We start from the raw sequence: 72,089 nt of genomic DNA on the forward strand, positions 1-72,089 counted from the left end.
TGAGGAGGAGCGGATCCAGGCGAGGGCGTTTGGGAAAAGGGGCACGGGGGCGGACCCGACGGAGACAACTGGGACGTGGCGGCGCTTGGCGGCGAGCTTGAGGCGTCGGCCACGGGAGCTATGGCGAGTCCCTGAGGAGAAGGAGAGCGGGCGGGGATGCAGGACCCAGGCACGAGCTTGGGTTGTAGCCACCCATGGCGCTGCAACCGGAGGGCTGCGGTTTGGAACGCGGAAGATCAGGCGAGGGGATGTGCCATCTCCGGTGGTGCCGCGAATTCCGGAGAAGAGGCAAGGTCTTGGTAACGCCGCTGGTTGCCTGGTCGAAGACAGTGACGAGGAAGGTCGGGCGAGGCAGCTTGAGCTCGGCGGCTGGACTCATCCTGTAGCCAAACAGAGAGGGAGGGGGTTCGAGTAAGAGAGAGACGAGAGAGCGAGAGGAAGGAGGGGGCGGAGAAGAGGTGCGGCGACCTGCTAATGCTTGATGGCGAAGGGAGCTTCGATGGCGCTGCTGCTTGCGGCGGCGCACGGGAAGCACAATAGTATGCAGGGGGTTCGAGCGAGGAAGCAACAGATGATAGAGGAGGAGGCGATGTGGCGCTGGTCGGTTGGTGGTTTGGATCAGATCTGGGGGGATCCCGAGAGAGTGGCGGCGGCGCTAGGGTAGGATCCCTAAAAATTAGGGTTGTCCAAAATGGACTAGGGATAGACTATATATATATCAAAAGGATTTTTGGGTAGGGGCTAATCCGTCCCTCCAATCGTAATCGAACGGTCAGGAAAAACAGGCTAGGGAGCCCAAATGAGAAAACGGAGACGTTTTGAAGATGTTTGGGGATGATCCGGACACGACGGTAACGACTGCTCGGGTCGGGTCCGGGACAATTTTCGGACGCGCACGCGAGGAGGGCCGCGGGCTAACGAGAGAGGTTAGGTTGGACCTGGCGGTAGGTAGTGGGCTGTGTAGACGGTCTCGAGCTGAGAGAAGAGAAGAGAGGGAGGCTCGGCGACTGTTTCCGGAGACCGAAAACGTCCGACGTTAGACCGACTATACTGCCGCTATAGTTTAACGGTTGGGCTATCAAACGAACTCCGAATGCGATGAAACTTGACAGGCGGTCTACCTACACTATAATAAGACCGCACGCCAACTTTCAACCTATTCCGAAAACATTTTCCGGCCACTTATAAAATACTATTTCGGACATGTCGCGGGCGCGTGCAAGTGTGTCTGGGCTCAGAACGGACAACGAAGAGAACAAGGAGGCCGGGGCGGATGCAAGTTTTGGAAACATGATGATGCAATGCACATGATGACATGATATGATGCAACATGCAAGCAAATGACAAGGCAACAACAGCGAATAACTGACGGACACCTGGCACATCGGTCTCGGGGCGTCACAACACTCCACCACTACAAGAGGATCTCGTCCCGAGATCTAGGATGGCACCGGAGGGAAAAGGAAGAGGAAGAGAAGAGGTAAAACAAATTGCTTCTTTGACAATTGAGTGAAACCAAAGAACCTTGCGAGGTTGAACAAATTCGAGAAAAGAACACAATGAAGGTGAACAAAGTTGAAACGTCCATTAGAGAAGAGGAACAAGGAACCTTACTAGACCCTTGTAGGTTTAAAGACATAAGAAAAGTGTTACAATGGACAATAGGTACATGCAAGCACTCTGATTGAAACGAGATGGAAGACTTGATAAAATGAAAGAGCTTGAGCAAAAGGACACAACACTCCGGTTAAATGGATAGGCAAGAAAAGAACACGATCCTGACAAAACGAAAAGATGGGTTGAAGAGAGCAACATCACAATGCCTCCAGAAGAAAAGAATAGAAGATAGATCATTAAAATAGGAGAATGGAGAAGAAAATGTCAACATCTGCCACAAAAGAGCTCGACAAAGCATCTTCAGAAGAAGGGTCGAACGGAGTTGTTGGAAAAACCAACAAGGAAAAGAATAAGCTTTATATGGTCTTATGGAATACATCTCAAAATTATGAGGTGACAACCCGCCACTCACGGGAAAAAGAATTGGATTGGTATAAACAAGGAGACGAGAAGGCTTATTTCACCGGAAGGATAGAAGAAGCACTAGGATCATATATTATCACCATTAATAGCAACAATCCTTAGGGAAAGCTTTAGGTGAAATATAACCCCAGATGACTCCAATGAAGAGATTGATGGATTTAAGATACCTCATTCTTGACAACATGTGAATCATGAAACATGAACTCAAGTAATGAAGAATGACATAGCACCACCTCAAATGATACGGTAGAAGGAATTGCACTCCGGATTGCAAGAAGAAGAAAGCTTGAACTCCTCTGAAAATAATCTTGATGAACGTTTTGAGAACGGATTAAGTCCTTGATGAACTATCATGTAGAACCTCCATGAAGAATTCCGGTACAAAAGAATAACGAAAAGAAAGAGAAGTTGAAAACACAAGGTGAAACCTTGCAATGATTAGATGGACCTTCGTGACGATATATTTGAGAGAGCTTGGAACGCTGGAAAAGAAAAGATGAAACAATAGAAACCGAGAATTTGGTGAACCTCCGGAATAAGGAATTAAACAGTTGGATGAAGCAAGAAAAAGAATTACGTTATGCGTATCCTTCACCAATTTAAATTGATGACAAGCAATGGATTGCAAACAACTTATTCCCGTTGGAAGGATTAAGAGAGATATAGTGCAAACTTGAGAAGGTAATGAACGAACCACCGGAAGGGTTGAAACAACGAATAAATTGATATGGTGACTAAGGAAAAGAACTCTTGAACGGACCACCGTAAGAATTGAAAATGATCCAAGTAGGGGTGAATCACCAGTAAGAATTAGCAAATGAACGAAGGTGCTTGAGAGAATTTAGATACAATTGAATATAATAGATCATGGACCGATTAGAGATCACTTGAACGATGCACCAGTAAGATCGGAGAATGATAACTGCAAACTGAGAATGAATAAACCTGAATTGATGGACTCCGGATAATCAACCTGAAAAGACTCATGAATTTCTCCGGATGGGTGAAAAGAATTCCCACAATCGAAAATAATTATGAGAGGATGGAACAAGCTAGAATCACGAATCTTGAAGAGAATGGAGAAAGGTTGAAAGAAGAATCTTCTTCGGTCTTCCAAACTGAGAATGACGACGAGAAATACCATCATGACTTATTTAGGCACTCCGGAAGAATCAAAACGAAGAGGTTGAGCCAACGATGAAAAGAATTTGAAAGATCTTAGAGAAACCCTCTGACTGATGAAAATTCATTCTTATGTCACACTTCGAAAAGAAATTTTGATAGCTCTGGGAAAATAAGAAGAGTCAGGTAAGATCCTCGAAAAAGACCTGTGGGTTAGGGCCCACTCAAAAGAAACACCGTAGAATGATTGCTTGGAAGAGAGATTTGTACCAGTTAATTAAAATGACTTGAATGAGATAACAACCTCGAAATAACTTGGATGGATCGAGAATGTAACCGTGAGTCTTCTGAGATATCTTCAGCACTCCGGAACAATTGAATAATGAGAAGTGAATGATAAAGAGGTGCACCGGCATGAGAAGGTATTTGAAACGAGGAAAAAGGGATATGAGATCAACACCGAAAGCTTGATTTGAATCCACCGAAGAAGAAAACGAGTGAAGAGTGACGAACTTGAAGCTCCGTTAGAATCTTCATGAGAATCACCAGATAAGGATATTGACAGAAAAGGAATGGAGAAGCTTCCCATTAATAAAAGGATACTTGAATAAGAAATCCAAGTCCTTGAAGAAAAAGGGTGGGTGGGTGGGAAAAACAAAGGCAACTTGGAGACGGATGAAACAAACACCGTTGCAAAGAACTGATAATTGATCTTATGGATGTTGAAATGATCGGATCCACTTGTAGAGAAACACGCCAGTTGAAAAAGGATTGACATGACAACCTCGATGATCGAGAAGGATTAGAACACACATAGGAATATGAGAACACCACTTAGGAAAAGGTATGGAATCAACATTTGACATTGAAGCGACTCGAATACCCCAACTCAAAACAAAACAAAGGATTGGCTTGCAGAAGAAGCCGGAACAAACATATGATAGAGATTTCGTCCGAAGTTTTCGTGGTGGGGCCTACACGGGCTCGATCGTACAGCACCATCATGTACAAGGCAGTGCACATGACATACGAAGCGTCCCTGAGTCGGCATAGCCAAGGACTCTTTAAGACACAACAAGACCACTGTAAAACCAACCGTGGATAGGCGGACCACTAGACGTCGAACCCCAATTTCATAACATACATTTGTCGGAAAGATATCCTAAGAGCTACTTGAATTCCCACTTATAAACTCCCGAAGCTTTCCGGTTATGCAATCAGGTGTTGGGGATACAGGGGAAGCATAATATCTCACCCAAACTAGCAAATCCTACATCCAGCTGTATCCATCCTTCAACACATAACCAAGAAACCTTCAGAAATCGTTTACCTCAACCTTCGAAAAGCATCTGTTATACGAGTTATGGCAATACTCCCGAACTCTTGCCCCAGTACTGGGTGGCGTCGAGGTTATCTCACCAACAACTGCATAAAAGAGATTTTCGATGTCGGCGAAACTATCTCAGGTATTCCAGAACTGCAATGATAAAATTGTGACGACAACACCTCGGAGCTCAACTCCCCGGGACACTGCCACAACCCCTAAATGACAGGAGGCACCAAGAACAATGTTCTCGTCACAAAACCATCGGAACGATTCCAAGATACCCGCGTGATCCTAAAAAAATTTGTGAAAATTTGAGAAGAGAAGAGTCAAAACTCTACGTCAGGATGCCTCACCAGAGCGACGAAGGGACTGGGGAGTAAAAATAATTCCTAACTCTTCGAAATATATAATTCCTAAATGACTCAAAACATTTTTCTAGACTCAAATACGCCAGCGATTCGATCAAGCAGGGGGCTCCTAAGGTCGGGGAAGGCTCTGATTACCAACTTGTAACGCCCTCGATGCGGCTATATCTCCCACGTGCTGAAGCACGACTTAGAGGCATAACCGCATTGAAAGCAATGTCGCAAGTGAGGTAATCTTCACACAACCCATGTAATACATAAGGGAAAGAGATACATAGATGGCTTACAATCGCCACTTCACACAATTACATGAATAAAGCATTACATCAAACAAATACAATCAAGGCCCGACTACGGAGCCAAAATAAAAGAAGACTACCCCAAATGCTACACAGATCCCCGATCGACCCCAACTGGGCTCCACTACTGATCAACTAGAACGAAACAACATAGAGGACAAGCTCTTCCTCGAGCTCCTCCTGAGCTTGGTTGCGTCACCTGCTCGGTAACATCGGCACCTGCAAACTGGTTTTGGAAGTATCTGTGAGTCACGGGGACTCAGCAATCTCACACCCTCGCGATCAAGACTATTTAAGCTTATAGGTAAGGTAAAGGTACGAGGTGGAGCTGCAGCAAGCGACTAGCATATATGGTGGCTAAGATACGCAAAAGAGAGCAAGAAGAGAAGGCAACGCGCGGTCGAGAAACTATGATAAAGAAGTGATCCTAGAACAACCTACGTCAAGCATAACTCCAACACCGTGTTCACTTCCCGGACTCCGCCGAGAAGAGACCATCACGGTTACACACGCGGTTGATGTATCTTAATTTAAGATAAACTTCAGGTTTTCTACAACCGGACATTAACAAATTCCCATCTGCCCATAACCACGGGCACGGCTTTCGAAAGTTCAAATCCCTGCAGGGGTGTCCCAACTTAGCCCATCACAAGCTCTCACGGTCAACGAAGGATATTCCTTCTCCAAGACAATTCCGATCAGGCTCGGCATCCCAGGTTACAAGACATCCTCGACAAAGTAAAACAAGTCCAGCAACACCGCCCGAATGTGCCGACAAATCCCGATAGGAGCTGCACATATCTCGTTCTCAGGGCACACTCAGATGAGACATGTCTAAACGAGATGGCAACCCTCAAGTTTCCCCGAGTGGCCGCAGTCTACTCGGTCGGACCAACACTCAGAGGAGCACTGGCCCGGGGGGTTAAAATAATGATGACCCTTGAGTCTGCAGAACCCAAGGGAAAGAAAAGACTAGGTGGCAAATGGTAAAACCAAGGTCGGGCATTGCTGGAGGAGTTTTATTCAAGGCGAACTGTCAAGGGGTTCCCATTATAACCCAACCGCGTAAGGAACACAAAATCCGGGAACATAACACCGATATGACGGAAACTAGGGCGGGAAGAGTGGAACAAAACACCAGGCATAAGGCCGAGCCTTCCACCCTTTACCAAGTATATAGATGCATTAATTAAATAAGAGATATTGTGATATCCCAACAAGTTAACATGTTCCAACAAGGAACAACATCTCCATGTTCCAACAAGGAACAAACTTCAATCTTCACTTGCAACTAACAACGCTATAAGAGGGGCTGAGCAAAGCGGTAACATAGCCAAACAACTGTTTGCTAGGACAAGGTGGGTTAGAGGCTTGGTTCAATAATATAGGAGGCATGATAAGCAAGTGGTAGGTATCGCAGCATAGGCATAGCAAAAGAGCGAGCAACTAGCAACCAAAGATAGAAGTGATTTCGAGGGTATGGTCATCTTGCCTGAGATCCTGCAAGGAAGAAGAACGAGTCCATGAAGAAGACAAATGGACATAGGCGAACGGATTCTCACAAACGCGACGTTATCGGAACCAACCCGAAGAAGAAACACCGGAAAGAAGCAAACAGCATAGTAAACAACCACCACATAAGCATGGCATGATGCACAACCAAGTATGATGCATGTCCGGTTTAATGAAGCATGGCATGGCAAAGTGCACAAGCAATTCTACAAATTAAGTGGAGCTCAATATGCAACGAGTTGCATATTGACGGAACACCACATTCGAGTTATTTAGTTCGATCTCATTTATGTACCCAACAAGATTAAATGTTGTTAGCATGGCAAGAGGGTGAAGCAAAGTAAAACTACCTATCTAGTCAAGTTTAAATGAGGCCGGAAGCAACGGACAACAATTCCAGTAAATCCCCATATGCATATATTAGGTTTGGTGCTGTTCTGCCCTAAACCAAATTTTATAGTTGTTAAACAAGCAAAGTGATGCCACCATATTAAACTAGGCAAAATTCTACCCCATTTACATATAAAGTTTGTTAAATTCCGAGTTACGGTTATTTAGTTATGAATTAAATCATTTTAGCATGGCATTTGGGCAAATTTAAACAAACAGCACTTTAAACATTTTAAACATAGATGAAATTTGAAAATTATGAAACTAGATGCAATTCTAAGCATTATTCATATACAAAGTTTTTTACATATGATGCTTAGTTTGTGAGTTAAAATATGCATGAAGTTCAAGGGTGTTTCTGCAAAACTGTTTTACTGGAATAAAAGATAAATTCGCAGAAACTGGGAAAAATGTAGAAGCGGGCCGAATCTGGGACAAGCCCAACAGCAGGAAGGAAAAAAAGGTGGGGTGTTGGGTGGCCTCACCCATGGGCCAGGCCCAGTTTGCTGGGAGGAAGAAGCCAAGGCAGGCCGGGCGCCGCTGGGCTAGCTGGATCGACGAGGAGGTGGAAGGGGGCACAGTCAACGCGAGCGGTGGCTGCGTGCGTTCGCTGTTCGTTCTCTGCTCGACAGAGACAAAGCAGCGGCGACGGCAGGGACTTGACGAACGCAGCGGCAAGGAGAAGACTCCGGCGAGGGACTTGGCGCGATCCCGATGATGCCAACGATATGAGGAGGAGCGGATCCAAGCGGGGGCGTCCGGGAAAAGGGGCACGGGCGCGGACCCGACGGAGACAACTGGGACGTGGTGGGGCTTGGCGGCGAGCTTGAGGCATCGGCCACGGGAGCTATGGCGAGTCCCTGAGGAGAAGGAGAGCGGGCGGGGATGCAGGACCCGGACGCGAGCTTGGGTTGTAGCCACCCATGGCGCTGCAACAGGACGGCTGCAGTTTGGAATGCGGAAGATCAGGCGAGGGGATACGCCATCTCCGGTGGTGGCGCAAATTCCGGAGCGGAGGCAAGGTCTTGGTGACGGTGTTGGTTGCCTAGTCGAAGACGGTGACGAGGAAGGTCGGGCGAGGCAGCTTGAGCTCGGCGGCTGGACTCATCCTGTAGCCAAACAGAGAGGGAGGGGATTCGGGTAAGAGAGAGAGACGAGAGAGCCAGAGGAAGGAGGGGGCGGAGAAGAGGTGCGGTGACCTGCTAATGCTTGATGGCGAACGGAGCTTCGATGGCGCTGCTGCTTGCGGCGACACACGGGAAGCACGAGAGTATGCAGGGGGTTCGAGCGAGGAAGCAACAGAGGATGGAGGAGGAGGTGATGTGGCGCTGGTCGGTTGGTGGTTTGGATCAGATCTGGGGGGCTCCCGAGAGAGTGGCGGCAGCGCTAGGGTAGGATCCCTAAAAATTAGGGTTGTCCAAAATGGACTAGGGATAGACTATATATATATATCAAAAGGATTTTTGGGTAGGGGCTAATCCGTCCCTCCGATCGTAATCGGACGGTCAGGAAAAATAGGCTAGGGAGCCCAAATGAGAAAATGGAGACGTTTTGAAGATGTTTGGGGATGATCCGGACACGACGGTGACGACTGCTCGGGTCGGGTACGGGACAATTTTTGGACGTGCGCGCGAGGAGGGCCGCGGGCTGACGAGAGAGGTTAGGTTGGACCTGGCGGTAGGTAGTGGGATGTGTAGACGGTCTCGAGCTGGGAGAAGAGAAGACAGGGAGGCTCCGCGACTGTTTCCAGAGACCGAAAATGTCCGACGTTAGACCGACTATACTGCCGCTATAGTTTAACGGTTGGGCTATCAAACGAACTCCGAATGCGATGAAACTTGACAGGCGGTCTACCTACACTATAATAAGACCGCACGCGAACTTTCAACCCATTCCGAAAACATTTTCCGGCCACTTATAAAATAATATTTCGGACTTGCCGCGGGCGCGTGCAAGTGTGTCCGGGCTCAGAACGGACAACGGAGAGAACGAGGAGGCCGGGGAGGATGCAAGTTTTGAAAACATGATGATGCAATGCACATGATGACATGATGTGATGCAACATGCAAGCAAATGACAAGGCAACAACAGCGAATAACTGACGGACACCTGGCACATCGGTCTCGGGGCGTCACAAACCTTCTCTTCAGACTCTTTAATCAAATCTGGTCCAAACAACTGTCGGTCTCCAACTTCTTCCCACAACAACGGTGTTCTGCACCTCCTTCCGTAAAATGCTTCGAAAGGGGCCATCTTCAAACTGGCTTGATAGCTGTTGTTGTATGAGAACTCTGTGTAAGGTAAATTTTCGTCCCAACTAGATCCATAATCTAGTGCACAAGCTCTCAACATGTCCTCCAGAATCTGATTGACTCTCTCAGTCTGGCCATCTGTTTGCGGGTGAAAAGTTGTACTGAACTCTAGCCTGGTTCCCAAAGTTTCATGTAACTAATTCCAAAACTTTGAGGTAAACTGGGTTCCTCTATTTGATACAATGGTCCTCGGAACTCCATGTAGACATACGATCCTGGTCATGTATATCTTTGCCAACTTAGCACTGGTGTAAGTGGTCTTCACTGGGATGAAATGAGCTACTTTTGTCAAACGATCGGCTACTACCCATATTGAGTCATAGCCTGAATGAGTCCTGTGTAATCCTGTGATAAAGTCCATGCCTAGTTTATCCCACTTCCATTCGGGTATCGGCAATGGTTGTAGCAATCCTGCTGGCTTCTGATGCTCTGCCTTCACTCTCTGACATACATCACAAACTGCTACATACTCTGCAATATCCTTCTTCATTCCGGTCCACTAGAAACTATCCTTCAAATCCAGATACATCTTGGTATTTCCTGGGTGAATCGAATATGGAGAATCATGGGCCTCTTGCAGAATTAACTTCCTGATCTCTTGATCACTTGGCACATATACGCGGTCCTCAAACCATAAGGTATCATGCTCATCCTCACGAAATCCTTTCGCCTTTCCTTTGCTCATTCTTTCCTTTATTTCGCCAATCTCCTTGTCCGTCTTCTGAGCTTCTCTGATCTTGTCCATCAAGGTAGACTAAATCTCCAAAGTTGCTACATAACCTCTCGGAACTATCTCCAAACATAGCTCGCGAAGGTCATCTGCCAACTCCTTGGGTAATTCTCCGCTCATGATTGTATTGACATGACTTTTGCGGCTCAAAGCATCGGCTACTATGTTAGCCTTTCCGGGATGATATTGCAACCTCATATAATAATCCTTAATGACCTCCAACCATCTCCTCTGCCTGAGATTCAACTCCTTCTGCGTGAAGATATACTTCAAACTCTTGTGATCCGTTTATACTTCACAATGGTTTCCGATGAGAAAATGTCTCCAAGTTTTCAACACATGTACTACGGATGCTAACTCCAAATCATGCGTGGTATAATTTAAGTCATGGGGTTTAAGCTGTCGTGAGGCATATGAAACAATTCTTCCCTCCTGCATTAGTATGGCTCCAAGTCCTCGACAAGAAGCGTCGCAATACACTTCGTAATCCTTGTGTTGATCTGGCAGAATCAACACTGGTGATGTAACCAAGCGTCTTTTCAATTCCTGAAAGCTGGCCTCACATTCCTCGGTCCATTTGAACTTAGTGTCCTTCTTTAACAACTCCGTCATAGGCTTTGCAATCTTTGAGAAATTCTCAATGAACCTCCGGTAGTATCCTGCGAGTCTAAGAAAACTCCGGATCTCTCCAACTGTCGTGGGTGACTCCCAAATTGTCACTATGACAACTTTGGTGGGGTCTACCGCTATTCCTTCTCCGGATATAACATGTCCAAGAAATCCAACTTCCTTCAACCAAAACTCACACTTGCTGAACTTGGCGTATAGCTGATGTTCTCTGAGTTTCCCAAGTACTAAACGCAAATGCTCTTTATGCTCCTCTTCATTCTTCGAGTAGACCAGAATATCATCAATGAACACCACGACGAACTTATCCAAAAACTCCATAAACACCTTGTTCATCATGTTCATAAAATAGGCAGGTGCGTTAGTCAGGCCAAATGACATAACGGTATACTCATATAGCCTGTACCTCGTGGTAAAAGCTGTCTTAGGTATATCCTGCTCTCGAATCTTCAGTTGGTGATACCCTGATCGCAGATCGATCTTGGAAAACACCTTAGCTCCTTGCAGCTGGTCAAACAAATCATTGATCATCGGCAGTGGGTACTTGTTCTTGATTGTCGCTTCATTCAATCCTTGATAATCCACAACCATCCTTAATGATCCATCCTTCTTCTCCACTAGAAGTACTGGGGATCCCCAAGGTGATGAACTTGGGCGGATATAACCTTTATCCAGTAACTCCTTAATCTGCTTCTTAATTTCCTCCAAATCCTTCGCGGGCATTCTGTACGGTCTCTTAGATATGGGCCCTGTGCCTAGCAAAAGCTCAATTAAAAACTCAATGTCTCTATCCGGTGGCATGCCTGGCAACTCTTCTGGAAATACATCTGGAAAATCCTTCACCACTGGTACTTCCTCCTGTACAACTCCTGATAAGGAATTTACTTGAGTCCTATTCGGCACATGCCGGGATGCATGCTTTATCCTTCTTCCTTCTGGGGTGGTGAGCAAAATTGAATTATTGACGCAATCAATGTTCCCTCCATACTTCGATAACCAATCCATGCCTAATATTACATCCAATCCTTGTGACTCCAATACGATTAGGTCTGAGGGGAATAGGTAGTTACCAATCCTTAATGGTAACCGATCACACCATAGGTGAGCCATATACTCTGCTCCTGGCGAGGTTACTAACATGGGTGACCTAAGGGCTTGGGTTGGTAGTTTAAACTTATCCACGAACCCCCTTGATATGTATGAATGCGATGCACCAGTATCAAAAAGTACGACTGCAGTAAATGACTTAACTAAAAACTTACCTATTACTGCATCTGGCTGGGCTTCAACTTCCTCCACGTTAACGTGGTTCACTTGTCCCCTATTGAAAGGGTTGGGCTTCTTCCCAGAGCTTCCATTGCCATTTCCATTCTTAGCTTCAGGACACTCATTGGCGTAATGTCCGGTCTTCTGGCACTTGTAGCAAGTAACGTGGCTTAGATCTTTCTTGGAGGGCGTTGCTGGGTTGGAACGGTTCTGTCCGTTGCTTCCTCCATTGCCATTCACGTTCTTGGAGCCACTATGGTTGTGCGAACTTCCTCCATTATGAGTGTGTCCTCCATGGTTATGGACAAGTCCTCCTGAGTTCGGGGTAAAATGAGGTCTCTGCTGGGCTCCAGAATTATACTTCCCTTGTCCATACTTCCTCTTGCGGCTGTCAATCTGCTGTTGCTTCCCTTCAATCATGAGAGATCTATCCACCAACTCCTGGTAGTTATTGAAATTTGCCACCATCAACTGCATACTCAGCTCATCATTCAGTCCTTCTAGGAACTTCTCCTGCTTAGCTGCATCTGTAGCGACGTCATCTGGGGCATAACGTGCTAGCTTACTAAAGTCATCCACATACTGGCCAACTGTGCATCCTCCTTGGTGTAAGTTGCGAAACTCACGCTTCTTCATGGCCATAGCTCCTGTTGATACATGGGCAGTGCGAAAGGCCTGCTGGAACTGGTCCCATGTAACAGTGGTTATAGGATAGGTGACAGTGTAATTCTCCCACCATGAGGCTGCTGGTCCATCCAATTGGTGCGCGGCAAAACGCACCTTCTCAGCATCTATGCATCCTGCAGTGGTTAACTCCCTTCCAATCCTGCGGAGCCAATCATCTGCAACTATTGGCTCGGTGCTACTGGAAAACATCGGCGGCTGCAACCTTAGAAAACGGGCTAAGTTGTCAACTGGGGGTGGTGGTGGTGGGTTGTTGTTGTTGTTGTTGCCTTGGTTCTGAACTAACAACTGCATCAAGGTATTCTGCTGTTGGATCAACTGAGTGAGCTCCAGTGGAAAGGTAAATCCGGGGTCACGTCTCGGAGGCATCTGAGGGTTTAGAGGGAAGAGAATAGAATAGAAAGAGCTCTAGCGAGAAAACACTACCCATATGCACATGAGATAAACACAATCATATCACTCAATCAAGCAAGCAAGGGCATACAATCGGTCTAGAACTATCATTACAAAAGTGCTCAGACTAAACTATATACATGGTGGAATACTACTACTGATATGGTGGTCTAATAGAAATATTGATCGGTCGAAGACTCCATGATATCTGCTCCAGCTTCATCAATATAGTCATCATCGCTATCGTCGGGGTCCGAGTCGGTGTCGTCGATGATGATGTAGTCTTCAGAACGAATCTCCTTGGGTTCGTCGTCTTCTCCTCCTGGCGCAGGGTCTCCCATGAAAACTCCTAGCTTCCATGTTAGGTCGTCATTCTTCTCCACTAGTACGACGATTTCCTCCTCATAATCTTCACGAGTAGCCTTGAGTTCTTCCTCCAGCTCCGTGATCCTTGTCATTGCCTTCTTCAGGTCTATCATGCATGTGCACATCTGATTCTCCTGGCTGCGAATATGCTGGTTTAACTCCTGGATGAAGGCTGCAACCGATCTATCCCTCCTGGTGTTGATCATTTCCCATTGCTCATCTCGGCGCCCACAAATCTGGTAGATAGTATCCTTGAGATCCTTGTGGTAAATTTCTCCAATGTGTCCTATGGTGATGTGGGCTGCCATACTCTTTCCTAGACTCCAGGTTGGTGCATCAAGGAAAACTCTATGGGCTTAGTGACTGGCGTAAATGTCCTTCCTGGAACTTGAACTTGAATCGTCCAGCGCTCCTCTTCTGATAAAGTGGCATTGTAAGTCCTGGTGAAGCTTGGTATTCCGATATTCAGGTACTTAGGGACTTCCTTCAAGTGTCGTCCAAAAGGTGCTTCTTCATCCGGTTGTGCAAACTTGTTCCTTGCGTCCGCCATCCTAAAGAGTAGAAAATGGAGAGGAGTTAGAAGTGAGAAGAGAGTAGTGATCTAGAGCTTTAGCTTATTGGTCGTGTCCTACAGTCAGCATGTGCTTTGATACCATCTTGTAGCGACCATACCTCAAACAGTCTGATCTCTGTGCATCAGTGTCATCCCTGGATCGGTAATGCTGACACGCACAGTACTTGAAGGATTTATAACAGAGTAGCAATCACACACACACTTGTTACATCGAATGTCTCAAAAGAGAACTTATTACAATAAATATGGCTTAAGGCCATCTAATACGATAACAGCGGAAGGCTTGGAAGATAAAGTGAGTCCATCAACTCCAACGGCATCACTGAGTGAAAGACCACAACCTAAGGCTCCTTACTCATCGTCTGAAAAGTCTGCAACATGATACGTTGTAGCCCGAAAATGGGTCAGCGCATGGAATATTCTGGCAATGTAACACAAAAGAGTAATGAATAGAATTATCACTACATGCATATATGGCTGGTGGAGGCTGTATGGTTAATAAGTTTTTGCGAAAAGCCAATTTTTCCCTACAACAAAGGAATATATTTTATTTAACTATCATGGTGGTTGTTAAACATTGAGAATGGTAAACCCCATCTCAATCCCAATTAAAAGGTATAATAATAACCCAATCAAATTTTATAATTAAGAATGTTGATATCCACATGATAATCCACGAACTAGATACTCAAGATGTCCATAACCGGAGACACGGCTAACCATGATTAGTTTATACACTCTGCAGAGGTTTGCGCACTTTCCCCAGAAGACTCGATCTCCTCCATTGGTTTTCTCGCACTTCATGATGTTTGAGAAACGGATGACCGAGATGCAGTCTTTCAGAAGCGTTAGCACCTTACGATGGGTAGACAGTACCATCTACGTCCCCTACATCTGCTCGTCTACCACTGTAAGAGTTCACACGACTTAATCAACTATGCCAGAGCCGATTGTGGCTTGTGGCTGCACACGGAAGTTGCTAGCATGAAAAATCTCATGATCCCTTTGAGCCTGGGTGGCAGTCCATAGGAGAATCACACGGTACCCCGGGATTTCCAAAAAAAATACAGGCAATCACTGGATTTGCCCAGGTGCCTCAATCCACCCAGATGTGTATTAAAGTTGCCACCTTAAGTTAACCATTAGTTAAGAATACTCACATCTGTCATGAATACACTCAAACCCATCCACGTCTACGAGCATAGCATAGCAATATAAGCAACGTAGAAGTAACTCCCAAGGGTTTGATAATAAAACAGGTGATAGGTTCTACCTCATCATCTACTTCCCAATACCCACATGTTATCAATCCTACTCATGCAATGTTTGAGGGTTGAAACTAATGCATAAAAATTGGGTAATGAAAAGTATGATCAAAGTGTTACTTGTCTTGCTGATGATCCGCGAAACCTAGAGACTCATAGTAGCACGCTTCACACTCCGGGTACTCTATCGCTATCAAACAAGCATACAATAAGCAATCAAGCAAGGGCATGGGTAAAACTCAAATAAGAGATCTAACCAGAAAGTTCAACTTAAGAACTCCATTTTGCAAAAAGAATCAAATCAAACAAAGCAACAAAACTCAAACGGCGAAAGAAACAAGCTTCGTTTACTAATCTGGTCTAAAGTCAAATTTTACAGTAGCAAAAACTTATTTAAGTTGGTTAAACATAAAGAGGGCTTCGATACGAAATTCTGGGCACTTGAATCGCCTGATTTCGATAAACGAGCGAAAAGATAAACTAAAACGAAAATCGGATCAGAAATCGTGATCAAAAAATAATTGCAGAAAATCCGCGAAAAAGAAAAACGGACGAACAGGTTAACAAACGAACGTTCATTATCTGTGGCTAACGGACGAAAACCATTCGTTAAAACGAACGTACGGACGAACGTCCGCTAAATAACTAAACCGAAAAAAACCGAACCGAAACTAAAAAACGAATCTAGGGTTTCGAAAAAAAATGATCGGTTTTCTTGCGAAAACCGAGGACGGCGGCGGCTACCTCCGGCGGATCCGGTGAGACGACGGCGGCGGTGCGTCTCCAGTGCGGCGGCGCGGGGCGGCGGTGGCAGCGGGGCAGCTGCGGCGCGTGGCGGTGGGTTAGGGTTTGGGTGGCGGGCTGGTGGGCTTCGGCGGCGGCTGGGCCTTGAGGCGGCTCGGGACTATGGCTCAACCCCCCACCCCCCCCCCCCCCCCGCGTGCGGAGTCCCACTCGTGTATGACCCGGAGTCAGCTTTCTCTTTTTTTTAATATCCTGACGTGCGGAAAAAGAAGTAAAAGAAATACTAAACGGACTCCAAAAATCCCGAAATAAATTTTCCCCATCCTCTAAAAATAGGCCGACGAAGTGAACATTTATTTGGTCCTAAAATGCAATTTTGAAAAACGCATATTTCCCTAATTCAAATAAAATAGCGATAAAACTCCGAATAAAATTCTTATTTGATTTTAACATTAAATCTCCGATATTTATTTATTTTTTAGGAAGTCATTTTATCCTCTTTCTTATTTTTATAAAAGAAATATTCAAGAGAAAATAATTAAAATCAAACAATCCTTTTTTCAAAATTCGAGAAAAACTCGAATATGAAAATAATGAAATCCCCAACTCTCTCCGTGGGTCCTTGAGTTGCGTAGAATTTCAAGGATCAAACCAAAATGCAATAAAATATTATATGCAAGGATGATCTAATGTATAACATTCCAAATTGAAAATTTGGGATGTTACAGTACCTCCCTGCTAAACTAATAGCAAGGCACACATTAGGTCTGGTACACAACATTGCATACATGATAGAACCTATGGCTGAAGCATAGGGAATGGCTTTCATTTTCTCTCTATCTTCTGCAGTGGTCGGGCATTGAGTCTGACTCAACTTCATACCTTGTAACACAGGCAAGAACCCTTTATTTGCTTGATCCGTTTTGAACTTCTTCAAAACTTTATCAAGGTATGTGCTTTGTGAAAGTCCAATTAAGCGTCTTGATCTATCTCCATAGACCTTGATGCCCAATATATAAGCATCTTCACCGAGGTCTTTCATTGAAAAATTCTAATTCAAGTATCCTTTTATGCTATTCAGAAATTCAATATCATTTCTGATCAACAATATGTCATCCAATTATAATATCAGAAATGCTACAGAGCTCCCACTCACTTTCTTGTAAATACAGACTTCTCCAAAAGTCTGTATAAAACCATATGCTTTGACCACACCATCAAAGCATATATTCCAACTCCGAGAGGCTTGCACCAGTCCATAAATGGATCGCTGGAGCTTGCACACTTTGTTAGCACCTTTTGGATCGACAAAACCTTCTGGTTGCATCATATACAACTCTTCTTTAAGATATCCATTAAGGAATGCAGTTTTGACATCCATTTGCCAAATTTCATTATCATAAAATGCGGCAATTGCTAACATGATCCGGACGGACTTAAGCATCGCTACGGGTGAGAAGGTCTCATCATAGTCAACTCCTTGAACTTGTCGAAAACCTTTCGCAACAAGTCGAGCTTTGTAGACAGTAGAATTACCATCAGCGTCAGTCTTCTTCTTGAATATCCATTTATTCTCCATGGCTTGCCAATCATCGGGCAAGTCAACCAAAGTCCACACTTTGTTCTCATACATGGATCACATCTCAGATTTCATGGCCTCAAGCCATTTTGCGGAATCTGGGCTCATCATCGCTTCCTCATAGTTCGTAGGTTCGTCATGGTCAAGTAACATGACCTCCAGAACAGGATTACCGTACCACTCTGGTGCGGATCTTGCTCTGGTTGACCTACGAGGTTCGGTAGTAACTTGATCAGAGGTTCCGTGATCATCATCATTAGCTTCCTCACTTACTGGTGTAGAAATCACTGGAACTGATTTCTGTGATGAACTACTTTCCAATAAGGGAGCAGGTACAATTACCTCATCAAGTTCTACTTTCCTCCCACTCACTTCTTTCGAGAGAAGCTCCTTCTCTAGAAAGGATCCATTCTTAGCAACGAATATCTTGCCTTCGGATATGTGATAGAAGGTGTACCCAACTGTCTCCTTTGGGTATCCTATGAAGACACATTTCTCCGATTTGGGTTCGAGCTTATCAGATTGAAGCTTTTTCACATAAGAATTGCAGCCCCAAACTTTAAGAAATGACAACTTGGGTTTCTTGCCAAACAACAGTTCATAAGGTGTTGTCTCAACGGATTTTGATGGTGCCCTATTTAACGTGAATGCAGCTGTCTCTAAAGCATAACCCCAAAACGATAGCGGTAAATCAGTAAGAGACATCATAGATCGCACCATATCTAATAAAGTGCGGTTATGACATTCGGACGCACCATTACGTTGTGGTGTTCCAGGTGGCGTGAGTTGCGAAACTTGTTCCACATTGTTTCAAATGAAGACCAAACTCATAACTCAAATATTCACCTCCACGATCAGATCGTAGAAACTTAATTTTCTTATTACGATGATTTTCCACTTCACTCTGAAATTCTTTGAACTTTTCAAATGGTTCAGACTTATGTTTCATCAAGTAGATATACCCATATATGCTCAAATCATCTGTGAAGGTAAGAAAATAACGATACCCGCCACGAGCATCAACACTGATCGGACCGCATACATCAGTATGTATTATTTCCAATAAGTCTATTGCTCGTTCCATTGTTCCGGAGAACGGAGTTTTAGTCATCTTGCCCATGAGGCATGGTTCGCAAGCATCAAGTGATTCATAATCAAGTGATTCCAAAAGCCCATCAGCATGGAGTTTCTTCATGCGCTTTACACCAATATGACCTAAACGGTAGTGCCACAAATAAGTTGCACTATCATTATTAAACTTATATCTTTTGGCTTCAATACTATGAACATGTGTATCACTACTATCAAGATTTAGTAAAAATAGACCACTCATCAAGGGTGCATGACCATAAAAGATATTACTCATATAAATAGAATAACCATTATTCTCTTATTTAAATGAATAACCGTCTCGCATCAAACAAGATGCAGATATAATGTTCATGATTAACGCTGGAACCAAATAACAATTATTCAGGTCTACTACTAATACCGAAGGTAGATGTAGAGGTAGCGTGCCGACGGTGATCACATCGACTTTGAAACCATTTCCCACGTGCATCGTTACCTCGTCCTTAGCCAATCTTCACTTAATCCGTAGCCCCTATTTCGAGTTGCAAATATTAGCAATAGAACCAGTATCAAATACCCGGGCGCTATTGCGAGCATTAGTAAGGTACACATCAATAACATGTATATCAAATATACCTTTCACTTTGCCATCCTTCTTATCTGCTAAATACTTGGGGCAGTTCCGCTTCCAGTGACCAGTCCCTTTGCAGTAGAAGCACTCGGTCTCAGGCTTAGGTCCAGACTTGGGCTTCTTCACTTGAGCAGCAACTTGCTTGCCGTTCTTCTTGAAGTTCCCCTTGTTCCCTTTGCCATTCTTCTTGAAACCGGTGGTCTTGTTGACCATCAACACTTGATGCTCCTTCTTGATTTCTACCTCAGCAGCCTTTAGCATTGCGAAGAGCTCGGGAATTGTCTTATCCATCCCTTGCATATTATAGTTCATCATGAAGCTCTTGTAGCTTGGTGGTAGTGATTGAAGAACTCTGTCAATGACACTATCATTAGGAAGATTAACTCCCAGCTGAGTCAATTGGTTGTGGTACCCAGACATTCGGATTATATGTTCACTGACAGAACTATTCTCCTCCATTTTGCAGTTATAGAACTTATTGGAGACTTCATATCTCTCAATCCGGGCATTTGCTTGAAATATTAACTTCAACTCCTGGAACATCTCATATGCTCCATGACGTTCAAAACGTCGTTGAAGTCCCGGTTCTAAGCCGTAAAACATGGCACACTGAACTATCGAGTAGTCATCAGCTTTGCTCTACCAGACGTTCTTAACATTGTCAGCAGTATCTGCAGCAGGCTTGTCTCCCAGCGGTGCTTCCATGACGTAATTCTTCTATGTAGCAATGAGGATAATCCTCAAGTTACGGACACAATCCGTGTAATTGCTACCATCATCTTTCAACTTAACTTTCTCTAGGAACGCATTAAAATTCAACGGAACAACAGCACGTGCCATCTATCTACAACAACATAGACATGCAAAATACTATCAGGTACTAAGTTCATGATAAATTAAAGTTCAATTAATCATATTACTTAAGAACTCCCACTTAGATAGACATCCCTCTAATCATCTAAGTGATCACGTGATCCATATCAACTAAACCATGTCCGATCATCACGTGAGATGGAGTAGTTCTCAATGGTGAACAATACTATGTTGATCGTATCTACTATATGATTCACGCTCGACCTTTTGGTCTCAGTGTTCCGAGGCCATATCTGCATATGCTAGGCTCGTCAAGTTTAACCCGAGTATTCCGCATGTGCAAAACTGGCTTGCACCAGTTGTATGTGAACGTAGAGCTTATCACACCTGATCATCACGTGGTGTCTCGGCACGATGAACTGTAGCAACGGTGCATACTTAGGGAGAACATTTGTACCTTGAAATTTAGTGAGAGATCATCTTATAATGCTACCACTGAACTAAGCAAAATAAGATGCATAAAGGATAAACATCACATGCAATCAATATAAGTGATATGATATGGCCATCATCATCTTGTGCCTTTGATCTCCATCTCCAAAGCACAGTCATGATCACCATCGTCACCGGCTTGACACCTTGATCTCCATCGAAGCATCGTTGTCGTCTCGCCAACTATTGCTTCTACAACTATCGCTACCGCTTAGTGATAAAGTAAAGCAATTACATGGTGATTGCATTTCATACAATAAAGCGACAACCCTGGCTCCTACTAGTTGCCGATAACTGTTACAAAACATGAACATCTCATATAATAAAATTTATCATCATGTCTTGACCATACCACATGACAACATGCCCTGCAAAAACAAGTTAGACGTCCTCTACTTTGTTGTTGCAAGTTTTACGTGGTTGCTACGGGCTGAGCAAGAACTGTTCTTACCTACGCATTAAAAACCACAACGCGGTATAGTGATTGCTTTTTGATCTTCAGAAAGAACCCTGTTCATTGAATCCGATTCAACTAAAGTTGGAGAAACTGACACCCACTAGCCACCTGTGTGCGAAGCACGTCGGTAGAACCAGTCTCGCGTAAGCGTACGCGTAATGTCGATCTGAGCCGCTTCATCCAACAATACCGTTGAATCAAGAATTAACTAGTGAAGGCTAGCAATATGCATATACCCACGCCCACAACTCCTTTGTGTTCTACTCGTGCATATAACATCTACGCATATACCTGGCTCAGATGCCACTGATGGGGAACGCAGTAATTTCAAAAAAAAATCCTACGCACACGCAGGATCCATCTAGGTGATGCATAGCAACGAGAGGGGAGAGTGTTGTCCACATACCCTCATAGACCGTAAGCAGAAGCGTTATGACAACGCGGTTGATGTAGCCGTACGTCTTCACGATCCGACCGATCCTAGCACCGAAGGTACGGCACCTCCGTGATCTGCACATGTTCAGCTCGGTGACGTCCCACGAACTCTAGATCCAGCTGAGGTTGAGGGAGAGTTTCGTCAGCACGACGGCGTGATGACGGTGATGATGAAGTTACCGACACAGGGCTTCGCCTAAGCACTACAACGATATGACCGAGGTGGAATTCTGTGGAGGGGGGAACCGCACACGGCTAAACAATCAACTTTAATGTGTTCTAGGGTGCCCCCCTTCCCACGTATATAAAGGAGGGAGGGGGAGGCCGGTCGGCCCTCTAGGCGCGCCAAGGGGGGAGGAGTCCTCCTCCTAGTAGGAGTAGGACTCCCCCCTTTCCTAGTCCTACTAGGAAAAGAAGGAAGAGGGAGAAGGAGAAAGGAAAGGGGGCCGACCCCCCCCCCCACACCCAATTCGGATTGGGCTGGGGGGCGCCCTCCACCTGGTTGCCTCCTCTTCCCTCCCACTAAGGCCCAATAAGGCCCATTGACTCTCCGAGGGGTTCCGGTAACCCCCCGGTACTCCGGTAAATGCCCGAACACATCCGGAACCATTCCGATGTCCAAACATAGCCTTCCAATATATCGATATTTATGTCTCGACCATTTTGAGACTCCTCATCATGTTCGTGATCATATCCAGGACACCGAACTACCTTTGGTACATCAAAACACATAAACTCATAATACCGATCGTCATCGAACGTTAAGCGTGCGGACCTTACGGGTTCGAGAACTATGTAGACATGACCGAGACTCATCTCCAGTAAATAACCAATAGCGGAACCTAGATGCTCATATTGGTTCCTACATAACAACATACGTTGTTCCCTTTGTCATCGGTATGTTCCTTGCCTGAGATTCGATCGTCGGTATCTCAATACCTAGTTCAATCTCGTTACTGGCAAGTCTCTTTACTCGTTCTGTAATGCAAAATCCCTTAATTAACTCATTAGTCACATTGCTTGCAAGGCTTATAGTGATGTGCATTACCGAGAGGGCCTAGAAATACCTCTCTGATACACGGAGTGACAAATCCTACTCTTGATCTATGCCAACTCAACAAACACCATCACAGACACCTGTAGAGCATCTTTATAATCACCTAGTTACGTTGTGACGTTTGATAGCACACTAAGTATTCCTTCGGTATTCGGGAGTTGCATAATCTCATAGTCATAGGAACATGTATAAGTTATGGAGAAAGCAATAGCAATAAACTAAACGATCAAAGTGCTAAGCTAATGGATGGGTCAAGTCAATCACATCATTCTCCAATGACGTGATTCCGTTAATCAAATGACAACTCATATTTATGGTTAGGAAACTTAACCATCTTTGATTAACGAGCTAGTCAAGTAGAGGCATACTAGTGACACTCAGTTTGTCTATGTATTCACACATGTACTAAGTTTCTAGTTAATACAATTCTAGCATGAATAATAAACATTTATCATGACATAAGGAAATATAAATAACAACTTTATTATTGCCTCTAGGGCATATTTCCTTCACAAAACGGATCTACTCAAACATCATAGGATATAGCCAAATATCATTGGGAAATAATATATGGAGTTGAGCACCATGTTTAAGTAGAGATTACAGCGGGATAAGAGGTGTTACACCACTGCTTAGAGGGGGAGAAAATTGGTGTTGACGGTAGCAAGATTGTTGATGTTGATCGCCATCACGATCCTTGCCTCGACGGCACTCCGGCGCCACTGGGAGAGAGGGGGAGAGAGCCCCCTCCTTCTTCTTCTTCCTTGGCTTCCCCCCTAGATGGGAGAAGAGTTCCCCCTCTGGTACATGGCCTCCATGGCGGCGGAGAGGTGGGAACCCCTCCGAGATTGGATCTCCCTCTTTGTTCTCTTCTGTTTCGCGTTCCCCAGATCTGGCCCTTCACGGTTTCTTAAATTCCCGGAGATCCGTAACTCCGATTGTGCTGAAATTTTTACACGATTTTTTCCATAAGTTATCTTTCTTGCGCTAGAAGAAGGGCCCCAATCACCTTACACGATGGGAACAAGACACCTGGGCGCGCCAGGGGGGTGCCTGGCACGCCCTGGTGGGTTGTGGAGGTCGTAGGCCTCTGTTAGCGTTGATTCCACCTTCCAAAATTCACAAATATTCCATAATAATTCTTCGTAAATTTTTATTGCATATGGACTTCGTTTGATATGGATTTTCTGTGAAACAAAAACATAAAACAAACAGGAACTGGCACTATGCATTGTATCAATAGGTTAGTCCAAATAAATCATATAAAATGTTGCCAAAAGTATGTGAAAGTTGTATAATATTGACATGAAACAATCAAAAATTATAGATACGACGGAGACGTATAAGGTCCCTTTGGTGTTTAGTTGGATAATTGACGTCAGATACGTGGCTACAAAAAACACGTGGCAAAGTGAAGGGAACAAAGAATGAACCTACACAAAAAAGAAATAACTACACTTGGCTGGCAATACGTGGCAAACCTATAATTTTGTTTTCGATTCTGTCACAAAAATGCAACAGGCAACAGGAGGGAAAAAATAAAATAATTACTAACACTACAATATTCATAAAAATAAACTATAAAAGGAAGAAAAGGAACACATATAAGGGAAACAAAAAATAAACAAAATTTAATCTCGTTCTCTTTTTCAAAGAAAACAGAATGATTTACATTTTGATATCATGAAAATAGTTTGAAAATTGAGCAAGAGAAAAAACTTAATTTAGGATCATATCAAAGTTGTTGTCGTTTGATCTATATGAAAATCAAACAACGCAACATGATCCAAAAAAATTATATAAAAAAACTAAGTGCAGAAGATGATCTTAAAAAAGAATATTGAAGTGATCACAAAGAAAAAGATTTATATTCTACCACATCAGTAAGTTTGATCGCATGAACTTCGAAATTAACAAAAAAGCATAACATCTCAAAACATGCCAACATCACAGTATACATATGGTATCATTTACAAAAATATCATAACGCTTTGGACACATATCATTCCAATCATTCTAAAGAACTATTACACATGAATTAGCTATTGAGATTTTTAATTTGTCTTCACTCCAGGGTTGAATCAACTCCATCCTCATGAAAGTTATCTTGGTAAATGCTTCAACGCCTTCATTCTAAATCTGCAACAAGCAATTGACAAACGAATTTAGTTATAAAATTTGACAAATATAGAAATGGCATAAAATGAGCTAGAAGTTAAGAAATAAGTTCATTTTTCAAATAAGTAATCAAGAATATATGATAAAAAAGAAAAAAATTGACAACTGTAGAAATGCTATAGAATGAATTAGATGGCATGCTTACTCATGAGCACTATCAGGAATCAAGAACAAGGTTCTTCTGGTCACTCAAAATGTTGTGTTCGGTGAACATCATTTCATTCGCCAATCTGATTCGAATGTTTGCAACGTCTTCATCCTTAATAAAGTCATGCATCTTGACTCTAGGCTTCCAGTGCTTCAAATATAGCGATGTGTGAATACCACAGTCAACAATGCATAGTGAAAATCAAAAGAAACAAAAATAAACATCAAATTGTGTACATTTACTTGGCATAAAAAATTATCTTGAAAAAGAGAAACAAATCACAAATTTTAATGCAAAGAAAAATAAAATATAGCTTACGCATTTGTTTGTTTAGGCACATCAATAAAATGTACAGACCAATTTCTCCGGTTAAGGTTCCTCTAGCTACCAAACATGTTCCAAATCATTTTGAAATTTGGTATCTGTAAATTTACAGCAAACTAATTGATACGTCTCCAATGTATCTATAATTTTTTATTGTTCCATGCTGTTATATTATCATTCTTGAATGTTTTACAATCGTTTTATAGCAACTTTATATCATTTTTTGGGACTAACCTATTGACATAGTGCCCAGTGCCAGTTGCTATTTTTTGCTTGTTTTTTACTTCGCAGAAAATCAATACCAAACGGAGTCCAAACGCACCGAAACTTTTTAGAGAATTTTTATGGGCCAGAAGACATAGGATGGGACAAAGAAGTACCAAAGGGGTGCCTCGAAGGGGGCACAACCCACCTGGGCGCGCCTGGGGGCCCAGGAGCCCTAGTGGGTTGTGCCCACCTCGGTGGCCTCCCCCACTGCCTCTTTGCTCTATAAATACCTCAATATTCCAAAAACCCTAGGAGAGTCGACGAAACACAATTCCAGCCGCCGCAAGTTCCAGAAATCACAGATCCAATCTAGACACCATCACGGAGGGGTTCATCATCCTTATTGGTGCCTCTCCAATGATGCGTGAGTAGTTCATTGTAGACCTACGGGTCCGTAGTTAGTAGCTAGATGGCTTCCCCTCTCTCTTTAATTCTCAATACAATGGTCTCTTGGAGATCTATTTGATGTAACTCTTTTTGCGGTGTGTTTGTTGGGATCCGGTGAACTTTGAGTTTATGATCAGATCTATATTTTTATCCATGAAAGTTATTTAAGTCTTTTGATCTCTTATATGCATGATTACTTATAGCCTCATATTTCTTCTTCAAATCTTTAGTTTAGTTAGGCCGACTAGATCGATTTTTCTTGCCATGGGAAGAGGTGCTTTATGATGACTTCGATCTTATGGTGCTCAATCCCAGTGATAGAAGGGGAAATGACACGTATGTATCGTTGCCATTAAGGATAACAAGACCAGGTTTATTCCTATATGAGTAGATCTTGTCTACATCATGTCATCGTTCTTATTGCATTACTCCGTTTCTCCATGAACTTAATACACTAGATGCATGCTGGATACTGGTCGATGTGTGCAATAATAGTAGTAGATGCAGGCATGAGTCGGTCTACTAATCTTGGATGATGACTATATAATGATCATTGTCTAGATATCGTCATGATTATTTAAAGTTCTATCAATTGCCCAACAGTAATTTGTTTACCCACTGTATGCCATTTTTTCTCGAGAGAAGCCACTAGTGAAATCTACAGCCCCCGGGTCTCTTCTTTATCATATTTGCCTTCGAGATCTATTTTTATTTGTTTTTATTTTTAGATCTATTAATCCAAAAATAGAGGAAGAACTATGATCAGAGGAAGCATAGGGATCAGATCTAGCAAGAAACTACATGAACCCTATCTCGGCACATGAAGCGAAGAACACAAAAAGCAAGATAAACTAAGATAGAGAGGGTCAACAAGACAAGAATACCTGAAAAAAGATGAGATGCAGCAAAGGCAATCCTACAGCAACCAAACCCCCGATTGGAAAGTCCTGCAAACACCATAGATAACCATAGAAAAGCACCTAGGTAAGCAGATCTAGCCGAGAAACAGATAGCACAAGAAGATGTATGAGCAGAGGAAGCATAAGGAGGAGATCTAGCAACTAAATCCCCGAACCCTAGCTTGGGACAAGAAGAGGAGAAGCCAGAGACTGAGGCGGAGAGGGGGGGGGGGAGTGGCTGACAACCACGAGGGGGGGGGGGGGATAAGACGAGAAGAGCGGCGACGGTCTGCGTTCCACCGAAATGGGCCGGGCTGCATAACGGGCGCGCACAACGGACGTCACCCGCGCACCGCACGAGCCCAGCAACAACCAGATCGACTGACCCAAACTACGGCTCAATCGACGCTAGCTAGCCCAAATGAATAGGACAAAGCACTCCAGGAAAAAAACGCACGCATCTCAAATCATGATCCAACGGACCAGAAACCGACTGACGTAAAAGTCAAAACTCAGCTGACTGAAAAGTAGCTAAATTGTTTATTTTTTGTTCAACACACATGGCAAATTAGTCTACCATGGCAATCATTTTTTTCGCCACGTTTTTTCTGTTGAAGTTCCCATCATCTCATTTTGAATATCTGTTTGTAAATTTATATATTAGAGGATGGCAGTTTCCAAAATTGTAATATCACATTGGTTTTATACACATTCACAACATGAAAAACTGTAATTTTCTGTACTTTGTTCCCTTTTCTTGTTCTTTTTTGTTTCTGGCATCTTCCTCCAAAAATAACTTTTTTAACTGGGCATGTAGGCCAAATAGGTGGTCGCGTTGGGCTCCTGGAGCGAACGCTCCACAGGACTGAATTCGTTCGCTGCGAGTTTCCTCGCAGACCGAACCTTTCGTTCGGGACGGGAGTGTCCCAGACCGAACGATCGGCCATTATCGACGTCATAAATTTTTCTATCCTTTTCTATCTTTTCTTTTGAAATTCCTTTTCTATCTATACTATTTGAACGCGCGTGATGGTTTTTAGGTTCCCTGAGTATCCTGCGTTATGCACTTCTCCACCAGGCGTGTATCTTTGGGTTAGTCGCTTAGAGATCGATAGACCATGTTTCTGATACCCCGGATTCTATATATCCGGTAGGTTGTTGTTTGCGCGATTTGTATCCATCATCAGGCAACAGCCGGCTATATATACACGCCGAACTAGATTCGTAAGTACTCGTACGTATAGTATACCTATTCATCACCGCGATTCGCCGATTTGCCTTTTTTGCTTTCGGAGGAAGGTAGTTGTCGCCGTACGTAGATCGCAAAGTAAGGACCAGCTAGCGGAGGAGATCGAAGATGGCTAGCTTTCAGGTGGCCGACGCGTCGGAGTATCTGGCCATCACCGGCTGGGGCATCGACGACGTCAAGCTCGCCAAGAAGGCGTGGGTTTTTATGGGGCAGCAGTGCAAGAAGTTCAGCATCTCGCCGGTGAACTATGAGTTCGAGGTGCACACCATCTTCATACTCCCCGCGGTCTTCACCATCGGCCCCAAGATCACAGCCGCCGGGGGCGAGGAGTCGGACAGGAAGGACCTTGAGGCGCAGCTCCTCTTGTACGCCAAGCTCATCGCGCCGCTGCACAGCTCGAGGAGCCACGTCCAGGAGCTCGTCAAGGGGATCATCGAGGGAGAGACCCGTGTGCTCGCCGCCGAGCTCACCATGAAGGAGATCTTCAAGGGCACCAAGACCTTTAAGGAGAAGGTGTTCAACCGGGTGCAGCTGGAGCTCAACCAGTTCGGCCTCGTCATCTACAACGCCAACGTGAAGCAGCTGGTGGACGTGCCGGGGCACGAGTACTTCTCCTACCTCGGCCAGAAGACGCAGCAGGACGCGGCGAACCAGGCCAAGGTGGACGTGGCGGAGGCCCGGATGAAGGGAGAGGTGGGAGCCAAGAAGAGGGAGGGGCTGACGCGGCAGAATGCGGCAAAGGTGGACGCCGAGACCAAGGTGCTGTCGGTGCGGCAGCAGGGCCAGGGGCTCAAGGAGGAGGCCAAGTTCAAGGCCGAGGTGCAGGTGTTCGAGAATGAAAGGGCGGCGGAGATCGCCGCGGCCAAGGCCGAGCTTGCCATGAAGAAGGCCGGGTGGGACAAGCAGGCCAAGGTGGCCGAGGTCGAGGCGGCCAAGGCCGTCGCCATCCGCGAGGCCGAACTTCAGATGGAGGTCGAGCGCAAGAACGCCATGCGCCAGACCGAGAAGCTCAAGGCCGAGCAGCTCAGCAAGGCAACCGTGCACTATGATACACAGGCAAGTAACTAACCTACATGTATACATATAGTATATTACGTAGTCGCATGCATGCATGCATATACAGGTTCCGTTGATTTTTACGTGTGTGTGTTTTATCATTATGACTTGTGCTTGTAGGTTCAAGAATCAAATGCGCAACTCTATAGCAGGCAGAAGGCGGCGGAGGCAAAGCTGTTTGAGCAGATGAGGGTGGCGGAGGCGCGCAAGGCGCAGGCCGACGCGCACTTCTTCGAGCAGAAGATGGCCGAGGACGCCAAGCTCTACGCCAAGCAGAAGGAGGCAGAGTCCGTGGGCTTGGTGGGCAAGGCCAAGACGGAGTACGTGGCGTCCATGCTCCAGGCGCTCGGTGGCAACTACCACGCGCTCAGGGACTACCTCATGATCGACGGCGGCGTGTACGCCGAGATGGCGCGCATCAACGCCGGCGCGGTCAACGGCATGCAGCCCAAGATCAGCATCTGGAGCAACGGCGGTGGCGCGGACGGTGCCGGGAACGCGGCCGGAGAGGCCGCAGCTGGCAGCGCGCTGCAGCAGGTGGCCGGGGTGTACAAGATGCTGCCGCCGCTTCTGTCCACGGTGCACGAGCAGACCGGGATGCTGCCGCCGGCGTGGATGGGTGCACTGCCCAAGGACGATGCTGCTACCAACTGATCGTCCTAGTGCGCGCGTTCGAATTTCGTTTGTTCGGCGTTGTCCCAATATTACTTAGTTTTTTTTTCTTTAAATGAATATTACTTAGTTAAGATTGTTATTTCCGACAGACACACTATATATTTCTTGTAGCAGATTTCCTATTCAGAAGTTGCCGAGAACAAATATTACTCTTAGGTCGATCAACTTTACTACTACCATGAACTTTTGAGTTGCACAAAAGGTTGTTTATATGTTTGTGTGTTTTTCTTACTGTATGGTACTGCTAATTATCATTAATCCCCTCCCCCACCCCCCACACATAACTAAGAGCAACTTCAACAGCCGCGCGAAACGACGCGCGCGCGGTAAATGCAGCCTTTAGCGTGCGCGGGGCGTTTTGCCGCGCTCCAGCAGCGGCGGGAAAACCACGCGCGCAGGAACCGCTTGCGCGCGCGCGAAAAGGCGCCAGCTCGCGAGCCATTTTTTGCGCACCGCTTCCGGCGCGCTTATAAAGTGCGGCACGCGCCACGTGCCTCTTCACGCCTCCTCTTCTTCTCTTCCTCTCTCTCTCTCTTTCTCTGCCACGCGCCGCTCCAGCGTCCCGCCACCGACGCGCCGCCATGCCGCCGCGCCGTCGAGCAGTGTCCGGCTACCGCGGCGTCCGCCTGCGCCCCAACGGCGGCTACTACATGGAGATACGCTCCGGCGATCTCTGACTCGGCCTCGGCACGTACGGGACGGCGCGCGAGGCCGGCCGCGCGTACGACGCGGCGGCGTGGCGTCTAGGTCGGCCGCGCGGCCAGATGAACTTCCAAGATGTCTACACGCTCCAGCAAGCGCTCGACCGTGCCCCGCCGCCGCGTCTGAACACGCCACAAGACCGTGCGGAGCACGCCGAGCGGCAGCGCCGCCTCCTCGTCGCCCAGGAGGACGAGCGGGTCATGGCGGAGTGGCGCCACCACTGTTGTGTCAAACTTGTCTCCGAAGGCTGCATGTCGGCAGCATGCATGCACCAGTAGTAGCAGATTACTTAGCTATGAAGGCAGTAGCAGTAAGTTGGCAAGATCATTTTGATTTTCTACTATTGTAGGTCAGCAGTGACGTAGAAGCTGTTGATGATGTAAGGGCTGAGCTCAAGCAGCTCATATGTCGGTTTGTAAGTGCTATATAAACAGCACCACCCCTCCCGTTGTAACTCACTCAAGTTAGCACCAAAGCAATCCAAGAGTAGTAGTACTACAACCAGCCTCACTACGTGAGCATCTCCACAACGAGTGTGTGCGTGCTTCACTTGTGTCCTGCTAGCTTCAGTTAGCTGCAGTATAGATCGTCTGTGCCTCTGATCCTCGGCAGTTCTGCCAGTAGATAGTTTGGGCCAACAATTGGCATCAGAGCCTTAGGTTATGCCGAAGCATATGCCGAAGGAAGGCGTCGCCGGCGACGGCTCCAAGACCGCCGAGCATAGCTCGGCTGAGGACACCCGTGCGGCGGACGCGCTCGCGCTGCGAGGCAGGCCGGGAGGTGAGCTGGGTGCGCCACGCTCCGTGCGTGACGTGGGCATGTCCAGCACCTCCTTCCCTCTCCTCACGCGGACCAACTACCCCAGTTGGTTGTTCATGATGAAAGTCATCATGGAGGCGCGGCATATGTGGAAAGCTGTGGAAACCGGCGATGTCGAGTATGAGGAGGACCGGCTGGCGATGGAGGCGATCTTGCGCTCCGTCCCAGAGGAGATGGTGCTCACCCTTGGCGCCAAGGAGACCGCCAAGGAAGCATGGGACACCATCAAGACTCTGCGCATCGGCGTGGAGCGCGTACGGGAGTCGAAGGCCCAGACCTTGCGCCTCCAGTACGAGGAGATCCGGTTTAAGGCCGGTCAACAAGTCGACGACTTCGCCTTGCGGCTGCAAGGTCTCGTCAACGAGCTCGCAACGCTCGGAGCCCATCGACAACAAGATGGTGATTCTCAAGTTCCTCCGCGTCGTCCCCAGGCAGTACAAGCAACTGGCCTGGTCCATCGAGAGTTTGGTGGATCTCTCCACCATGACGATCGAGGAGCTGGTAGGGCGGCTGAAGGTCGTCGAGGAGCGCGGCGACGAAGCCGACAACCGTGCTGGCGGCAAACTACTGCTCACCAGGGAGCAGTGGGACGCGCAACTTCAGCAGCGCGGCCGCGATGGCTCTTCCGGCAGTGGGGGAGGCGCCCCCACGGGAAGCAGAGGTCGCGGCAGAGGCGGAGACCGCGCCCAGAGCGGCAGCGGCAACTGCGGTCGCAAGCCAAGCCAGGCAGGGCGAGGCGCTAGCAACGGTGGCAAGTGCCGCTACTGCAACATGCCGGGTCACTGGATCCGGGATTGCCGCAGGAGGAAAGCCGACGAGGCAGCCACGGCAATGACAAACCTCGTCCAAGCTGACGTGGACGGCGGGCCGGCAATGATGCTGGCAAGAGTGGAGCCCGTGCAGGAGAGCACATCGTCTCTCGCGACCACGGCTCCGACAACCACCCATTCCGTGCAGGAGGCGCGGAACCCGTCCACGGGAACCATCACTCCAGTGACAGGCCATACCTCGACAACGACGTTTTCGGGGCCTGTCGACTGGGAGGCGATGAAGGCTCGGGTGTGGGGGAGCCACACCCCGGCGACGGCGTCCCTGAACTCGGGACCCAACGAGGTCGCGCAAGTTGGCGCGGCAACGACGCATATGGCGGACCATGCTCCGACCATGATGCTGGCAACCATCGACTCCGTGCAGGAGCGCACGGAGACTCAGGTCAGCCGCACCCCGACAACAAAGTGTTCGGGGTCCACCGTGTTGACGGGAGATGGCTCCCTGACCACGGCATGTGCGTGCGGCTACGTCTTCCTCAACGAGGAGAGAGTCGTGACCACGCCCACGCTTGCAGGCGGCAAGCAAAGTGAGGGTTGGTTCCTCGACACCGGCGCCACGAACCACATGACTGGTTCGGTCGACGCGTTCGTGGAGCTGGACCGCTCAATCACCGGGAAGGTGCGGTTCGCGGACGGATCCGTGGTGGAGATCCACGGGCGCGGGACCGTCGCCTTCGCCGACAAAGGGGGTGATCATAGGGCATTCACGGACGTCTACTTCATCCCGGCGCTCAAGAGCAGCGTCGTGAGTGTTGGACAGCTCGACGAGGGCTGGTTCGACATCGGCATCCGGCGCGGTGTTCTCACCATGCGCGACCAGTAGAAGAGGCTGCTCATCGAGGTAACCCACTCGGCAAACCGCCTCTACAAGCTCTTCTTTCGACCCGTGCATCCTGTGTGCCTTGCCGTGGGCCATGTCTCCGACGCGTGGCGTTGGCATGCCCGGCTAGGACACCAGCACTTCGACGGGTTGCGGAAGATGGCGCGAGGCAACCTCGTTCATGGGCTACCTCACATCGAGCACGCCGACGAGTTGTGTGATGCGTGTCTTGCCGGGAAGCAGTGGCGCCTGCCCTTTCCCGAGAAGGCACGCTATCGGGCGCAGAAACCCCTGGAGCTGGTTCATGGGGACCTCTGCGGCCCAATCACCCCGGCAATGCCAGGAGGGCGTCGCTACATCCTGCTGCTCGTCGATGACTATAGCAGGTTCATGTGGGTGCTGCTCCTCGCCTCCAAGGATGAGGCGAAGCGAGCCATCGTCAAGCAGCAAATGGCAGCAGAGGTCGAGTGTGGCCACAAGCTGCGCGTGCTGCGCACGGACCGTGGCGGCGAGTTCACGTCGGCCACGTTCTACAAGCACTGCGATGAGAAAGGGGTGCAACGTCACCTCACAGCCCCTTACTCGCCGCAGCAAAATGGCGTCGTCAAGTGGAGGAACCAGACGGTGCTCGGGATGGCACGCTGCATGCTCAAGGCAAAGCAGGTGCTGAGCACGTATTGGGGGGAGGCCGTGCTCACAGCCGTCTTCATCCTCAACCGCTCCTTCACAAGGAGTGTCGATGGAAAAACACCTTACGAGGCGTGGTATGGGAGGAAACCCGATGTACGCTTCCTCCGCACCTTTGGCTGCGTCGGGCACGTCAAGATGACGCGCCCACAGCTGAAGAAGCTCGACGACAGGAGCACCCCAATGGTGTTCATGGGCTACGAGACGGGCTCTAAGGCGTACAAGATGTACGACCCCGTCTCAAAGCATGTGCATGTCTCGCGCGATGTCATCTTCGACGAAGACGCGCGATGGACTTGGGAGGCGTCGGGGGAGGCCCCGGCAAGCAGCTCCTTCACCGTGGAGTACCCGATGTACTCTAGGACCCCGGGAAACAAGACTCCGGGAAGTTCCACCCCAGGAAGCCCGGGAAGTGTGGATCCGGGAACCGCAACCCCGAGAACACCGTCCCCGGGTACATTGTCCCCGGACACCCCGACGTCAAGCAAGGTGGGTCCCGGGAGGCAGTTCGCAACCCCGCCAACGGCGAGGTCGGAGCAGTTCGACGCTGACGACAGCGTTGGCGCCCCCCACAGGTTTCGGCGCATGGGGGATCTCCTCGGCGAGGCTGCGGCAACACCGCAACAACCCGAGGGAGAGGACGTTGATGACGACGACGTCTTGCATCTGATGGCCGGCGAGGAGCCGACCACATTCGCGGAGGCCGAGCAAGAGGACTGCTGGCGCCATGCGATGCTGGACAAGCTGGCGTCGATCAACGACAACGCCACTTGGACACTCACCACACTGCCTGCTGGGCACCGAGCCATCGGGCTCAAGTGGGTGTTCAAGGTGAAGAAGGACGAGCACGGCGCCATTGTCAAGCACAAGGCGCGCCTTGTCGCCAAGGGCTACGTGCAGCGTGAAGGAGTGGACTTCGAGGAAGTCTTCGCTCTGGTGGCAAGGCTGGAGTCCGTGCGGCTCATCCTTGCCGTGGCTGCTCACCGCGGGTGGGAGGTACACCATATGGACGTCAAGTCGGCGTTTCTCAACGGCGACCTAAACGAGGAGGTGTACGTCTCCCAGCCACCCGGGTTCGTTGCCAAGGGCCACGAGCAGGGCGTGTATCGACTACACAAGGCCCTGTATGGTCTCCGGCAAGCCCCACGGGCGTGGAACGCCAAGCTCGATGCAAGCCTCGCATCCCTTGGGTTCTCACGCAGCGCTTCTGAGCACGGCCTGTACTCGCGTGGCACCACGAACACGCTGCTCATCATCGGCATCTACGTCGACGACCTGGTCATTTCCGAGGCAGAGCCCGAAGAGGTTCGACGCTTCAAGGGAGAGATGCATCGTCTCTTCAGCATGAGCGACCTCGGGCTGCTCCGGTACTACCTCGGGCTGGAGGTGAACCAGGAGGGTGGTCGCATTACGATCACGCAGACGGCCTACGCCACCAAGATGCTTGAACGAGCAGGCATGAAGGACTGCCATGCCGTGCACGCTCCAATGGAGGCACGGCTGAAGCTCAGCAAGGATAGCTCCGAGAAGGCGGTGGATGCTACACTCTACCGCAGCATCATCGGGAGTCTCAGGTACCTCATGCACACCCGACCGGACATCACGTTCATTGTCGGATACCTGAGTAGGTTCATGGAAGCCCCGGCAAGCGATCATCTCGCTGCCGTCAAGCACCTGCTCCGGTACATCGCGGGTACGCTCACGCATGGATGCGTGTATCGTCGTGGCGACGGCGAGAGCTTGGTCGGGTACAGCGACTGCGACCACGCTGGTGATGTGGACTCCCGGAAGAGCACCTCGGGCATACTATTCCTTCTCGGGAATAGTCCCGTTAGCTAGCAATCGGTGAGGCAGAAGGTTGTCGCCGTATCTTCGTGCGAGGCGGAGTACATCGCGGCAGCTACAGCAGCCTGTCAAGGCATTTGGCTTGCTCGCCTTCTCGGCGAGATGCTAAATCAGGACACAGCCCCTGCGCTCATCTTCGTCGACAACAAGTCGGCGATTTCTCTCTGCAAGAATCCAGTGCTTCACGACTGCAGCAAGCACATCGATCTCCGCTATCACTTTATACGTGACTACGTCGAGAAGGGTACGGTGATCGTGGAGTTCATCCGGACTGGTGAGCAGAAGGCGGACATTCTGACAAAGGCACTTGGTCGCGTCCGGTTCCAGGAACTACGCGACAAGGTTGGGATCATGGGCACCAAGCTTCTTCGACAAGTTTGAGGGGGAGAATGTTGTGTCAAACTTGTCTCCAAAGGCTGCATGTCGGCAGCATGCATGCACCAGTAGTAGCAGATTACTTAGCTATGAAGGCAGTAGCAGTAAGTTGGCAAGATCATTTTGATTTTCTACTATTGTAGGTCAGCAGTGACGTAGAAGCTGTTGATGATGTAAGGGCTGAGCTCAAGCAGCTCATATGTCGGTTTGTAAGTGCTATATAAACAGCACCACCCCTCTCGTTGTAACTCACTCAAGTTAGCACCAAAGCAATCCAAGAGTAGTAGTACTACAACCAGCCTCACTACGTGAGCATCTCCACAACGACTGTGTGCGTGCTTCACTTGTGTCCTGCTAGCTTCAGTTAGCTGCAGTATAGATCGTCTGTGCCTCTGATCCTCGGCAGTTCTGCCAGTAGATAGTTTGGGCCAACAACCGCCACCCGGAGGACGTCGCCTATGAGAAGGCCTACTGGGCAAGGCTTCGCGAGGAGGACACGCGAAGGCGCCGCGAGGCGTGGTTGGACAGGCGTCGGCGCAAGGCGTTGGCGAACACGCAGTCCGATCTCGTTGCAGCAGATGGGCAGTCGTTCTTCACGCCGAACGATGATCGGTGGTTGGACATCTGGCTGGATACCTCGGACGACACCGCCGAGGAGGATAATGGTGATGATAGTGATGATAGCGACTTAGAGTAGTTTTTTTTATGCAATCTATCTCGTTTTTTATCGTTTGTCGTTTTTAATTATTATGCAATCTATGTTTCGGATGTAAAATACCTTTGTATAAATCTATGCAATCTATCTATTTTCCAATGCCAACATTTAACCTAGAATGAGCGTGCGCTGCTTTTTTTGCGCGCTGCTGGAGCGGCGGGCACGCTGCATTTTAGCGCGGCTGCTGGAGCGGGCGCAGCGCGCCGCGCCAAACCAGCCGATGCGCGCGCGGCATATGTGTTTTTTGCGCGCGGCGCGACCGGCGCCTGTTGGAGATGCTCTAAGGGCATCTCTTGTCGAAGCCCAAAACTTAACACCTAAAAACCGTGAGTTTTTTTCGAGAAAATTTTCAATCTATTCATCTTCAATCATATGGCAGTACAACGAATACCAGAAATAACAGAAGTTACATCCAGATCCGTAGACCACCTAACGACGACTACAAGCACTAAAGCGAGCCGAAGGCGCGCCGCCGTCATCACCCCTCCATCGCCGGAGTCGGGCACAACTTGTTGTAGTAGATAGTTGGAAAGTCGTGCTGTCAGGCCCCGTAGGACCAGCGCACCAGAACAACAACAACCGCAGATGAAGAATAACGTATATCAGAAAGATCCAATCCGAAGACACACGAACGTAGACGAACAACGACGAGATCCGAGCAAATCCACCAAAGATAGATCCGCCGGAGCCACACCTCCACACGCCCACCAACGGTGCTAGACGCACTACCGGAACGGGGGCTAGGCGGGGAGACTTTTATTCCATCTTCAGGGATCCATCGTCGTCTTGTCTTCCTGAGCAGGACACAAACCATAACAAAACTGAAAGAAATGACTAAAAGCGGAGCCCTCCTACCGGCCCTTGCCGAGATCCACCGCGCCCCATGGCCCTAGGGCCACTGGAGAGCAGGCGGACCTGCGGCAGTGCCGGCGGGAGGCAAAAACCATAGCTTTTTTGGAGGAGGAGGCGGCGGCTAGAAAGACTTCCATCTATATCGTTAGGGTTTCACTCGTTATATAACAACCCAAATCGATAAGAGACTACATTCTAACCGATACCCAAAGCTTAACTCCAATTAAACTACTTTCCAATGCCGTGTTAATTCAAACCTTGGTGTCAACAATGCACCTTTTTTTTAAATGTGCAGTTCCCTCGACATTCCGGAACCTCGCCCGAAAAGGTTCAACCTCATATTTATTCCTTCTCCTTACTCAACTATTCTGGCAAGGCCATGTTGAAGTCATTTTCGTCTTCCTCCTCCTTGGGTGATAATAAAAAATGCTAGATGCACGAGATTACTACGGGCATTCACCAGACCCTCCCAACTAATCAAACTGGCTGTAGACGCCCTCGATGCGGCTATAGCTCCCACGTGTCGAGGCACGACTTAGAGACATAATCGCATTGAAAGCAATGTCGCAAGTTAGGCAATCATCACAACATCCCATGTAATGCATAACAAAAGGGGGAGATACATAGTTGGCTTACACTCGCCACGTCACATCAAAGTACATAAATAACATCCATCATACAAACACTCATGGCCCGACTACGACGCCAAAATAGAAAAGAACCCAACATGCGACAAGGCCCCGAATCGAACCCCAACTAGGCACCACTACTGATCATCGGGAAAAGACACGTAGTAACGCTGAGAGTCCTCGTCGAACTCCCACTTGAGCTTGTACTCGTCACCTGGAGCGGAATCACCTGGACCTGCATCTGGAGTTATAGTATCTGTGAGCCACAGGGACTCAGCAATCTCGCACCCTCGCGATCAAGACTATTTAAGCTTATAGGAAGGGTAAGGCAAATGTATGTGGAGCTGCAGCAAGCGACTAGCATATATGGTGGCTAACTTATACGCAAAAGAGAGCGAGAAGAGAAGGCAAAGCACGAGCGAGAATCTAGAAGAACAACCTGCACAAGCACAACTCCAACACCGTGTCCACTTCCCGGACTCCGCCGAGAAGAGGCCATCACGGTAACACACACGATTGATTCATTTTAATTAATTAAGGTTCAAGTTATCTACAACCGGACATTAACAAATTCCCATCTGCCCATAACCGCGGGCACGGCTTTCGAAAGTTCAATCCCTACAGGGGAGTCCCAACTTAGCCCATGACAAGCTCTCACGGTCAATGAAGGAATAGACCTCCTCCCAAGACGTTCCGATCAGACTCGGTATCTCGGTAACTCAAGACACTTCGACAGGTTAAAACAAGACCAGCAACACCGCCCGAATGTGCCGACAAATCCCGATAGGAGCTGCACATATCTCTTTCTCAGGGCACACTCAGATTGTCTTAGGTACGGGTAGGCCAGCCCAGAGTTGCCCCTGGTGGCCACCGGCAGCTGACAGGTGGACCAACACTCAGAGGAGCACTGGCCCGGGGGGTAAAATAAGATGACCCTTGAGTCTGCAGAACCCAAGGGAAAGAAAAGGCTAGGTGGCAAATGGTAAAACCAAGGTTGGATTGCTGGACAAGCTTTAATCAAGGCGAAATATCAAGGGGTTCCCATTATAACCCAACCGCGTAAGGAACGCAAAAACCGGGAACATAACACCGATATGACGGAAACTAGGGCGGCAAGAGTGGAACAAAACACTAGGCGAGAGGCCGAGCCTTCCACCCTTTACCAAGTATATAGATGCATTAAGATAACAAGATAATATAATGATATCCCAACAAGTAAATAAATGTTCCAACAAGGAACGGCCTCCAATCTTCACCTGCAACTAGCAACGCTATAAGAGGGGCTGAGCAAAGCGGTAACATAGCCAATCAACGGTTTGCTAGGACATGGTGGGTTAGAGGTTTCACATGGCAATTGGGAGGCTGACAAGCAAAAGGTAGGCATCGTAGCATTGGCATAGCAAGAGCGAGCAAACTAGCATAGCAAAGATAGTAGTGATTTCGAGGGTATGATCATCTTGCCTGCACAGTTGTCAGAGTTGACTGGATCCTCACAAGCAAACTCAACGGGCTCCTCGGTAGCGAACTCGTCTCCCGGCTCTACCCAACAAGACAAACAAGCAACAAGGATACAATCAACCACGTGCAAGACCAAGCAATATGATGAAATGAATATGCTATGCGGGATGCGATGCGGGATGCAAAATGCAAGATATGACAGGAAATGCATGAACCTGGCCTGGAATTCCAAGGGTGCCACTGGAAAGATGAGATGAAATCGCTTGAAAACGATATAAAGAACGCCGGAATCGGAGTTACGGTTTGGAAATGGCAAGCGTTTAAAAATTGACACCGGTCTGCGATTTACAGCAAGTAGGCATCTAAATGCAATGAGAATGAACATGCTACAGCACCAAACATGACAACAAAATGACATGGCAGGGATGCACACAAGATGCTTAACAAAAGTCTAGCACTGAGCTACGGCCAATTCATCCATTATGAGGTTCAAACAAGCATGGCAAAAACGCAAATGCAAAACAGATTCAGACTTAGTGAAATTAACACTTGTCTGAAATTTCAGATCACGAAGCCCTCTTCGGAGCAGCAAAACAACATGATACATGACCTGATTAGAGACAAGTAAGAACATGGCATGGAGCTACTCAACAATCTTAACAAAAGACCCAAAGTGACCTGGGGCCAAAAGGGTTCACAAAATATACTAACGGGCACACGAACATAGCTAAAAACATAAATCAGTTTTCAGACTTAGTGAAAACTGAGACATGCTGAAATATAACTCACGAAGGCATGTAAACGAGCTCGATGCACTCACCACGGTGCAAGTCATGGCAAGGCAAGCATACATCCATTAAGAAGGCACAAAATTACTAGCTATACAATGGCATAGCATGCACGGATCAACTACAACAACGCCGGCAAAATCGCAAACGAGTTGACGATCTGCCCAGATTCACCACAAAAGTAGAGCTCGATTGACTCAAGCTAGGGTGCTCCATAATTGCAAACAAAGACATGGATGGATAGAGCATAACATGATTAACAAAACTCCTTACTGATCATCCTCAAAAGAGGCACGGATCACTAGGAAACAAGTTGAACATATGGCATCATGAACTAAATAATCCCAGACATAGTGAAAACAACTAAGTCTCTGAAAACAGATTTCCCGGGTGCCTCACTTTGCAAGCTTGCATAAGTCACCACACACATCCTAAAAATGCATGGGTTGCACCTCTGTAAAGAAGACAAAATCCTTAACAAAACATATGAAGGACTCACAGGCATAGCATGCACACTACAATCATGGCAAAAATGACAAAAGTCTAAGATGAACTAGCAGATCTGACAATTAACTCACGAAGCCTCCTTCTAACAGCATTTTTGGCATCAAGATGAGCTCAAATGAAAATGATGCAATGGAATGAAATGATGTACTCGTCGAGACAAACATTTTGATATACTATATGCCCAAATCGGAGCTACGGATGCAAAGTTACGGGGCCTCGAATAGGAGCATATGAAGTGAAAATTCCTGGGACTTAGCAAAAAAATCAACCTCTCGGATTAGATCTAGGGTTTCGCACGGAAACCGAGGCGCGGCCGGCACTGTTCACCGAAGCTCTCCGGCGAGGAAGCAGGGCTCCAGCGAGGAGGGAGTCGGCGCCGGCGAGGGCTGCCGGACGACGGGGTCGGCGGCGGCCGGAGCAGGGCCCGCCGACGACGGGCTTGGCGGCGGGGCGGCGAGCTTGGCGAGGCGGGGTCCAGCGCGTGTCGGCGAGGGCCGGGTCCGGCACGTGTCGGCGAGGCGGCCGGCGAGTCGGCGGCGAGAGGAGGCGGCGTTGGCGCCGGAGAAGAAGGGCGGCGCGGGCGGCGGAGGATGACCCGGGCGGCGGCGTGGCTACGGGCCTCCCGGGCCGCGGCGGCGGCGGAGTGGCGAGGGCCACGTGGCAACGCCCGGTTGGGCGCGGGCGGCGGCGGACGCTGTCCGGCCGGGGGCGGACACGTCCGTCGTTGCGGGGATCTGTTTTTTTAGACTAGGGTTTCGGGGAGGAAGAAGAGATCCGAAAACGGGGGGGGGGGCTATTTATAGGCATAAGTGGAGCTAGGAGAGTCCAAATGAGGTGCGGTTTTCGGCCACGCGATCGTGATCGAACGCTCTAGGACATGGAGCAGAGTTTGGTGGGTTTTGGGCCAAATTGGAGGGGTGTTGGGCTGCAACACACACGAGGCCTTTTCGGTCCCTCGGTTAACCGTTGGAGTATCAAACGAAGTCCAAATGATACGAAACTTGACAGGCGGTCTACCGGTAGTAAACCAAGGCCGCTTGGCAAGTCTCGGTCCAATCCGGAAATGTTTAATCCCCACACACGAAAGAAAGCTAGAAATGACCACCGGAGGAGAACGAAGCGCCGGAATGCAAAACGGACAACGGGGAAAATGCTCGAATGCATGAGATGAACACGTATGCAAATGCAATGCACATGATGACATGATATGAGATGCATGACAAACGAAAACAACACACGGAGACAAAGACCCGAACCCGAGAAATAAATATAACTTAACGCCGGAAACGGCAAGAGTTGGAGTACAAATAGGGAAAGTTACATCCGGGGTGTTACACTGGCCCCCTCTTGATTTTCAGCTGGGTGGGGCCCATCCCTCCCCATTAATCCAATCATGATTTGCTACTTCAAACCTACCCTGTAATAAGCCCGTGAAGGTCCGTTGATGTAGCATTTCTTGGCGATTATTCACCGAATAACTCTTGAACAAGCATGCTCATCTATCAACACCCCCCCCCCCCCCCACTTGGTTAGAAATATGCACATAAAAGGGGAAGTAGAAGAAATTTGCCTCGTCGTCCATTTGTCAAATAGAATGCAAACATGGGAGAGGAGGACACACGGGGGCAAGCTGGGTGAATTGTCCAACTACACAGTCTCTGGGAGAGAGCTTGGGTAAGATATCCGAAGGCACGCGCATCAACCGTTGCCCTTGCTAGCTACCTCGGGTGTGACACGATAACTCGTGGCTGCTTGGCTCGGGAGGTGGCGATGGCCGATGGCAGAGTCGATGTGGTTGCAAACAAGCCAGGGTCAAGCATGGTTGCTGACATCCGATTCCCTGGTGGTGGGACGAGGACATGGTGGCGGGAAGGAGATGGGTCATTTCTCGGAGGCAGCTTGGACATAGCTTGGCATTGAGAGAGGTAGGCAACAGTGTCGTGGGCTCGGCAGAGGTTTCCGTGCCATCGGACTCCCGGATATGATGAGGATGGGCTTGGTGGCGAGGGGGCGGGGTAGTCAGCGAGTGGCTGGAGGGGGCATGGAGACGGGAATCACTGTGGCGATTGCAACCAGAAATGTACTCTCGCCGAATTCGGACCGATTGGGGTGGGTTTGGGGCTTTGTCGACTTGCCCCTATCTTTTGCGAAGGGGACTTTTTGGGGTTTGGCCTCATAACTTTTTTTACTTAAAGGTCTTTTGGAGATGAGTTAGACATACTTAAATCCTAAGAAATGGTAGTGTTTTTTCAAAGTTTAGGACTTTTTAGTGAGATGCTCCAAGTTACACTATGTTTGGCTTGTTCTTGTACACATTGGCCTATTGGGAGAGTGCAAGTTGGTAGTAATATGTCCGTAATTTCTGAAATCCACCTTCCCTTTTCTTCCTTGTAGTTTCATCTAGAGAGTGGATTTTGTCTAATGCATGGGAGGTCCCGTACATGGATTAGTCCATTGATTGTTTTGGGTGGGCCCTGTCATGCAATTTTTGGCGGTGATGGCATGCTCCACCCATCTAACCTCCCATGCTTTTATTTTAGCTTTTAAATTTGAATCTATTGTATCTTTTGAATTAAAGGTCCAATGTATGTTTCATTTGCATGTTTGTGTTACTTGTGATGAGGGCTTTCAAATAAGACCACTCTTGAATACATTTTGACGAGTTTTAAAATTTCACAAATTTCAAATACTAACTTGAAACTCAAACCTTAAACCCCAAACCCAAGCCCTAAACCCTAAACCCTAAACAGTGAACTCTAAACCCTCAAAGGGAATGAAACTTGGTAAAATTAAATATTATGGCTATTATGTTTTAATATTTGGAACTTAGTACAATTTTAGAAGTTGTAGAAATGTATTCAAGAGGGGTCTTGTTCGAAAGTTCTCATCGCAAAGAACACAAATATGCAAACGAAGCTTAATTTGAACTTTCGGTTCAAAAGATAAAATAGATTCAAATTTGAAAGCTAAGATAAAAAAACATGGGTGGAGCATATGTAGTATTGCCCTATCTCCACCGTTGAATCACGAAAATGAAATTACCAAAATAGTTAGATTGTACTGTAAAAGGACTCAAATGATAAGATGTGTGCATGCATTCAAAAGATAAACCATGTGACTCTTCCTGTTTTTGATATTCAAATGGTTGTTATTATTTCCAAAGGCCAGTAAAAAAGAGAGGAGATTGCAGGCGGCAATTGATCAAAAGAAATCAATCGATTGCCAAAGTGTCAACTAGCATATCTGTATATAATCAAGTGTTGAGATATAAGTGGACACTCCCAATTCTGAAATAACAAAGATATATAGGAGTAGTTGTTGTGCATGCATGTGGGCTAGAAAGAAGCGGCAAATCCTTATTAAGCAGCTGCTGGTTTGATCATGTTGATGAACTCGTCCCTGAGTTGCCTCCGCAGGATCTTGCCGGAAACCGACTTGGGGATGGCGTCCACGAGGTGCAGCATCCGGAGCTTCTTGTACGAGGCCACGCGCGACGCCACGTACGCCATGATGTCTGCCTCGCTCTCCGCCGCGCCACTCCGCCGCACCACGCACGATACCGGGATCTCACCAGCTTCCTCGTCCGGCAGTCTGCAACAAATGACACACGAGCTCAATGACATGTTTTTGCCGAAGCAGATGTAGATGCATGGCTACTCACCCGAAGACGGCTGCATCTTCGACGGAAGGATGGGACAGGAGTATGGCCTCCAGCTCCGCAGGAGCAACCTGAAAACCCTTGTACTTGATGAGCTCCTTGATCCGGTCGACGATGAAGACGTCGCCGTCGTCGTCGATGTAGCCGATGTCCCCGGTGTGCAGCCAGCCCTTGGCGTCGATGGTGCGCTCCGTCTCCTCTTTCTTCCTGTAGTAGCCCTGCATCACGCACTGGCTCCGGACGCACAGCTCCCCCGGCGTGTTCTTTGCCAGGGACCGCCCGGTGTCGGGGTCCACGAACTTCACCTCCAGGTTGGGCAGGATGAATCCCACCGAGTTCCTCTTGGCGATGTGCCCCTTCTCCGGGTCGTCGCCGGCGTGCGTCAGCGTGATGCAGCTGTGCTCGGTCAGCCCGTACGCCTCCTCCACCTGCACGCCGGGGAACTTCCTCTGGAAGGCCGCCAGGAGGTCCGGTGCGAGCGGCGCCGCCGCGGTCATCACGGACTTGAGGGCCAGTCCGGATAGGTCGAACTCGTCGGCGATGGGGTTCTTGACCATGGCCAGCATCACCGGCGGCACCAAGGGCGCGAACATCACCCGGTGCGCAACCAGCGCGCCCAGGAACGTCCGCAGGTCGAACCGGTCCATCACCACCACCGTGCCCTTGTGCCGCAGAGTCGCGCAGCAGATGCCGGTGATGCCGTAGATGTGGAAGAACGGCATGAGCCCCAATGTCACCACCTGCCCCAGCAGCTCCGTCCCGACGGCGAACATCGACGAGCAGAGGTTGGACACCAGGTTGCGGTGGCTCAGCATCACGCCTTTGGAGACCCCGGTTGTGCCGGACGAGTACGGCAGCGCGCACAGGTCGGACTGCTGCACCGGTTCCAGCGGAACCACCGGCGGACCGGTGCGGTCCGCCGCGGCGAGGAGCTCGTCCCAGCTTATCGCGCCGGCCATGAGCCCCTGTTCGCCGATACCGATGACCGGCACGCCCACGTCCTTCACCTTGTCGTAAGCGACCTCGTTGGCGACCACAAGCCTGGCCTCGGAGTCCTCCACCTGTTTCCTGATCTCGGCGGCGAGGGAGCGGGGGTTCACGCCGGAGAAGACCGCCCCGGCGGCCATCACACCGAGAGACACCACGGGGTAGACGGCGAGGTTCGGGAGCGCGACCACCACGACGTGGCCCTTCCGGATGCCCACGGATCGCAGAGCCCTGGCGAACCGCGCGACGTCACGGGCCACCTCGCCGTAGGTGTAGGACCGGCCGCCGGGAGCGGCCTCCACAAGGGCGACCTTGTCGGCGTAGGCCTCTGCGCCCGCCAGCACGAAGTCCGGCACGGTGACGCCATCCGGCACGGCCACTGGCGGGAACCTGCTCCGAAAGATGTGCTCCTGCTCCCCCTCCTCCTCCATGACGGCGATGGCCGCGTCACCCATGCTGCGCTGGCGGTTGTGAGAGGCTTGGTGGGCGGTGGTGAGTTGGAAGGCTGCGGCTTTGCTTGAATTTGTAGAGATGAGGGGTTTTGAGGAGGAGTGGCGAGAGGAAGACGAGGGCATGCTCGTGGCGGTGACACAGTTCTTGTGTGTTGCCAAGACAAGTGGTATGTAGGTAAGGTTTGGTTGAGTCATGGCCTTTTGGCTTACAAAGAGTGTGTCCAATCCAGTCCATTATCATCATGCATATGGAAGCACACAAGAACCTTCACTCTGGGCTTCAGTTGTGTTAAACTTCTTTGACTTTAAATCTCTCTGTATAAGAGCGGCCCTAGAGTTTGTACATGCATACGGTGTGTGCGTCGAGTTTTTTTTATTAAAAAAACATTCCTCTAAATTTTATTGATCTCTAAAAATTCTTTTGGACGTCCGAACTGAGGTGCATGAAATGGATTTGGTATGGGAAATGTTTGACAACGACGCGTCGGCAGAACTTTGCGCCGGACACGTGCGTGACGTGTGATTCCCTTTCGATCAAGGGCTCTTTATTACGCCAGGTCACTCGTCCACACGACCCCACCCGCGTGCAGTTAGCTTCTTATCCAGCTCTCAACCGTTCTTCTTTCTCCTGCAGCTTTTTCTCTCTCTCCATGTGCGCTTGAGGCATGTCCCCTACAAAGCACATCGCCTAGAGCAGATCCCACTCGCCGGCGGCCGCCCCTCCTCCCCCTCCCAAATCCCAGCTGGGAACGACCGGCGGCATGGACCAGCACTTTCATGAGATTTCATGGGCGCTCGCCCAATCTCCTTCTCGCTGACCGGCAAGCCGGTGGCAGCCACATGCCATTGCTGCAACCACGTCCTTGTCACCGGAGTTGGGCGTGTGCGTGCTACAACCATGGCGAGGCAGTGCTGTGGCCAGCGTCGTCATGGATGTGCCCATACACAGCTCCGCTTTTTTCTTTATGGAGTGCTACAACCGTCCATGGGAAATGCTACATACGGTGGCGAGGATGCTACAACTGATAAACTTTTTTGCTGGAACTAACTATTGGATTTGTCGCCAATTTTTGTTGCTGGAATCAGTGTTTTGTTTTGCTACTACCGGTCACTCTGTTTGCTACTACGGGCGACCAATATTTTTTTGCTACATCATTCGTGAAGATGATGCGACCTCGACAGCAGGCTACATCGATTATTTTTTGCTGCAAACCATGAAGTATTTGCTACCACTGGCGACATGGTTTGCTACCACCGTACACAGCGGCCGGCCGACGTCAAATTTTCTTTGCTACAACCGCGTCGTTTTTTTTTTGCAACTGACAGCCACGAAAGCTACAATCGGTTAACATTTTTTGCTACAATGGCGACGACAGGCGGCGCCAGCGAGCTTTTTTTCCCTCGAACTGATACCCTCTTTTGCTACAACCGGCCGACCTTTTTGTAGATGAAAAAGGCTTCAACCAGGTACTGAGAAAAAAAAGGTGAAACCGTTGACAAAAAAAGCTTCAGCTGTAGATGCAAAAGCTTCAACCAGGACACTGTGCAAGCAAAAAAGCTTCAACCGTTAATAGAGAAAGCTTCAACCGTATATGTAAAAGCTTTAACCAAGACACTGTGCAACGAAAAAATCTGCAACTGTTGACAAAAAAAAGCTTTAATTGTAGATGCAAAAAGCTTCAACCGACGATAGAAAAAAGCTTCATGGAGGCCCGCGCTTCCGTGAAAGCTGCAATGGCCCAACGAACTGCTACATGAGCGATTTTTTATTTGTAAATTTATACTAGAAAATATGCTGGAAACACATAGCGATTTTGCTTCCATAGTTTTTTCATTTTTTGTTGTCAGCTTTTTGTACAATGCTACATATGTTTTTTGTTGTTGTAAAAGTACTGAAATTATGCTACAAACATATGGTTTTTTTGTTTTGATTTGTGTTTTTTTGGTTTTTGTTGTGGAGTTTTGCTGCAATGCTACATACAAATGGAGTTTAAAAATAAGTGCAGATTCTCTGTGTACATTTTTAAATGAAACTATTGTGTGCAGATAGTTTGGAGAAGTCACATCATCATTTGGATGATCTCCTCCCACGTGACAGCATGCAACCCCACGGCATGGCGCTGATGCACATGGGGCAAGCAATTTCCGTGCAGTATAGGTGGACCACCAGCGCAGAGAAGAGAAAAGAAACGACCTGTATGGACGATCAGACGAATTAAAATAGTCGAATCATATGGCGTACCCGCGACCGGCCGAAACTTTGGGCTAGTGCGCCGGCGCCTATCTTCGCCATTTGGTATTCCCTAGCAGCAAATTCCGTTGTTTGGTTGGACAAGAAATTCCTGCTTGCCCTCGCTCGAAAAAAAACCCTTATGGAAACAAAAGCTAAATTCGGCCTCATATTCGCTCGCATGTAAAGTTCCCTTGCACGGTATGGAGCCCTCCCGCTCCGATTTTCACTGAAATGCTCTCTTCCCGCAAAACAAACCCCTCCGCTAGCCTTACCCCTGGCGTCCACGAGAAAAAAGGAAGATGAAGCGAACAAAGGCGGTGACTCGGCGGCGACTACAAGGGAGCTCAGTGGCCACCACAAGGTCCGACTCGTCCCCACCTCCTCCCTCCTCTTTCACATCCCTGTCACCAGTCCCTGGTCGCGAATCTCGGCGACTGGTACCTCTCAAACGTATCTATAATTTTTTATTGTTAAATGCTATTAAGTTATCATTTTCATATACTTTTTATAGCAATTTTTTGACTAACTTGTTAATTTAGTGCCAAGTGTCAGTTCTTCTTTTCTACTTGTTTTTGGTTTCACAGGATATCAATATCTACAGAGGTCAAAATACATTGCCGATTCAACACGATTTTTTGGGCCACAAGAAATACTAAAAGGTTCAGGAAGCGTCCACCCACCAGGCAGTCACAAGGGCAAGTGATGTGCACAGGGGGGGGGGGGTCGCGCCACCTGGGCTTGTGGGCCCCCGGTTACCACCTTGACCAGATTTCACCACCATAAAATCCTATAAATACCAAAACCATCCATCGTTCCTCTAGGAAAATTTTATCACCGTCGTAAGCCTCTGTTTCGAAGAGATCCCATCTGCAACCATGTCCCAGAGTTCTGCCGGAGGGGGAAGCCATTGAGGAGGTCGCTTCATCAACCTTGCTGCCTCCACGAGCATGTGTGAGTAGTTCCTTCGGGACTTATGGGTCCATAGTAGTAGCTAGATCTCTCTCCCACTCACTTTGGATCTTCAATACCATGTTCCCCTTCTTCCTTGTGTGATTGGCATCAATCTGATGTAATTTTTGCGGCCGTTTGGTGGGACATGATGAACTATGAGTTTATGATCAGATTGTTCACTGAATCATATTGAATCTTTTGAAGTTTCTTTGTTGTATAATTAAGTTGATATGTATGCTTTCTCATCTATTTGTCTTCTTTGGCCAAGATTGATTGGTAGATTTTCAGAGGGAGTGGTGCATAATAGTGGGTACAATCTTGCGATGTTCTATATCCCAATTATAAAATGGGGGCAAGACACATATTTGTATTGTTGCCACTCTGGGTAAAACGATGGGGTTTGATCTTATTGCTAGATTTCTTCTTGTCTACATTGTGTCATCTTGCCTATTGCGTTAATGTTGAAAATATGCCCTGGAGGCATTAATATTGTATTATTATATTTCCATGTTCATAATTGACAGTTTATATTCTATGCTATAACTATTATGATCCTGGAATATGTGATTCAGTGGAAAACTCGTATGCATGTGTAGAATGATAAACGGTAAAATTAGGTTCCTAGTCTTATCTCTAAGGCTAGTTCAAGTGTTGTTGGTAATTATGTTTTTCGGATCTTAGGATATCGTTAAGTGTAATGATAGTCCTAAAACAACATTGAGTACATGACATTGGAAGAACGATCATATTGAATTAACCCAAACTTGTTTGTTATACTTTGACATCATATCGTCAGAAGTCAATTGTTATAACATGGAGTGTGAAAGGATCGCTATGGTTGACTAGATGTGTGTGTATGGGGGGAGAATAGGCAACTACCAAAGTTTAGCTCTTTTTAACAAATTAGGCTCGACAATAAAATAGGTTGTCTAGATATGCAACTAGGTGGACAACCTATATGACAAGCACAATAACAAGCTCACTAGCAAGCACAAGATACAACACATACAGGCCTGAAGAGGTATACTACTGCTTGGTACGGTAGTTCCAGGTGTAGCACTGAGAGTACAAGCGTACATGAGCATAGTGCTACTGAAGCGGTACTACCATTGAGTGTCTCAGGACACAGAGAACCAACGGTAGTAGAGGGTGAGTAGGATGGAAGTACCGCAGCAAGCGGTACTACCGCGCCCCACTACCACTCTACTATAGTGGGGAGGAAGTGGGTTACATAAGCACTTAAATAAGTGGTACTGTGTGCGGTAGTGGAAAATGGAAGTACCACTCAACCGGTACTACCGCCCTACTACTACCCTACTTCCGCTAATCCTTCTGGGCTACAGAGAAGACATCGGTAGTGGGGGAGTACTACCGCCGTAGTACCGCTGGTGTAAGGGCATTTCCCTACTTTGTGTTTTGGATGATGATGACAACCCTTTGTTGGTATAATCTTGTGCTAAGTGCTTCAGGTTCTCGGTGGTTAGGCTTTCATTGGATAGCTATTCTCTCTGGAAGGAAAAGATCGAAGACGGAGTTTTTCCTCGCCTTTTATCTCTTTGGTCGTAGGAAACCCGTATTATCAAGAGGGAATCCACATTGAAAAGAGTTTGGGGAATCTTTTCACGTACACTTTCCTCACCCCTCTATTGCCTTCCTTAGGTGTGAGAGAGAGCTCTTCCCTTCTTATCCTACTGCTTACTGTGGCTTCCCAGCGGTTGTACCGCTCCTTGTACCGATGGTTCTTGATGCTTACTAGTTTTGTTCGAGCGGTTGTACCGCTGCTTCCGGGCGGTGGTACCGCCAACATGCTCAGCAATGACTAGGGCGGTTGTTCCGGCCAAGTACCGCCCAAGTACCGGTCAGACTTCTGTTTTGATGTGGTACTCGGGCGGTGGTGGCCCGGTTGGTCCGGTTATACCGGTACCACCGGTGCCCGGAGCGGTTCTACCGCTCAGGACTTAGTGTTGGAAATATGCCCTAGAGGCAATAATAAAATGGTTATTATTATATTTCTTTGTTCATGATAATTGTCTATTATTCATGCTATAATTGTGTTATCCGGAAATCGTAATACATGTGTGAATACATAGACCACAACACGTCCCTAGTGAGCCTCTAGTTGACTAGCTCGTTGATCAAAAGATAGTCATGGTTTCTTGACTATGGACATTGGATGTCATTGATAACGGGATCACATCATTAGGAGAATGATGTGATGGACAAGACCCAATCCTAAGCATAGCTCAAAGATCGTGTAGTTCGTTTGCTGTAGCTTTTCCGAATGTCAAGTATCATTTCCTTAGACCATGAGATTGTGCAACTCCCGGATACCATAGGAGTGCTTTGGGTGTGCCAAACGTCACAACGTAACTGGGTGACTATAAATGTACACTACAGGTATCTCCGAAAGTATCTGTTGGATTGGCACGAATCGAGACTGAGATTTGTCACTCCGTATGACGGAGAGGTATCTCTGGGCCCACTCGGTAATGCATCATCATAATGAGCTCAATGTGACCAAGTGGTTGATCACGGGATCATGCATTACGGTACGAGTAAAGTGACTTGCCGGTAACGAGATTGAACAAGGTATTGGGATACCGACGATCGAGTCTCGGGCAAGTAACGTACTGATTGACAAAGGGAATTGTATACGGATTGATTGAATCCTCGACATCGTGGTTCATCCGATGAGATCATCGTGGAGCATGTGGGAGCCAACATGGGTATCCATATCCCGATGTTGGTTATTGACCGGAGAGGCGTCTCGGTCATGTCTGCATGTCTCCCAAACCCGTAGGGTCTACACACTTAAGGTTCGGTGACGCTAGGGTTGTAGAGATATTAGTATGCAGTAACCCAAAAGTTGTTCGGAGTCCCGGATGAGATCCCGAACGTCACGAAGAGTTCCGGAATGGTCCGGAGATAAAGATTTATATATAGGAAGTCCAGTTTCGACCATCGGGAAGGTTTCGGGGGTCATCGGTATTGTACCGGGACCACCGGAAGGGTCCCGGGGGTCCACCGGGTGGGGCCACCTATCCCGGAGGGCCCCATGGGCTGAGTTGGGAGGGGAACCAGCCCCTAGTGGGCTGGTGCGCCCCCCTTGGGCCTCCCCTGCGCCTAGGGTTGGGAAACCCTAGGGGTGGGGGGCGCCCCCCACTTGGCTTGGGGGGGAAGCCACCCCTTGGCCGCCGCCCCCTTGGAGATCCATCTCCTAGGGCCGGCGTCCCCCCCTAAGGCCCCTATATAAAGAGGGGGGAGGGAGGGCAGCCGCACCTTGCTCTTGGCGCCTCCCTCTCCCTCCGTTACACCTCTCCTCCCCGCTTGCGCTTGGCGAAGCCCTGTCGGGATCCTGCTGCATCCACCACCACGCCGTCGTGCTGCTGGATATTCATCAACCTCTCCTTCCCCCTTGCTAGATCAAGAAGGAGGAGACGTCTCCCAACCGTACGTGTGTTGAACGTGGAGGTGCTGTCCGTTCGGCACTTGGTCATCGGTGATTTGGATCACGTCGAGTACGACTCCATCAACCCCGTTCTCTTGAACGCTTCCGCACGCGATCTACAAGGGTATGTAGATGCACTCCTCTCTCCCTCGTTGCTAGATGACTCCATAGATTGATCTTGGTGATGCATAGAAAATTTTAAAATTCTGCTACGTTCCCCAACAGTGGCATCATGAGCTAGGTCTATGCGTAGTTACTATGCACGAGTAGAACACAAGTAGTTGTGGGCGTCGATATTGTCAATTATCTTGCCGTTACTAGTCTTATCTTGATTCGGCGGCATTGTGGGATGAAGCGGCCCGGACCGACCTTACACGTACGCTTACGTGAGACTGGTTCCACCGACTGACATGCACTAGTTGCATAAGGTGGCTGGCGGGTGTCTGTCTCTCCCACTTTAGTCGGATCGGATTCAATGAACAGGGTCCTTATGAAGGGTAAATAGAAATTGGCAATTCACATTGTGGTTTTGGCGTAGGTAAGAAACGTTCTTGCTAGAATCCTATAGCAGCCACGTAAAAACTTGCAACAATAATTAGAGGATGTCTAACTTGTTTTTGCAGCAAGTGTTTTGTGATGTGATATGGCCAAAGGATGTGATGAATGATATATGTGATGTATGAGATGATCATGTTCTTGTAATAGGAATCACGACTTGCATGTCGATGAGTATGACAACCGGCAGGAGCCATAGGAGTTTTCTTTATTTATTTATGACATGTGTGTCAACATAAACGTCATGTAATTACTTTATTGCTAAAGCGTTAGCCATAGTAGTAGAAGTAATAGATGACGAGACAACTTCAAGAAGACACGATGATGGAGATCATGATGATGGAGATCATGGTGTCATGCCGGTGACAACGATGATCATGGAGCCCCGAAGATGGAGATCAAAAGGAGCAAATGATATTCCATATCATGTCACTATTTGATTGCATGTGATGTTTATCATGTTTTACATCTTATTTGCTTAGAACGAAGGTAGCTTAAATAAGATGATCCCTCGTAATAATTTCAAGAAAGTGTTCCCCCTAACTGTGCACCATTGTGAAGGTTCGTTGTTTCGAAGCACCACGTGATGATCGGGTGTGATAGATTTTAACGTTCGAATACAACGGGTGTAAGCCAGATTTACACACGCAATACACTTAGGTTGACTTGACAAGCCTAGCATGTACAGACATGGCCTCGGAACACGGAAGACCGAAAGGTCGAGCATGAGTCGTATAGAGATACGATCAACATGGAGATGTTCACCGATGTTGGCTAGTCCGTCTCACGTGATGATCGGACACGACCTAGTTAACTCGGATCATGTTTCACTTAGATGACTGGAGGGATGTCTATCTGAGTGGGAGTTCATTGAATAATTTGATTAGATGAACTTAATTATCATGAACTTAGTCTAAAATCTTTACAATATGTCTTGTAGATCAAATGGCCCACGTTCTCCTCAACTTCAATGCGTTCCTAGAGAAAACCAAGCTGAAAGACGATAGCAGCAACTATACGGACTGGGTCCAGAACCTGAGGATCATCCTCATAGCTGCCAAGAAAGATTATGTCCTAGAAGCACCGCTAGGTGAAGCACCTGTCCCAGAGAACCAAGACGTTATGAACGCTTGGCAGTCACATGCTACTGATTACTCCCTCGTTCAGTGCGGCATGCTTTACAGCTTAGAACCGGGGCTCCAAAAGCGTTTTGAGAGACACGGAGCATATGAGATGTTCGAAGAGCTGAAAATGGTTTTTCAAGCTCATGCCCGGGTCGAGAGATATGAAGTCTCCGACAAGTTCTTCAGCTGTAAGATGGAGGAAAATAGTTCTGTCAGTGAGCACATACTCAAAATGTCTGGGTTGCATAACCGCTTGACTCAGCTGGGAGTTAATCTCCCGGATGACGCGGTCATCGACAGAATCCTTCAGTCGCTTCCAGCAAGCTACAAGAGCTTTGTGATGAACTTCAATATGCAGGGGATGGAAAAGACCATTCCTGAGGTATATTCAATGCTGAAATCAGCAGAGGTGGAAATCAAAAAGGAACATCAAGTGTTGATGGTGAATAAAACCACTAAGTTCAAGAAAGGCAAGGGTAAGAAGAACTTCAAGAAGGACGACAAGGGAGTTGCCGCACCCGGTAAGCAAGCTGCCGGGAAGAAGCCAAAGAATGGACCCAAGCCCGAGACTGAGTGTTTTTATTGCAAGGGAAGTGGTCACTGGAAGCGGAACTGCCCCAAATACTTAGCGGACAAGAAGGCCAGCAACACTAAAGGTATATGTGATATACATGTAAATGATGTGTACCTTACCAGTACTCGTAGTAGCTCCAGGGTATTTGATACTGGTGCGGTTGCCCACATTTGTAACTCAAAGCAAGAGCTGCCGAATAAACGGAGACTGGCGAAGGACGAGGTGACGATGCGCGTCGTGAATGGTTCCAAGGTCGATGTGATCGCCGTCGGCACGCTGCCTCTACATTTACCTACGGGATTAGTTTTAAAACCTCAATAATTGTTATTTAGTGCCAGCTTTGAGCATGAACATTGTATCAGGATCTCTTTAATTCGAGATGGCTACTCATTTAAATCCGAGAATAATGGTTGTTCTATTTATATGAGAGATATGTTTTATGGTCATGCTCCGTTGGTGAATGGTTTATTCTTAATGAATCTCGAGCGTAATGTTACACATATTCATAGTGTGAATACCAAAAGATGTAAGGTTGATAATGATAGTCCCACATACTTGTGGCACTGCCGCCTTGGTCACATAGGTGTCAAACGCATGAAGAAGCTCCATGCAGATGGACTTTTAGAGTCTCTTGATTACGAATCATTTGACACGTGCGAACCATGCCTCATGGGTAAAATGACCAAGACTCCGTTCTCAGGAACAATGGAGCGAGCAACCAACTTATTGGAAATCATACATACTGATGTGTGCGGTCCAATGAGTGTTGAGGCTTGCGGTGGCTATCGTTATGTTCTCACCCTCACTGATGACTTGAGTAGATATGGGTATGTCTACTTAATGAAACACAAGTCTGAGACTTTTGAAAAGTTCAAGGAATTTCAAAGTGAGGTTGAGAATCAACGTGACAAAAAAATCAAGTTCTTGCGATCAGATCGTGGGGGAGAATACTTGAGTCACGAATTTGGCACACACTTAAGAAAATGTGGAATAGTTTCACAACTCACGCCGCCTGGAACACCTCAGCGTAATGGTGTGTCCGAACATCGTAATCGCACTCTATTAGATATGGTGCGATCTATGATGTCTCTTACCGATTTACCGCTGTCATTTTGGGGCTATGCTTTAGAGACTGCCGCATTCACTTTAAATAGGGCTCCGTCGAAATCCGTTGAGACGACACCGTATGAATTATGGTTTGGGAAGAAACCTAAGCTATCGTTTCTAAAAGTTTGGGGATGCGATGCTTATGTCAAGAAACTTCAACCAGAAAAGCTCGAACCCAAATCGGAAAAATGCGTTGTCGGTGTCAAAACCGGCGGATCTCGGGTAGGGGGTCCCGAACTGTGCGTATAGGCCGGATGGTAACAGGAGGCAAGGGACACGAAGTTTTACCCAGGTTCGAGCCCTCTCGATGGAGGTAAAACCCTACGTCCTGCATGATTAATATTGATGATATGGATAGTACAAGAGTAGATCTACCACGAGATCAGAGAGGCTAAACCCTAGAAGTTAGCCTATGGTATGATTGTTGTTGTGTATGTTGTCCTACGGACTAAAACCCTCCGGTTTATATAGACACCGGAGAGGGTTAGGGTTACACAAAGTCGGTTACAATGGTAGGAGATCTGAATATCCGTATCGCCAAGCTTGCCTTCCACGCCAAGGAAAGTCCCTTCCGGACACGGGACGAAGTCTTCAATCTTGTATCTTCATAGTCCAGGAGTCTGGCTGAAGGTATAGTCCGGCTATCCGAACACCCCCTAATCCAGGACTCCCTCAGTAGCCCCTGAACCAGGCTTCAATGACGATGAGTCCGGCGCGCAGATTGTCTTCGGCATTGCAAGGCGGGTTCCTCCTCCAAGTACTTCATAGAAGATTTTAAACACAAAGATAGTGTCCGGCTCTGCAAAATAAGTTTCCACATATTGCCATGGAGAGAATAATATTTACACAAATCTAATATGCTGACGTATTCCGTAGTGCGACACACCACGGCCAAGCCTTTACGAGTCGTTTCATTATCCCATCTCAGCGCGTCTTGCGAGGCGGTTTCCTTGGCACGTCTTGTTAAAGCAGAGATCGTGTCCCCTTATTCCGGGATTCTCATCAATACGGGCGTGGGTAACCCAACCGCTTCTAGGACTCCTAGATTATAGGCAAGTCCAAACGGACACGGAGAGGATGCTTGATATTCACCCTCTTTATAAAGGGACAAGGCTTTTATTTTTCCCTCCCGTGCTCAATCGAATCCTTCCCCCGCCTCAAGCTCAAACGCCCAAAGTTCAGGTCAGGTGCTCCGAACCTTCAGTCATGTCCGGATCTAGCCTTCAAGGCCGATGGGTGCCTTCCTCCATCACGGAAGAAGACATCAAAAAGTTGAGGGAGGCCAGATATCTGACCGCCGAGATTTTGCATCGGCTGCCTCCCCGGGGGCAGGCCGTCCCCTCCCCCGAACCCAACGAGAGCGTCGTGTTCGTCTCCCACTTCCTCCGAGGTCTAGGCCTTGCTTTGGATCCTTTCGTCAGGGGCTTGATGTTTTACTACAGGCTAGATTTCCATGATCTAGCTCCGGACTCCTTTCTTCATATCACGACATTTATTGTCGTGTGCGAGGCCTTCCTCCGGGTTACCCCCCACTTTGGCCTATGGCTCAAGACCTTTGAAGTAAAGCCAAAGATGATCGAGGGGCAACATGCGGCGTGTGGAGGTGCCTCAATACGCAAGATGACGGGAGCTTCATGGCCCAAAGGTTCCATTCCAGAGGTGTCTAAATTGTGGCAACAGGAGTGGTTCTACATCACGGCTGAAGTGCCAAGTGGGCGGCTGCCCCCGTTTTTCGCTCGGGCCCTCCACCACAACTGATGTCATGGATTAGCAGAGGACTGAGCTGGGGTCCAGCCAAGGACGTGCCTATACTGCAAAGCCGCATTCGAGATCTCTTTAATGGAGATTTCAGTTTGGTTGCGGTAATACAAGTTATGCTGGTCCGTCAAGTCCAGCCTTGCAAACGCCGGCCCCTTCGCTTGTGCGAGTTCAATCCTGAGGGACCGCGTGTCATTCAAAATTTCCTCGGCCTAACGCACGAGGAGATGTACAAGTCATTCTTCGGACCTCAGGTAGAGTGTCCGGAAATCACCGAGGACATGGGCCTGAGCAGTAACCGCGCCGCCGAACAGGTAAGGAATCTTCCGGCTGAATATACTATCTCTCATTTCTTACGAAGTTATCTCTGAGAGTTCGCTTTTTGACTAGGACTGGCTAACAAAGGCGAAGTTGATTCAGTGTTCGGCCCCCCTCCCTGAGGGTTTGGAAATTCCGGTACTAGAAAAGATGCTCCAGGTCGCACCCTGCCCGGAGCCCTTGAAGGAAGATACCGGGGAGGATAATACGGGCGGACGCGGGCCCCCAACGCTGCCCATTCTAACCGAGGGAGCGAGCGTCTCCATGAAGGAAGACGACCGGAGGAGGAAAAGGACTGCGCCCGGGGGTTCGGAAGCCGAAGCTTCCAAACGGGAGAAAAAGTCTCCCACAGAGGGTCCTACCTTGGGGGGTGCTTTTGCCGCACAAAGTCCACGCGGGGATCAATTCTCCAGCGAGTCGTAAGTGACCCGAAACACTGTAATAGCACAGGTATGCCATCTTTTCTTCTGAGGAAATAACCACCGCATATATCTTTTGCAGTTCGGGCCTTAGCCCCTCTCAAATGAGCTCGTCTTCGGGGGATCTTCTTCCAGAGATGATGGAGAGCGAAACGCCTCCTCCGGACTCCTCCGCTCCGGAAGCGGGCGACCCCGAAGTGTCGTCTCGGAGGGCCTCTCTGAATCCGGTGAGGCCAGAAGATAATCCCATTGACCCCCGGAGCTCCCAATGCCCGGATCCCAAAGAGAGCAGACAAAAGAGTCCGGCACCGTCTAGTGTGCGATCGGATGTTCTGAGGGAGTTGGTGGGGTGAGCGGCCATCTCAGATGAACACCGTATGCTGATGAATACGGTGGTGGAGAGAATCGCGTCCGCCGAAAGCGGATTGCATGAAGCTTTTATGAGTCTACTGACAGGCTCTGAGGTACGTAAAATAATGTATGATAGTCATGCACATGCTAGGTGTGCCCTGTGTAGATAGTAGCCCCTGAGACTCTGGTTGTCGTCGGAAACGACGATGAACAGAGGATCATATTCCCAGGAAATAAACATACTGCCTCTATGTGCAGGTGATGGAAGCTCCGTGGCTAGACGGACTAGCGAGTTTTCCCATTTAGAACGGCAGTTGGATGCGGCAGACGCCGACATCGAGCTTGTTAACAAAAGGTGTAACGCCCCAAGACCGAAGCTTCAGGTGCCTTCCATGATTCCTGGATTTCGTCGTGTGATTTGTTTGGTCCGTTGCATTTCATCTTTGCATCATGTGCATTGCATCATGCCATCATGTCATTTCTTTTCTTAACTCAACTAAATAAATGGCATGGATCTTTGATCCATTTAAACCGAGGGAATTCACGTGGTGATTCTCTTTATAACATATCCTCCCAATAGTAGGGAGCTATATTCAATATTTCATTAATGTGGAATTACCTTGACACACTTGCAAAATAATTCCCCATGCCTTTGACCCATGCATCATCTCCTTCTCCTTTCCTTATTCTTTCTTTCATTTTGGCAAGTGTCCTTTTCTCCTCCTCCTTATATGTTCATTCCTTTCCTGGTGCTAGTTCTCCATGCCTAAACCCTCTCTATCAAATTTCAAATCCTTTGGAGTTGTTTTGGTTAGGTTCAAAAATGCCTCAAGTTTGAATCATATTTAAACTTGTTGTATTTTTTTACCTCTAAAAATGTCCATACCAATTTTATCAAATAGGGCATGAATTCAAGGTCTTGAGGATATTCTCATATCTTTCATACACCTCTCCTTTCACCCTGTGCATTCATCTTTATTTTTCTGTCTAAAGAAAAAGAAAAGAGAAGAGAGTAGCACTGCAGGCCCCAGCTGGGCCTCCAACCTCCTGCACCGGCCCTTTTGGCATAAGGCCTCCCGCAGGCCCATGGGCACCGCAGCCCTCCAAAAACCAAACCCTAGCCCGACTCACCTCATCTCCCCCTCGTTCCCTGCCGACGCCAGTCATTTGCCCGATCTGGATCGCCCCGATCGATCTCTCCCTCGTTTCCACCTTGTCAAAAGGAGAGCGCACACATAGCTAGGGAGAGACTCCCTTGATCCCTTCCTGCTTCACCTCGCTCGAACCCAACACCACGCGCACATCGGGACAGGGAGAGGAGCTCCCCTCGACGCCCGATCCCCTCGCCGCCTCGGACCGCGACCACAGGAGCAGGAGCAGGAGCTCCTCGGCTCGCGCACCTACGCCGCGTCCCTGGAGGTCTCCTTCCTCTCGTCATCGAGCTTGCCTCGATCTCTGATGCCGCCGGAGCACCAGCAGCCAACAAGAGCTTGCTGGCGGCGACCAGCAGGAGCGCATCTTCGACGCCGGCAACCTCCAAGGCCTCTTCCCTCGCTGCCTCGTTCCCCTCCAAGCTCGAGCCGCGTCTTTCATCTCCTGCCGCAGGAGCCCTGCACCGCCCCGCGCCCTCAAGAGCTCACCGGCCTGCGACGCCACCGCCTCTCTTCGTTGCCGCCAACAGGAGCTCCAAGCGCCATGGCCGCCCCCTTGATGCTTCAAGCAGCACCTGACCTCCTCCTTCCGGTGGCCTCAGCCTCGCGCGACGCGCCATACGGGAGAGGAGCTCCCCGCATCAGGGCTCGAACCCATCCAGCCGCAGCCACCTAAGACCCCTGCCACGCCGGAGGCCCGCCGTTCCTGTGCCTCCATCGTTTCCCTGTTCCAGCGAAGCTGCTATCGACCGCGTCACTTCTCGTTGCCTGCCAAGTCCGTCTCCGTGGATTTGCGCTGAGTACCACTACCGCCAAGTTCCGCTACATACGTGTACGACTACATCGGGTGATGCGACAAGCCCTGACAACGTGTACATCTACTCCGTCAAGACCGGATCGACAAGTACCCCAATGTCAAGTACCTATGACCGAAGAACGCCAAGTACCTCTCCGAAAAACGAGCATGTACCACTATGTTCGGAGACATCGGATCCGTCAAGTCCAACAACGAATGGGTACAACTATCGGCGACCCTGAACGTCTATGTAACGTGAACCTCTACCGTCGACCCTAAAGCATGCGAGATCGACTACTTCCACTACCGTCGTCACGAGAACGCCTACTTCCCTCTACGAACGAGAACCGTCCCCTTTGCACGCTACAAAGGTATAACCACCGAGATCGGCGTCCGGGAACGAATGCTTGTGTTGTATGAGACGCACCCATTGTCTGCACCGTGTCCGTTTTGTCACTCGTTTCCATGCCCCTAACCCGTGGGAACCCGGTTACCGGGAGCACCCCACCGTTCATCACATGACACGCTCCCGTCACTTTCTTTTGCACCGACATCTCAATGAGTTGTCGGAACCGGAACGTTGCCGTGGCACCGTTTCGTTATCGTCGCCGTGGCACCCCTTTCATTTCCGCCACGATGACAAATATTTCATAATGCTCTTATCAAGTCTTAATAAAAAAATTGCATAAAACTTGCACATGTCATTCGCGTCATGATAATAACATTTAAATGTTTAAAAATTGTTGTTGCACCAAATTGCTAAATGCATATGGAGATTTACCGGATTCGTTATTTGTTATATCCGGCCCCATTTAAATTGTTTAGATGGTGTAGTTTTGTTATGCCTCACCTCTTGCCATGTTTAACAACATTTAATATTGTTGGGTACATAACCAAGAGAGAACTAAATAAGTCATGTGGTGTTTCGTCAATATGCAACTCGTTGCATATTGATCTCCACTTAATTTGTAGTTTTGTTTGTGCCCCTTGCCATACCATGCATATTTAAACTGGACATGCATCATACTTGATTGTGCATCATGCCATGTTCATGTCGTGGTTGTTTACTATGTTGTTTGCTTCTTTCCGGTGTTGCTTCTTCGTGTTGGTTCCGATAACGTCGCGTTTGTGAGGATCCGCTCGACTACGTCCGTTTGTCTTCTTCATGGACTCATTCTTCTTCCTTGCGGGATTTCAGGCAAGATGACCATACCCTCGAAATCACTTCTATCTTTGCTTGCTAGTTGCTCGCTCTTTTGCTATGCCTATGATGCGACACCTACCACTTGCTTATCATGCCTCCCATATTGTTGAGCCAAGCCCTAACCCACCTTGTCCTAGCAAACCGTTGTTTGGCTATGTTACCGCTTTGCTCAGCCCCTCTCAGGTGAAGATTGAAGTTTGTTCCTTGTTGGAACATGGAGATGTTGTTCCTTGTTGGAACATGTTTTACTTGTTGGGATATCACAATATATCTTATTTAATTAATGCATCTATATACTTGGTAAAGGGTGGAATGCTTGGCCTTATGCCTGGTGTTTTGTTCCACTCTTTCCGCCCTAGTTTCCGTCATATCGGTGTTATGTTCCCAGATTTTGCGTTCCTTACGTGGTTGGGTTATAATGGGAACCCCTTGACAGTTCGCTTTGAATAAAACTCCTCCAGCGAGGCCCAACCTTGGTTTTACCTTTTGCCAGCTAGCCTTTTTCCCTTGGGAGTCGCGCATCCCGAGGGTCATCTTTATTTTAACCCCCCCGGGGCCAGTGCTTGTCTAAGTGTTGGTCCAAACTAGAGCCCCTTGCAGCGCCACCTTGGGGAAACTCGAGGGCTGGTTTTAGTTGTACGGATTACTTATCCGGTGTTGCCCTGAGAACGAGATATGTGCAGCTCCTATCAGGATGTCGGCGCATCGGGTGGTCTTGCTGGACTTGTTTTACCATTGTCGAGGATGTCTTGTAGAACCGGGATACCGAGTCTGATCGGAATGTCTCGGGAGGAGGTCTATTCCTTCGTTGACCGTGAGAGCTTGTCATGGGCTAAGTTGGGACACCCCTGCAGGGATTTGAACTTTCGAAAGCCGTGCCCGCGGTTATGGGTAGATGGGAATTTGTTAACGTCCGGTTGTAGAAAACCTGAAGTTGACCTTAATTAAAATACATCAACCGCGTGTGTAACCGTGATGGTCTCTTCTCGGCGGAGTCCGGGAAGTGAACACGGTGTTGGAGTTATGCTTGACGTAGGTTGTTCTAGGATCACTTCTTGATCATACTTTTATCGACCGTTCTTTGCCTTCTCTTCTCGCTCTCATTTGCGTATGTTAGCCACCATATATGCTAGTCGCTTGCTGCAGCTCCACCTCATACTTACCTTACCCATAAGCTTAAATAGCCTTGATCGCGAGGGTGCGAGATTGCTGAGTCCCCGTGACTCACAGATACTTCCAAAACCATCTTGCAGGTGCCGATGAGTCCGTGTAGATGACGCAACCAAGCTCAAGGAGGAGCTCGATGAAGATCTTGTCCTTTATGTTGTTCTGCTTCTAGTTGATTAGTAGTGGAGCCAAGTTGGGGTCGATCGGGGACCTTGTCGCATTTGGGGTTCTTCTTTTATTTTGGTTCCGTAGTCGGACCTTGATTGTATTTGGATGTTGTAATGCTTTATTCATGTATTTGTGTGAAGTGGCGAGTGTAAGCCAACTATGTCTCTTTTCCCTTATGTATTACATGGGTTGTGTGAAGATTACCTCACTTGCGAAATTGCTTTCAATGCGGTTATGCCTCTAAGTCGTGCTTCGACACGTGGGAGATATAGCCGCATCGAGGGCGTTACAAAAGGCTTGACGAGGCAAAGGGTAAGTGTCATTATCTGGTAAACACCACATAGGAAGAGCAGCATGATGCCAGTATCTTTAATATGTTGTGACTACAGATGGAGCTGCCACTATTGAAGCCTTGCGGGCAGAACTTGCCCGAGCCAAGGAACTGTTGGGGAACGTAGTAATTTCAAAATTTTCCTACGCACACGCAAGATCATGGTGATGCATAGCAACGAGGGGAGAGTATGATCTACGTACCCTTGTAGATCGCAACGGAAGCGTTGACACAACGTTGAGGAAGTAGTCGTACGTCTTCTTCCCGATCCGACCGATCCAAGCACCGTTACTCCGGCACCTCCGAGTTCTTAGCACACGTTCATCTTGATGACGATCCTCGGGCTCCGATCCAGCAAAGCGTCGAGGATGAGTTCCGTCAGCACGACGGCGTGGTGACGATCTTGATGTACTACCAACGCAGGGCTTCGCCTAAGCACTGCAACAATATGACCGAGGTAGAATATGGTGGCAGGGGGCACCGCACACGGCTAAGGAACGATCTCAATGATCAATTGTGTGTCAAGAGGTGCCCCCTGCCCCCGTATATAAAGGAGCAAAGGGGGAGGGCTGCGGCAGCCATAGGAGGAGTCCTACTCCCGCCGGGAGTAGGACTCCCCTCCAATCCTATTCCAAATAGGACTCCCCAAGTGGGGAAAGAGAGAGGGGTTGGCCGGCCACCTTCCCTAGTCCTAATAGGACTAGGGGAAGGGGGGGAGGCGCGCAGCCCATGGGGCAGCCCTTTCACCTTTCCACCAAGGCCCATGTTGGCCCATTTGGCTCCCGGGGGGTTCCGGTAACCCTCCCGGTATTCCGGTAAAATCCCGATTTCACCCGGAACACTTCCGATGTCCAAACATAGGCTTCCAATATATCAATCTTTACGTCTCGACCATTTCGAGACTCCTCGTCATGTCCGTGATCACATCCGGGACTCCGAACAACCTTCGGTACATCAAAATGCATAAACTCATAATAACTGTCATCGTAACGTTAAGCGTGCGGACCCTACGGTTCGAGAACAATGTAGACATGACCGAGACACGTCTCCGGTCAATAACCAATAGCGGGACCTGGATGACCATATTGGCTCCTACATATTCTACGAAGATCTTTATCGGTCAGACCGCATAACAACATACGTTGTTCCCTTTGTCATCGGTATGTTACTTGCCCGAGATTCGATCGTCAGTATCCAATACTTAGTTCAATCTCGTTACCGGCAAGTCTCTTTACTCGTTCCGTAATACATCATCCCGCAACTAACTCATTAGTTGCCATGCTTGCAAGGCTTAAGTGATGTGCATTACCGAGAGGGCCCAGAGATACCTCTCCGACGATCGGAGTGACAAATCCTAATCTCGAAATACGCCAACCCAACATCTACCATTGGAGACACCTGTAGTACTCCTTTATAATCACCCAGTTACGTTGTGACGTTTGGTAGTACCCAAAGTGTTCCTCCGGTAAACGGGAGTTGCATAATCTCATAGTCATAGGAACATGTATAAGTCATGGATAAAGCAATAGCAACATACTAAACGATCGGGTGCTAAGCTAATAGAATGGGTCACGTCAATCAGATCATTCAACTAATTATGTGACCTCGTTAATCAAATAACAACTCTTTGTTCATGGTTAGGAAACATAACCATCTTTGATTAACGAGCTAGTCTAGTAGAGGCATACTAGTGACACTCTGTTTGTCTATGTATTCACACATGTATTATGTTTCCGGTTAATACAATTCTAGCATGAATAATAAACCTTTATCATGATATAAGGAAATAAATAATAACTTTATTATTGCCTCTAGGGCATATTTCCTTCAGTCTCCCACTTGCACTAGAGTCAATAATCTAGATTACACTGTAATAATCCTAACACCCATGGAGTCTTGGTGTTGATCATGTTTTGCTCGTGGAAGAGGCTTAGTCAACGGGTCTGCAACATTCAGATCCGTATGTATCTTGCAAATCTCTATGTCTCCCACCTGGACTAGATCCCGGATGGAGTTGAAGCGTCTCTTGATGTGTTTGGTCCTTTTGTGAAATCTGGATTCCTTTGCCAAGGCAATTGCACCAGTATTGTCACAAAAGATTTTCATTGGACCCGATGCACTAGGTATGACACCTAGATCGGATATGAACTCCTTCATCCAGACTCCTTCGTTCGCTGCTTCCGAAGCAGCTATATACTCCGCTTCACATGTAGATCCCGCTACGACGCTTTGTTTAGAACTGCACCAACTAACAGCTCCACCGTTTAATGTAAACACGTATCCAGTTTGCGATTTAGAATCGTCCAGATCAGTGTCAAAGCTTGCATCAACGTAACCTCTTACGGTGAGCTCTTTGTCACCTCCATATATGAGAAACATATCCTTAGTCCTTTTCAGGTATTTCAGGATGTTCTTGACCGCTGTCCAATGATCCACTCCTGGATTACTTTGGTACCTCCCTGCTAAACTTATAGCAGGCACACATCAGGTCTGGTACACAGCATTGCATACATGATAGAGCCTATGGCTGAAGCATAGGGAACATCTTTCATTTTCTCTCTATCTTCTGCAGTGGTCGGGCTTTGAGTCTTACTCAATCTCACACCTTGTAACACAGGCAAGAACCCTTTCTTTGCTTGATCCATTTTGAACTTCTTTAAAATCTTGTCAAGGTATGTGCTTTGTGAAAGTCCAATTAAGCGTCTTGATCTATCTCTATAGATCTTTATGCCTAATATGTAAGCAGCTTCACCGAGGTCTTTCATTGAAAAACTTTTATTCAAGTATCCCTTTATGCTATCCAGAAATTCTATATCATTTCCAATCAGTAATATGTCATCCACATATAATATTAGAAATGCTACAGAGCTCCCACTCACTTTCTTGTAAATACAGGCTTCTCCGAAAGTCTGTATAAAACCAAATGCTTTGATCACACTATTAAAGCGTTTATTCCAACTCCGAGAGGCTTGCACCAGTCCATAAATGGATCGCTGGAGCTTACACACTTTGTTAGCTCCCTTTGGATCGACAAAACCTTCCGGTTGCATCATATACAACTCTTCTTCCAGAAATCCATTCAGGAATGCAGTTTTGACATCCATCTGCCAAATTTCATAATCATAAAATGCGGCAATTGCTAACATGATTCGGACAGACTTAAGCATCGCTACGGGTGAGAAAGTCTCATCGTAGTCAATCCCTTGAACTTGTCGAAAACCTTTTGCGACAAGTCGAGCTTTGTAGACAGTAACATTACCATCAGCGTCGGTCTTCTTCTTAAAGATCCATTTATTCTCAATTGCTTGCCGATCATCGGGCAAGTCAACCAAAGTCCATACTTTGTTCTCATACATGGATCCCATCTCAGATTTCATGGCTTCAAGCCACTTTGCGGAATCTGGGCTCACCATCGCTTCTTCATAGTTCGTAGGTTCATCATGATCCAGTATCATGACCTCCAGAGTAGGATTACCGTACCACTCTGGTGCGGATCTCACTCTGGTTGATCTACGAGGTTCAGCAGTATCTTGATCTAAAGTTTCATGATCATCATCATTAGCTTCCTCATTTATTGGTGTAGGTTTTGCAGAAACAGTTTTCTGTGAAGTACTACTTTCCAATAAAGGAGCAGGTACAGTTACCTCGTCAAGTTCTACTTTCCTCCCACTCACTTCTTTCGAGAGAAACTCCTTCTCTAGAAAGTTTCCGAACTTAGCAACAAAAGTCTTGCCTTCGGATCTGTGATAGAAGGTGTATCCAACAGTTTCCTTTGGATATCCTATGAAGACACATTTCTCCGATTTGGGTTCGAGCTTATCAGGTTGAAGCTTTTTCACATAAGCATCGCAGCCCCAAACTTTAAGAAACGACAACTTTGGTTTCTTGCCAAACCATAGTTCATAAGGCGTCGTCTCAACGGATTTTGATGGTGCCCCATTTAACGTGAATGCGGCCGTCTCTAGAGCGTATCCCCAAAATGATAGCGGTAAATCAGTAAGAGACATCATAGATCGCACCATATCTAGTAAAGTACGATTACGACGTTTGGACACACCATTACCCTGTGGTGTTCCGGGTGGCGTGAGTTGCGAAACTATTCCACAATTTTTCAAATGTACACCAAACTCGTAACTCAAATATTCTCCTCCACGATCAGATCGTAGAAACTTTATTTTCTTGTTACGATGATTTTCAACTTCACTCTGAAATTCTTTGAACTTTTCAAATGTTTCAGACTTGTGTTTCATTAAGTAGATATACCCATATCTGCTTAAGTCATCTGTGAAGGTGAGAAAATAACGATATCCGCCACGAGCCTCAATATTCATCGGTCCACATACATCGGTATGTATGATTTCCAACAAATCTGTTGCTCTCTCCATAGTACCGGAGAACGGTGCTTTAGTCATCTTGCCCATGAGACACGGTTCGCAAGTACCAAGTGATTCATAATCAAGTGGTTCCAAAAGTCCATCAGCATGGAGTTTCTTCATGCGCTTTACACCGATATGACCTAAACGGCAGTGCCACAAATAAGTTGCACTTTCATTATCAACTCTGCATCTTTTGGTTTCAACATTATGAATATGTGTACTACTACTATTGAGATTCATCAAAAATAGATCACTCTTCAAGGGTGCATGACCATAAAAGATATTACTCATATAAATAGAACAACCATTATTCTCTGATTGAAATGAATAACCGTCTCGCATTAAACAAGATCCAGATATAATGTTCATGCTCAACGCTGGCACCAAATAACAATTATTTAGGTCTAATATTAATCCCGAAGGTAGATGTAGAGGTAGCGTGCCGACCGCGATCACATCGACTTTGGAACTGTTTCCCACGCGCATCGTCACCTCGTCCTTTGCTAGTCTCCGCTTATTCTGTAGTCCCTGTTTCGAGTTGCAAATATTAGCAACAGAACCAGTATCAAATACCCAGGTGCTACTGCGAGCATTAGTAAGGTACACATCAATAACATGTATATCACATATACCTTTGTTCACCTTGCCATCCTTCTTATCCGCCAAATACTTGAGGCAGTTCCGCTTCCAGTGACCAGTCTGCTTGCAGTAGAAGCACTCAGTTTCAGGCTTAGGTCCAGACTTGGGTTTCTTCTCTTGAGCAGCAACTTGCTTGCTGTTCTTCTTGAAGTTCCCCTTCTTCTTCCCTTTGCCCTTTTTCTTGAAACTAGTGGTTTTGTTAACCATCAACACTTGATGCTCCTTCTTGATTTCTACCTCCGCAGCTTTCAGCATTGCGAAGAGCTCGGGAATAGTCTTGTTCATCCCTTGCATATTATAGTTCATCACGAAGCTTTTGTAGCTTGGTGGCAGTGATTGGAGAATTCTGTCAATGACGCAATCATCCGGAAGAGTAACTCCCAATTGAATCAAGTGATTATTATACCCAGACATTTTGAGTATATGCTCACTGACAGAACTGTTCTCCTCCATCTTACAGCTATAGAACTTATTGGAGACTTCATATCTCTCAATCCGGGCATTTGCTTGAAATATTAACTTCAACTCCTGGAACATCTCATATGCTCCATGACGTTCAAAACGTCGTTGAAGTCCCGATTCTAAGCCGTAAAGCATGGCACACTGAACTATCGAGTAGTCATCAGCTTTGCTCTGCCAGACGTTCATAACTTCTGGTGTTGCTCTAGCAGCAGGCCTGGCACCTAGCGGTGCTTCCAGGACGTAATTCTTCTGTGCAGCAATGAGGATAATCCTCAAGTTACGAACCCAGTCCGTGTAATTGCTACCATCATCTTTCAACTTTGCTTTCTCAAGGAACGCATTAAAATTTAACGGAACAACAGCACGAGCCATCTATCTACAATTAACATAAACAAGCAAGATACTATCAGGTACTAAGTTCATGATAAGTTTAAGTTCAGTTAATCAAATTTACTTAAGAACTCCCACTTAGACAGACATCCCTCTAATCCTCTAAGTGATCACGTGATCCAAATCAACTAAACCATAACCGATCATCACGTGAGATGGAGTAGTTTTCAATGGTGAACATCGTTATGTTGATCATATCTACTATATGATTCACGCTCGACCTTTCGGTCTCCGTGTTCCGAGGCCATATCTGTATATGCTTGGCTCGTCAAGTATAACCTGAGTATTCCGCGTGTGCAACTGTTTTGCACCCGTTGTATTTGAACGTAGAGCCTATCACACCCGATCATCACGTGGTGTCTCAGCACGAAGAACTTTTGCAACGGTACATACTCAGGGAGAACACTTCTTGATAATTTAGTGAGAGATCATCTTATAATGCTACCGTCAATCAAAGCAAGATAAGATGCATAAAAGGATAAGCATCACATGCAATCAATATAAGTGATATGATATGGCCATCATCATCTTGTGCTTGTGATCTCCATCTCCGAAGCACCGTCATGATCACCATCGTCACCGGCGCGACACCTTGATCTCCATCGTAGCATCGTTGTCGTCTCGCCAATCTTATGCTTCCACGACTATCACTACCGCTTAGTAATAAAGTAAAGCATTACATCGCGATTGCATTGCATACAATAAAGCGACAACCATATGGCTCCTGCCAGTTGCCGATAACTCGGTTACAAAACATGATCATCTCATACAATAAAATTTAGCATCATGCCTTGACCATATCACATCACAACATGCCCTGCAAAAACAAGTTAGACGTCCTCTACTTTGTTGTTGCAAGTTTTACGTGGCTGCTACAGGCTTAAGCAAGAACTCATCTCACCTACGCATCAAAACCACAACGATAGTTTGTCAAATAGACTCCGTTTTAACCTTCTCAAGGACCGGGCGTAGCCACACTTGGTTCAACTAAAGTTGGAGAGACAGTCGCCCGCAAGCCATCTATGTGCAAAGCACGTCGAGGGAACCGGTCTCGCGTAAGCGTACGCGTAAGGTTGGTCCAGGTCGTCTCGTCCAACAATACCGCCGAACCAAAGTGTGACATGCTGGTAGGCAGTATGACTTGTATCGCCCACAACTCACTTGTGTTCTACTCGTGCAAATAACATCAAACCATAAAACCTAGGCTCGGATGCCACTGTTGGGGAACGTAGTAATTTCAAAATTTTCCTACGCGCACGCAAGATCATGGTGATGCATAGCAATGAGGGGAGAGTATGATCTACGTACCCTTGTAGATCGCAACGGAAGCGTTGACACAACGTTGAGGAAGTAGTCGTACGTCTTCTTCCCGATCCGACCGATCCAAGCACCGTTACTCCGGCACCTCCGAGTTCTTAGCACACGTTCAGCTTGATGACGATCCTTGGGCTCCGATCCAGCAAAGCGTCGAGGATGAGTTCCGTCAGCACGATGGCGTGGTGACGATCTTGATGTACTACCGACGAGGGCTTCGCCTAAGCACTGCAACAATATGACCGAGGTAGAATATGGTGGCAGGGGGCACCGCACACGGCTAAGGAACGATCTCAATGATCAATTGTGTGTCAAGAGGTGCCCCCTGCCCCCGTATATAAAGGAGCAAAGGGGGAGGGGTGCGGCAGCCATAGGAGGAGTCCTACTCCCGCCGGGAGTAGGACTCCCCTCCAATCCTATTCCAAATAGGACTCCCCAAGTGGGGAAAGAGAGAGGGGTTGGCCGGCCACCTTCCCTAGTCCTAATAGGACTAGGGGAAGGGGGGGAGGCGCGCAGCCCATGGGGCAGCCCTTTTCACCTTTCCACCAGGCCCATGTTGGCCCATTTGGCTCCCGGGGGGTTTTCGGTAACCCTCCGGTTATTCCGGTAAATCCCGATTTCACCGGAACACTTCCGATGTCCAAACATAGGCTTCCAATATATCAATCTTTACGTCTCGACCATTTCGAGACTCCTCGTCATGTCCGTGATCACATCCGGGACTCCGAACAACCTTCGGTACATCAAAATGCATAAACTCATAATAACTGTCATCGTAACGTTAAGCGTGCGGACCCTACGGTTCGAGAACAATGTAGACATGACCGAGACACGTCTCCGGTCAATAACCAATAGCGGGGCCTGGATGCCCATATTGGCTCCTACATATTCTACGAAGATCTTTATCGGTCAGACCGCATAACAACATACGTTGTTCCCTTTGTCATCGGTATGTTACTTGCCCGAGATTCGATCGTCAGTATCCAATACTTAGTTCAATCTCGTTACCGGCAAGTCTCTTTACTCGTTCCGTAATACATCATCCCGCAACTAACTCATTAGTTGCCATGCTTGCAAGGCTTTAAGTGATGTGCATTACCGAGAGGGCCCAGAGATACCTCTCCGACGATCGGAGTGACAAATCCTAATCTCGAAATACGCCAACCCAACATCTACCATTGGAGACACCTGTAGTACTCCTTTATAATCACCCAGTTACGTTGTGACGTTTGGTAGTACCCAAAGTGTTCCTCCGGTAAACGGGAGTTGCATAATCTCATAGTCATAGGAACATGTATAAGTCATGGATAAAGCAATAGCAACATACTAAATGATCGGGTGCTAAGCTAATAGAATGGGTCACGTCAATCAGATCATTCAACTAATGATGTGACC

At 47.7% G+C, this 72,089-nt stretch overlaps 2 protein-coding genes across 2 annotated transcripts; one reads left to right on the plus strand and one right to left on the minus strand.

Moving 5' to 3' along the window:
• Nucleotides 1-28,111: 28,111 nt before the first annotated feature.
• Nucleotides 28,112-29,713, plus strand: LOC125537042 (flotillin-like protein 2). Its single transcript, XM_048700338.1, has 2 exons — nucleotides 28,112-29,059; nucleotides 29,180-29,713. The coding sequence occupies exons 1-2, from the start codon at nucleotides 28,112-28,114 to the stop codon at nucleotides 29,711-29,713; spliced, it is 1,482 nt and encodes a 493-aa protein (XP_048556295.1).
• A 14,175-nt stretch (nucleotides 29,714-43,888) lies between these two features.
• LOC125541664 (4-coumarate--CoA ligase-like 9) lies at nucleotides 43,889-45,983 on the minus strand. Its single transcript, XM_048705013.1, has 2 exons — nucleotides 44,423-45,983; nucleotides 43,889-44,352 (listed from the first exon to the last, which is right to left on the minus strand). Exons 1-2 carry the CDS (start codon nucleotides 45,979-45,981, stop codon nucleotides 44,121-44,123), a joined length of 1,791 nt encoding a protein of 596 aa, XP_048560970.1. The 5' UTR covers nucleotides 45,982-45,983; the 3' UTR covers nucleotides 43,889-44,120.
• Between the last annotated feature and the right edge of the window lie 26,106 nt (nucleotides 45,984-72,089).

Source organism: Triticum urartu, chromosome 2, assembly GCF_003073215.2.
Source record: "Triticum urartu cultivar G1812 chromosome 2, Tu2.1, whole genome shotgun sequence".
Taxonomy (NCBI): domain Eukaryota; kingdom Viridiplantae; phylum Streptophyta; class Magnoliopsida; order Poales; family Poaceae; genus Triticum; species Triticum urartu.

Excerpts from the sequence above, each read along its gene's own strand:
- LOC125537042 (XM_048700338.1), top strand. The coding sequence starts at position 28,112 with ATGGCTAGCTTTCAGGTGGCCGACGCGTCGGAGTATCTGGCCATCACC. Across the intron at positions 29,060-29,179 it reads CCGTGCACTATGATACACAG|GTTCAAGAATCAAATGCGCA; the intron begins GCAAGTAACTAA and ends TTGTGCTTGTAG.
- LOC125541664 (XM_048705013.1), bottom strand. The coding sequence starts at position 45,981 with ATGCCCTCGTCTTCCTCTCGCCACTCCTCCTCAAAACCCCTCATCTCT. Across the intron at positions 44,353-44,422 it reads GAAGATGCAGCCGTCTTCGG|ACTGCCGGACGAGGAAGCTG; the intron begins GTGAGTAGCCAT and ends CATTTGTTGCAG.